Here is a 72,089-nt window from a genome sequence, read left to right as displayed (position 1 = left end):
GATGAGGGCCCCACCCTAGGGCCTCACTGAACCCCAGTTGCCTCTCTAAAGGCCCAATCACCTCTGAAGTCCTGGGATCAGGAGTCCGGCATACGGGTCTGGAGGAGGGGACAGGATACAGCCCGTCCTCACCTGTTTGTGCCGGCTGTGAGAATGTGGTGGGGCCGAAACCGGTTTGGCTCAGTAAAGGGTCCCGGGTTCGATTCCGGTCAAGGGCATGTACCTTGGTTGCGGGCACATCCCCCGTTGGAGGTGTGCAGGAGGCAGCTGATCGATGTTTCTCTCTCATCGATGTTTCTGGCTCTCTATCCCTCTCCCTTCCTCTCTGTAAAAAATCAATAAAAATATGTTTAAAAAAAAAAAGAAGAATGTGGTGGGAAAGCCACACAGAAGCAGACCGGGGCGGAGAGCAGAGCGGCTCCGTGGGGTTAGGGAGGTGGAAGTCAAGCTGAGTCTGAAGGACACTGGGAAGTCTGCCCAGGGGGCGGGGTGGAGGCACCCCAGTTAGAGCATCCACGGCACGCTGCACATGGCCGAGACGGGAGTCTCCGGGCCCCACGTGCCGAAGCCATGGCAGACCGACCGCAGGTCCCGGCCGGACTCAACACCCACCGCTTCTGTGGGTGCATGACCCACCGTTGGGCAAATTCGTCCGCTCGGCGTTTGCGTGGAGCCTCCCGTGGTCCCCCCGGGGCGGCAGACTCATGTCCCTGGGCTGCCGTCCTGCCAAGCCCCTTCGCATTCTTGGTTAGAGCTGCCCCGGAGCCCATCTGGAAGCCAGGGACCGGTTATTTGGGGAGCAACGCATTGTGATCCCAAGCGCTAGGTCCCTCAGTGCAGCTAGCCACTGTGTTGCTAGATTTGGCTGCGAACCACTTGGACCCATCGCCACGGGTTAAACGCAGCCTGGGAGGGTGACGCTGGGCCCTGCAGTGTCATAAGCCCGTGCACCTCCCGTCCGTTGTTTCCCTCCTGCCGGGGGAGAGGAGCCACCATCCCCTCAGTCAGCGGCCAGGACCCTGGTTGGGCTACTGGGGCAGGGGACCTGGTGCCCAAAGGCCGAGAACCCTGGGGGGTCTGCGGATGACACCTGTCCTCCAGTCGGTGTGATTAAGCTGACCCCGTCCCCATCTGCATCTTGGGGTTCAGCCAACATTTCCACTCCCATCTAAAGGTGCTCGTTTTTGCCCGGCTGGTGTGGCTCAGTGGTTGAGGGTTGACCTATGAACCAGGAGGTCACAGTTCAATTCCCAGTCAGGGCAGATGCCCAGGTTGTGGGCTCCATCCCCAGTGTGGGGTGTGCAGGAGGCAGCCGATCAATGATTCTCTCTCATCATTGATGTCTCTCTCTCCCTTCCCCTCTGAAATCAATAAAAATATATTAAAAAATTTTAAAATAATAAACGTGCTCATGTTCCAGCCAGAGGCGTCTAGGACCCCAGGATTTGGATGGAGGGAGGTTAGAGGACTCTCGGGGGGTCTGCCTACTTTGATGGACAACATGCTTATGAAGATATAATATGGAATGTCCCCAAAAGGCTGATGAATTGAAAGCTCCCCCCTGTGCAGACCATGCTGGGAGGGTGGCAAGCCCTGTCCTTGCAAACCGTTGGCAAATCCTCTCCATGGGAGGGGCACGGCGGGGACCAGCTCATTTCTAGACCAGCGTACCAGATCCTTCTCCTTCCGGCTCCATGTTCGGGGGTTGGGGTTGCCTCTGCCCATGCTGGAGGGTGAGCCCCCAGCCCAGAACTATCACCTCCAGGGGGTGCTGTGGTTCTGTGATGCCCCCTGGGCCCTCAGAATGACATGCTGTGAATGATTGAAAACAAAACCCGGGACCGCACAGGCACAGGGGAGAGGGGCTGGCATTTCTGGTTGGGCATCACCGACGGGCGCCCTGGGGGGTCCGCGGGTCCTGCTCCCGAGGCGGCCAGGACACCGGCTGCCCTGCCTCCACAGAGGTGGCGAGCAGCATGACACCGTCACTCACGGGGACAAGTTCACTTCCCAGAATGCCGCAGGTCAACGGGGCAAGGTCAGCGATGGGTGTGGGTGGTACGCACCTGCACGTGCATAAAAACTGCCTAATTACTGGGAAGATCTGACAGTCTCTGAGCTGGGAGCCCTCTCCCTAACAATGGAATTGAACTGTCCTGTGTATTTGAATCCTGTGTTCATTTCATACTTAAGTAATGTGACTAATCATTGCTTTTTCCTTTGTCCTTGAATTTTCATGATGAAGAGTCGAAAGGTATAAATCCAACCATGAGGCTTGGAGGTATAGGGAGTATGTCCTTTGAATGAATTACATTTTGTTGACTTATGTCTATTTCACCCAGGTTTTGAAAGGAGCGGCGTGTCCCCCCCCCCCCCCCCCCCGCCTCTCCTTTGACTTCGCGTGACATCCAAACTCCAGCCCCTTTTGGAGCGATGCGCTCCTTCCTTTAAAGTAACGCCCTCAGTTCTGTTTCCCACCTCAACGCCATTTGTTGAGAGTCTCACGTTCCAGACATTGGGCATCACGGGTTAAGTCTGCAGACAATTATTCTCCCGGTATTTCCGTGAGCTTTTTGGGAAAGGGCAATATATAGATAGTAAATTCTTTTTAAAATGTCGTTTATGAATGTAAATAGGGAGCAAACAGGAGGGATGCTAAGCCAGACTGATGGGATCAGGGAAGGCTTCCTGGAGGAAGTGAGACCGGACTCTTAAAAATCAGGAGGGCCCTAGCCGGTTTGGCTCAGTGGATAGAGCATCAGCCTGTGGACTGAAGGGTCCCGGGTTCGATTCCAGTCAAGGGCACGTACCTTGGTTGTGGGCTCAACCCTGGCCCTGGTCATGTGGCGGCAACCTCTCACAACCCGTCCATGTGCCTCGAGGGGCACGCCTCTGTCCCCAGCTGGGTTTGGCAGTGTCTAGAGCAGGGGTGGGCAAACTTTTTGACTCGAGGGCCACAATGGGTTTTTAAAGTGGACCGGAGGGCCGGAACAAAAGCATGGATGGAGTGTTTGTGTGAACCAATAGAAATTCAAAGTAAAGGAGCGGAGGGGAGAGCAAGAGAACCCTCTGCTGTTTCGGCTCCGCGGGCCGGATAGAACAGCCGAACGGGCCGGATCCGGCCCGCGGGCCGTAGTTTGCCCACGGCTGGTCTAGAGCACCTTCTTGAGCCTTCCTTCTTGTTGCCCTTGGGAAATGATCGTGAATCAGAGTCCTAAACCTGCACCATTTTTAGAAAATAGCCAATATGAGGGATAATACACAAGTCAGAGCACCAGAGGTTTCTAGGGAGACGGGTGGGAATGAGGCCGAGGGGCCCCAAGGCACTGGAAGAGGCCTGGTGACCGAGGGCTCAGAGGCCACAGGGAGGGACTCTCTGACCATCACAGGAAAGGTGGTAAATGCCGTCTGCCACCACGAGGGGCTGGGTCCTGCAATCCCATGTCCCCGTGGGCACACGTGTCATAGGCACACACACACTACTGGAGGAGCCTGGCATGGCTCGTGGGCCACACACACACACGCACACACACACCACGAGGGGGTGTTTTGCTAAATCCTGGGTGAAATTCTATGCACCCATTTTAAATGATGGCTGTGAAGACGTTGCCGGCGAGGGAGAAGGAAAGGTTCTTAATTTTTTTTGCCATGGGTTCTTTCTGTTTTTAATGAAACAAATAAAAACAGGATTCTTTCCTGCCCAGATTCCTTGAAGGCCCATGATCTCCAAACGTAAGACTTTTCACTACTTCCCTGGATTCTTACTGGTTTTTGAATCATGTACCATGTGCCGATAGCACCTATTCAAAAAATGCCTGTTTCCTAACAACTCGTTGGAAAAGATGCACGGCGAGGTACACACCTCGGACACTCACGCAAAGCCCACCAGGGCCACCCCGCATCAACAATGGCGGGTCCCCTGCACACCCAGGGCAGGGCTGCTCCCCGCCGGTCCCCCGGAGAATCCAGCAGCCCTGACCTGTCTGTGACCTTTCAGTTCTGCGTTTATCGGAGGGCAGTCAGTCACAGACATTTCCATGGTGGACGGACGTTGTCATCTGAACACACGCAGCTGAAAGGGCCTCTCTTGCCCTCTGCCCTCGGGCTCGGGCCTCCAGCGGTCGGGTCCTCGGCTCAGACGCCTGACGCCCTTCACCCGGGTCCCGGCCGCACTCACTGCTGGCACCTCAGCTGGCCAGCCAAAGGCCGGGGAAGCGAATCCCGACGCAAGACCGTGGGAAAGCGGGCCCTGGGCACTTACCAGGGGGACCCACGCACTCCTGGTGTCTTTCTCTAGCGCATCTCCGGGTGCCCCGGGCGGAAGACGGTGCTCGGAAGCTGAGCTGGAGCGCGGTCCTGAGGGTGGGAGAGAGCTAAGCCAAGGAGTGCCAATACCGGGGACCGCCAGGGAGTCAAACCCACTCACTGCTGTACAACTTTAAGACGAAACTGCAACTGCTAATACCTCCTAAATGGGAAATAGAAGAAAACCCCATCTGAAGGTTTTTTAAATCTACAAATTTTTTTAAAAAATATATTTTATTGATTTTTTAAAGAGAAGAAGGAAGAGGGATAGTCAGAAACATCGATGAGAGAGAAACATCGATCAGCTGCCTCTTGCACACCTCCTACTGGGGATGTGCCCGCAACCAAGTTACATGCCCTTGACCGGAATCGAACCTGGGACCCTTCAGTACGCAGGCTGACGCTCTATCCACTGAGCCAAACCGGTTTTGGCTCTACAAATTTTTTTGAAGCAGAAAAAGTATTCCTTTCAAAACAGGACTTTGGTAACGCTGGCGGGAGGGGGGCAGGGAGGCTTTAGATGGACTGGGCGGAGTCAGGGTGGCCAGAATCCCTGCCCGCTGGTTTCTCTCCCCCCTCCACTCCCAGGGCACTAGTGAGTCAACTCAACTCGCCCGGTACCCGTCTGATTTCTCCTGACAGCCTGCTTCACACATCACAAACATGGATCTTTGAAACTGGAACACAGACCCATCGTCCCCTTTGTGGGGGGGCGGGGGGGGGACTCGATGCTGAGGGTACCATCAGGACAAACTAATGTGCATGGTGGGGGAGGCCGTGCTGGTTTAGGGAGCGCCTCTGAAGGCAGGAGACAGCAGCCATGAGCACTGTCGCCAGGCCGCACCTGCCAGGGCCCACGTGCTGGCTCGTCTGCGGTTCCTTTTTACTGTCTGGCAAAACGTTTCACACACGAAACCCAGCAAGACTACAATTCCACCAGAAGGTGCCTCAGATGGCTTAGCTAATAATTTTGATCCACTGAAAGGGAGAAAAACATCATTTCAATGATTCACTTTTCAGAACCCGTCAATGTTAAGTAGGAATATTAAATGCCCCTTTCCTCCACCCTCCACCACCATCGACCAGACAACCCAACCCCGAAAGAACCTTCACAAAAAGGAAAAGGGGGCAGGGGTAGGCAGTGACATTTGTAAAAATATATTTTTATTGATTTCAGAGAGGAAGGGAGAGAGATAGAAACATCAATGATGAGAGGGAATCCTTGATTGGCTGCCTCCTGCACACCCACATTGGGGATCAAGCCCGAAACCCGGGCATGTGCCCTAACCGGGAATCGAACCGTGACCTGCTGGCCCGTAGGCGGACACTCAACCAGAGCCAGCCGGGCAGCAGTGGCATTTTTCAGTAAAAATCTCGTCGACCTTAGTTTCTGGCCCCTGGAAGTTGCATCCGGCTCACCGGCCACTTTGCTCGCGGAGAGCAAGACCCTTCAGAGCGAGGGGGAGGCCGCGTGGCCGCTGCAGAGGGAAGTGCAAGCCGCCATATATTGGCTTTTGTCTTAATAGCCTTTTAACCAACTTTGTTAATGGACTGAATGCAATTTAGATATGGAACTTGGCTAAAACGTAGCTTCAATTGGCTATTAAAATTTAAGAGCCAACTAAGATAGCTAATTACAAAAAAAAGCACCAGCGATAATGCTAACAGAATTAGTAATAGCAAATGACAGTCTGTCTCGCCTTATTCCCACGGGAGAGCCTCGCCGAGGAGAAGCCAACCAGACACTTGCTCGGGCCTAATTGCACTGCGGGGTACGCGCGGATCTGGCCGTGCACGGGCGACGGAGGAGTGTCAGGCTCGGAACAAAGCAACTGCCCCTCTCACTGCACCTGCTATGGCGATCCCGGGGCTGTGTCTTCACGCAGGTGCAGGGGACCATTCCCGCACCGCGGAACACTCCTGCAGTCCAGCGGGGACGGAGGGAGGAGGCACAGACCCTCCACAAAGCACGGCCGGAAAGGAAGAGCCTCCGCGCACAGAAGAACATTCTCCTCGAGGCGGTCGTGTCTAAAGACCAGTGATACCTGCTGGACAGCTGAGGCGGAGGGCCCGCTGCACTCTGGGCCTCGGCACGGACGCCCTCCTTGCCCCGCGCCTGGGAGCACGTGCCGTGTGCGGTGGCCGTGGGCATCGGAGGCGCTGCCGTCTTTAACATCCCCTCGTCAAGTGTTCCCTGCTGCGCCTGTAAATGTCAGTCCGGTTTTTGCACGGCTGCGCGCACAGATTAGAAACAGCAGGAGAGCGGGGAGTGCGCCGACAACACCAGGAAGGACACTTGTCTTCGTGGCACTGCTCAAGTGGTTCCTGGAACGCGGGGCCCCGCTGTTTTCTAATATTTACACACAACTGGAGTCAAGACTCCAAATGCAGTCTCCAGGCAGTGCTTCTTTTGTTAGGGGCTCTTCATTCAAATGGGGGGATCAACAACACCAGGAAAAAACACCATTTTTTAAGTTTCCTATTTCCCCCCAATTTTACTGCTAAAAGACCGACCAGGTATTGGGGCGGCTGCGGGCTGAGCTCGACCCCCTGCACACATTTCTGGGTGCATCTCGCGGCTCGCTGGGAGCAGCAGGGGCCGGGGATCCCTGGCCTCGCCCTGGGCTCTCCTGGCTGTGGCTTCTCTGACCTCCACAGGACAGAGCCCGGGAAACCACGTGATGGCACTGCGGCCACCTCTGCCTTCTGAACACTTTGACATATCAAAGGCTTACCCGCAACTGGAGCACCTGGGACAGACAGCTTCTGCCAAAAACATGGTTCGAAACTTTAAAGGGAGGAGGGGGGGAGGCCACTGTGACTATATGTGTATCTTCCAAAATGTCTGCATGATCCTTCTTTAAATTACAAGTGGTGGGATAAAGTACCTATTTTTACCCAAAGCCTTTACATAGGTGCCCAGGCTGTTGGACTAGAGCCCCAGGGGCTGCGGGGGAGGGCTGCTGAGAGGGCGCAGGTCCCACCTCTGCAGGTGCTGCCCAGGGAGGACGCGCAGTCCTTCTCCGGGGTGACTCGCGCAGGAACACCCACGTGTTCGGGGGGAGTTCATCACATAAATGAAGGCAGAGCTTTTATCTGGGGCGAGCAGGGGGGAGGAGAGGGGAACTAAAATGCCCAAAACACAACGGTCCTTCCTTAAGGATCTGGAATGAGCATTTCTCCATCCAGGAAAGTTCAAGAAATGACTGGCCCTCTCTCCTCTGCTCACCACTCTGTGCAGAGCTTCACAAGCGAGGGGCACAGAGCAACCTGTGCTCTGAAGAAACACACAAAACCCACAAAACTTGACTCACGCAACAGTTTGAACTAGGAAGTTTAAGTAGGCGTGAAACAGAACTCAAAAACAGCACAGCCAAGGGACAAGAGTTCGACTTTACGTTTGATGAGATTGTGTGTAAATTTTTCTTTCCTTTTGGTTTCTGTTAAGGCATATTAGGCAATAAATAAGAATAAGTTAAATGGCATTAACTAAATCAGTGCAGTGTGGGCATAAGAACAGACAGGTCAAGGAAACTGAACACGTAGTCCAGAAACAGACCCCGGTGTAAGAACAACAGACAACCCAAACCAGGGTGGGGAAGAGAATGTAACACATGCACTGAAACGACTAGTGAGCTATTTGGAAAAAAACCCATTGTGAGTCTTACCTCACGCATACACACACCAAAGTAAATTTCACACGGATAAAAATTTGGAAGTATTAAAACAAAAAACCTAGAAAAAGTTAACAGTAAATATTTCTGATTTCAAGATGGGAACATTTTAAAACAATGGCAGAATTCATCATGAAAAAGATCAATAGATTGATTAAGCCATACAAATCAAGCTTCATAAGAAAATATAGCAATAAAAAAAAAAACAACAGAAAAAGTCAGCAACATGACAAAGGGTTAAGATGATCACTATACAAACATACAGACACTCCAAAGAGAACAGAATGAGCAGATTACACACAAGAACTGCTCAGGTTCACCACCCAGTAAGAGAATTTGTTATCAAATTATGAAAACGAGTAATACTCGGGCTGACAGAAACGTGAGCTGAGCACGCTGGTGTACCGGGCAAGTAAGGGTCCGGGGGCGGATTTTTACAAGGCAATTTGATAACAGGCCTCACAACCTTCTTCCATCCTTCTAGTCTTTGGCAAAGTGGTTCCCTTCAGAAAACCTAAAGAAATCCTTGTACATGTGGGTAAAGATTTCTGCCCACTTTTACTGAAGAATATTGCTTATACTATTCCATACTGAAAACAACTTAAATGTCCAATATTAGGGAAATCACCATGAAGGTATAAATCCATAAGAAAAAAAACTACACTTACACTTATCTGTAATAACATGGAAATATTTAAAATTCGCTTTAAAAAGCAGAATATAAAGCTTTCTATCAAGCATGGTAATCATTTCAAGGTAAACACGCCTGAGCCGACTAGAAGACACTGCCACGTCCCCAGTGGTTGTCGGGGGTGGTATGGTAGTGGCATGGCTCATTTGTCTTCGCACAGTTTCTGTATGTTCTCAATTTTCTACAATGACCATGTTTTACTAATACTTCTTGATAACCAGACTAATAAAGGCCACTAAAAAGAGCAGTTTAAAGGATAAACAAGAGTACAATGCTCAACTGTATATACAGACACACACCAAATGCATTAATTTACTTCTATTTCCGCCACTGCTGTATCACTGCAGCTCAGGTGTCTATAGGCAGTGAACCTAGTAACTCAGAGGAAGCAGCGGGGCTGGTCTGTCTTAGAGATGACCCTGCAGAGCACCTAGACGCTAGAGACGACCCTGCAGAGCACCTGGACGCTAGAGATGACCCTGAGAGCACCTGGACGCTAGAGATGACCCTGAGAGCACCTGGACGCTAGAGATGACCCTGAGGGCACCTGGACGCTAGAGATGACCCTGAGAGCACCTGGACGCTAGAGATGACCCTGAGAGCACCTGGACGCTAGAGATGACCCTGAGAGCACCTGGACGCTAGAGATGACCCTGAGAGCACCTGGACGCTAGAGATGACTCTGAGAGCACCTGGATGCTAGAGATGACTCTGAGAGCACCTGGACGCTAGAGATGACCCTGAGAGCACCTGGACGCTAGAGATGACCCCACAGAGCACCTGGACGCTAGAGATGACCCCACAGAGCACCTGGACGCTAGAGATGACTCTGAGAGCACCTGGACGCTAGAGATGACCCTGAGACCACCCAGACGCTAGAGATGACCCTGAGAGCACCTGGACGCTAGAGATGACCGTGAGAGACGCTAGAGATGACCCTGAGAGCACCTGGACGCTAGAGATGACCCTGAGGGCACCTGGACGCTAGAGATGACCCTGAGAGCACCTGGACGCTAGAGATGACCCTGAGAGCACCTGGACGCTAGAGATGACTGTGAGAGCACCTGGACGCTAGAGATGACCCTGAGAGCACCTGGACGCTAGAGATGACTGTGAGACCACCCAGACGCTAGAGATGACCCTGAGAGCACCTGGACGCTAGAGATGACCCTGAGAGCACCTGGACGCTAGAGATGACCGTGAGAGACGCTAGAGATGACCCAGAGAGCACCTGGACGCTAGAGATGACCCTGAGAGCACCTGGACGCTAGAGATGACCCTGAGAGCACCTGGACGCTAGAGATGACCCTGAGAGCACCTGGACGCTAGAGATGACCCTGAGAGCACCTGGACACTCCCTTCCTGCAGGGCTCGGGCAGCTGCACAGGTTGCCTGGCTGCTGTCCAGCACCCGTGGCGCACGGCTCCAGTGTGTGAAGGCCAGGAGCCAGCACAGGTGTCGGTCCTCACAGACCTGAGAGAATGGCCACGCAGGTGACACACATCGGATATGGAAGTCGAACCGTGAAGGGTGAACAAAGAATGGCAAGCCCCACTGAGTGCGGGGACCGGAAAGGAAACAGAAACAATACACGATGCAAACAATAAACGCAGAACCGGAAAGGCAAAAACCACGAAAGCGTAGCTCCGATGACCGGGAGATTACCCCCTTTAACACGGGGTCACGGCCGGGAAAGGAACCAGCAGCAGGATCCGACTGGCTACTAGGGCTACTAGCTCTCCACTTCTGCAGCCCTGCCAACGGAGGAACATTCGAGAAAATGCCAGCGCTTGTAAAAACAATATGTGAGGAAATATTTGTTTTCTTAATATTTAACCAACAGGTTTTGCTATGTTTTTGTGTTTGGAAAAACAAAAAAGGCTAAGGCATATACACAAAAACACACCACACACATTTGATCCTATTTTAAGCATCAATGTGTTTGAAACAGAACTTGAGAGTTGATTTGATTTAAGTGTTACAAATAAACTTGGGACCATAGCACTGGCGAGGACGAAATCCAACATTCTCCAGAAAGCAGAAGTCTCTGCCCAGAGCCGAGTTCCCTCTTCGGGGAAGACACAGGCCCCACAACTCCGCGAGGCTTCTGAGACTAAGCTCACAAAGTCTGCCGTCTGTTCCACACTCGTCAGTGCCTGACCACGTCAGGGGCACCTGCTTCAGGGGCAGCTGCTTCAGGGGCAGCTGAATGTCCGCGTCAGAGAGTGCAAGTTCCAGTCTTTGTGTTGGTCCAGAGTTGTCACACTTGGTACAACCTGGACCATTTTTAGCTGAAGACATCCCATCCGCACTTAATATTTTCTTCCGGTCAAGGCCCTTTTAAAACACTGAAACCCTAAATGAGGCTTGTCCTAAGCAGTACAGAAAATCACCAGTTTAACATGCTACTTATATTTTGAATATGTATTAAAAATAAGTGCTTTAAAGACTTAAATAAAAGTGTGTCTCTACACCATCTGAAAACCCTGGACGTGACACAGCTGTTAACGTGTGCCGACATTTAGCGACGCCAATCCAGCCCCAGGTTCTCTAACAAAGCAAGTCTTGAAATTGTTCATAAATGTTTAAATTCCAAGTGTTTGTTTCCAGGGCAACTATAAAAAGTCCACATCTTAAATTTTCTAATCATCAAAACTCTCAACTGTTTGCTTTACTATACAAATATTATATGCTACAAAAAATGAAACTTTTAAGAAAAATAATCTGCGAATGAACAATTATAGAGATAGACACATTAAACAGACAGACAGACAGAAGCTCTAGAGATTTATTTCACAGGGTTTCCTTATGGAAGTGTCTACATATAAACTCTGAGCGCAGAGCCTGCCCATTTCCGTAATTCTTACATAACCTCGCTCGCAAGCGTGTGTCCTCGACCAGCCACACGTGCTCATGACCCACCTTTTCTCTCACTTCCTCCCCTTCTCCGTATCTCCTGCCTCACGCAGCAGGTGCTTACGTGCTTGTGGGACTGGACAAAATCGACAAAAACCAAACATACGGCCACAACAAACTGAGTCTGTATCAAGCAAAAAGAGCCCTTTATTTGACGTTTCGCATTTCCTTAAGAGGAAGAACTCGGTCAGAATTTCACCCTCTGGGAAATACACAACTGGAAAGTGCACGTCACAGCAGTTCTTCTAAGTCCCAGACCCCTCCCACGGCCGGGCCGCTTACAGAGTCCATGCAGCCTAACATTCTGAGACTTCATAACTTAGCCTTTAATGAACTGTACAAAGCATTTATTTCAATAAAAAACTGTTTTCAAAGACACAGGTATCTCCCTGTTACCCCCACCCACAAGACCCACATGAAAACACGCAAAATAGAAAATGAAGAAAAAGACGAATGACAGGAAGAAAAGAAAAACTGGCTCACAGCATGTGGTTTACTTCGAGACTCTCTTTCTCCTTTTCGAACCTTGAAGAGAAAACAAAGAAATTTAAAACAATAATCATTAACTTACAAAAGCAAAAGAACAGAAATATAAGTATTTCCATACATAGTTATTAATATTTTAAATTTTATTAACCATGCTGATTTGTGGAGATGAGATTCATACACAAAAGTGTAACTGTTAATGCCCCGAAAATGGCAAAAATATGCTAACGAAGTCTACCTCCCAGTTCCATCGGCTCTCCCACTGGCAAAACACAGCGACTTCCTGAAGTACATCTCCCAAACTGTACGCACAGTAGGAACAGAACCTCACGCACAGTACAGCAGAACGTAAGGACTCTTCTCCTGGGGGCACTGACGGGGCTGGGCACACTAAGAAAAGCAGGAAGGGTTAGTCTACAGGTGCTGCCTTTGGGGAAGGTTATTCACAGGTGCTGCCTTTGAGGGAAGGTTATTCACAGGTGCTGCCTTTGGGGAAGGTTATTCACAGGTGCTGCCTTTGGGGAAGGTTATTCACAGGTGCTGCCTTTGGGGAAGGTTATTCACAGGTGCTGCCTTTGGGGAAGGTTATTCACAGGTGCTGCCTTTGAGGGAAGGTCATTCACAGGTGCTGCCTTTGAGGGAAGGTTATTCACAGGTGCTGCCTTTGGGGAAGGTTATTCACAGGTGCTGCCTTTGAGGGAAGGTTATTCACAGGTGCTGCCTTTGAGGGAAGGTTATTCTACAGGTGCTGCCCGCTCTTCCGGCAGGAGAGCACGGGACCACTCCACAACAGGTCTCCACTAGGAACGAAACAGGGGCCACTGTGCAGCCTCTAGGACAGCATCACCTCTGACACCGGGCTAAGGGACTTACGACAGTTCCCACCCGACTGCTCCTGGTGCAATAAATAAATCAGCCATTCTTTATCGAGGGCAGGGAGTGCTGCCGCCCCAAGGGCTTTGTTCCCAGCCACCCCCACGCCACCTCCCACGCGAGCACGGCAGTCAGAGGGACTGGGTAAGGCTGAGCTCCATGCCCAGATGCCCAGTGCTGCGCTCTGCCAGGAAACGGCAATGGCCCCGGGTGGGGGCAGAGGTGGCTCACGATCAATCAATGCCCGCACCAAACAAGCAAGAGATCAATACTTCCTTCCTGAAATGGACAAAACACTGTGAACCTAGTCAAAGTGTCCATCACACATGACTAATAATGGATAGTGCCTAAAGGTTTTCTGATTACGGATTTATTTAGTCCCTTAACTGGAAGATCAGCAGTTTAAAAATTAGTGTTTTTTTTTATTTTTCCAAATTCTAGTTTCTAGTCAACTGCCACACACTAAATCAGCGACTTCCAACTGGTGGGCCGCAAGAATTTTAAAACATGCAGTACCTGACTATTTAGTCAGGGCACTGACCCCTTTTCCCTTTGATTGTCAAATAAAACAAATGACAACAGCCATCCGGTGTGAATAAGTCAAAATTATACCTATTCTTTGGTCAGATGATCAAAAATGTATTTTTGGTGTGCTGCAGAACTTCGGCGATCAGTTTAATGTGTGCTGTGAGATGAAAGCCAATTTCAAAGATATATGAATATCTTTTATTTTTCCTGCCACTCAAATACACAGCCTGTAACTCTGGTTAGTTTGAACTGGGTTTTGACTTCCATTTTTGTGAGGTAGCCTTCCTTTAAAAGCACTCTGGGATAGGTTTTTAGGGCTACAGTTCAAGAATTTCAACATTAACTTAGCATAGAACACGGAGAGTGCCGTGACCTCTGGGACGGGTGAAACGGGCTGTCCCCAGACCCAGGCCGCCGTCAGCACTGGCCCAGCAGCCCCCCCAGGCACCGCCTGCAGCCGCACACTAAGCACCCCGAAGCTCACAACCACAGCCACGCTCCAGCAGCGCTGTCCCACTAACGTCCTCGTTTGACATGTCACTCCTAAATTAAACCCCACTGCTGCTCACCCCCTTCTATCTAGGCTTAAAGGTCAATGCCATCACCACCTGGAATTTACTGTGTAATCAGTATATGCAACTTAGATACTTTGCTGCACAGATCAATTCAATAGTTTCCTAATAATCAATTCTGATTTCTGCCAAGTCAATTTCTCATCTCTTTAAAAAATATGCTCATTTTCATAATATGCTACTACTGGTAAAAGTTCTAATCACAAAACAAGTATGTGTGAGATTTAGTATTTGAAAAATAAAATATACAAGTTTGGGGATGCCCTCCTATGATTTTAATAATGAAGAAGGAAAAACAAATGGGAAATGTCCATGTATGTAGGGTGCCCTTAAAAAATACCTCTTTTTTTAGACTAGAATATAGATATTCAAGAGGTAAATAAATATAAATCATGCTTTCATCAAAGAATCCTCAAGAATGATCCAAAATGCAAGGCACTTCAAAACTAAAACTAAAAAGCACCCGTAAGACTACTGTTGTGTACTGACCATTCTAGGAACAGTAGGGACAAAGTACACTAGCCATAAATATCATGGTGGCATTAACTAATTGTTAGTCCAATTCTGAAATACTGGCATGATTTTGAAATGCCAGAATACACATGGTTTTTATAAGGCTTACCATTTTGTGGAGGAAAGAAATTACTTGCAGCAAATAACCAAATGTTCTCAATTGGTAAAAATTACGCCTTGCATAAAAATAAAAGGATTAGGGCCTCTGTTCTTCTTGAAAATCGCCTGTTACCCCCTCTCCTTTTTTGAGAAAACCCACACAATACACACTTTGAAAGCTTTCAGAATGTGTTCGTACACAATAGACCCCCAACTAGTCGAAATGAGTTTAGGTGTATCAAGAAAATTATACACGTTTTAAAATGGTCTAAATAGATATTAAAGGAAAGCTGCTCCCATTTTGCTAAGCACAGCATTCTGAAAGATCACACAGTGAGAAAAATCTCTCACCATATTGTAAACCATAAATTGTGTTTGAAAATAAAATTGTTAATGAAGAAACTGACATTTCTAAAGCTGCTGTTGGAGGTAACCATTCTTCAAACACATTTATGACACAAAATCTGAAAGCTCTAAAACAGTGTTCAGTGAATTGGATTACTTTTTTAAAAAATCAAATGTAATAATGTGCCTTCTTCGTTTCTTTAAACTGATGAATACAAATATATATACATTTTCCTGGGCATTTAGTTTTTTGTGTTTTTTGAGTGTTGTGTTTTTTTTTGTTTTGTTTTTTTTTTTTTTGCTAGAAGCAGTAATATTTCACCATCTCAGGCGATATTTCTTTCATTTTTGAATATTTAGACAGTAAAATACCTTAACTAGCCTTTTACTTTAGGAAAAAAAATGAATTCCAATGGGAAAATAGACAGCATTTAATTAAAGCAATTCCGAGTTTATGTGAATAAGGCAGAATCTGATTATTCTTTATCTGCTTTTTTATACCAAAAAGATAGCTGGATTGTTCTCCTTAAATTAGCAATGGGATTTACTCTCTTCTTTTGTCATTATTAAATAAACCCAAAAAATAACATATTTTCTCACAGTAAAAAAAGTATCAGTATAAGGACCTCTGATTAAAATTTTAGGTATAAAATCTTATTTATAATTATAGCCCAATTTAAAATCTTTTAGGTTATCAAAACAAACCCCTCCGATGCTCAGCCAGCAGAGCCCAGGCAACATGACTCCAGGCAGTGGAGAGAGGCCGAGATCCGGACCTAACGGGGTGTCAGCCTTACTAACACCGCAGGACCGCTCCAAACTAAAACTGCCGGTTTATAACCTGAGGGAGCTTTTAAGTAAGACTATTGCTCTATCTTTATAAATGCTGATTAACTTTACTCCCACTCACTGCCGGCTGCTGCTCACTTCGGGCTGAGACAGGCCTGGGTGTCCTGCTCCTCAGGGCTCCTCACTTCCCAACAACAACATGAACAAGGCGCGGGGAGGGAACGTGGAGAGCAGAGGGCGGCGGCAGAGGGGAGACGGGCACCCAGAGCGAGGGGACACTCACTCTCCAGACCCCCCGTGTTCTGTTGAGTAAATCCAGGTAGACTCCAGGATGCTCTCCCCAGAACACACAGTGAAGAAGAGGTGGGTGGAATGGGCAGAGATGGCCCTGCTGTCAGGTCACATCGCTGCCTCCGCAGCGGGCCCTGGACCAGGGCAGAGGGGAGGTGCAGCGCCCCGACCTGGCCCAACAGAGCCTGGCGCCTGGGTGAAACGTGACTAAAATCAGCCTTCCCACAGAAACCACGGGCAAGGCAACACTAACCCAAGGGGCCAGGAGAGCAGGGCACGGGGCCAGCACAGCGTTTCCCTTCCCAGGCCACCCACCTGCCTGCCCCTCCGAGGAAGCCCCGCCCCCCGCCCGGCATGCAGCGTGGCCTCTCACTCGGGTTGGCTCTGGACCCGCACAGTCTGTGAGGCACCCGGTGACTTTACGCCCTGCTTTCTGAAAAATGACGGTGCACGGCTTTAATCCTGGCACCCTAAGTTGTTGAGAGAGAAAGGCTGGCATTTTGTGGGAATGACCAGGCGGCGCAGGCAGGCGGAGCGGGGCGGCGGAGGGAAGCCAGGAGCTAAGGACTGACCCCCAGCACTGGACACGCGCTCCCTCCATCCCATGCTGGGGATGGAAAGAAAGGCCTGAGTCAGGAGTTCTGGTCTCTAAGGCCACCCCCTTCTCAACGACTCGGCCGTTTTTGTGTAATCCTCACCTGAGGAGATGCTTGATTTTTTAGCGAGAGGAAGGGAGAGAGAGAAACATCAGTTGTTTGCCTCCGTTTGTGCCCCCACCGAGGATCAAACCCACAACCTATGTGTGCCATGACTGGAAATCGGACCCGCAACCTTTAGGGGTACGGGACGACGCCCCAAGCAACAGAGCCACCCGGCCAGGCGCCACAACTCTGCCATTTGAACGCTCGGGGTCTTGGGCTCCATAGCTGCAGAATGCGAGACTCTCCTGGAGCCAGCTTCAAGGTCACGGTGAGCACAAAGCCCTGTGACACACTGCACGGATGGAAGACCTTCCCCTACCACACTGTATTATGAAGTGGAAATGTGATGACCTGAACAGCGGAGTCCTGTTAGCGGAAGGAAAGGAAACTTCGTTTACGCGTGGAGAGAGGTCGCAGCGAGACGGTCCACTTACGCGTCTGCATGGCTTCCTCCGTGTGCGCATCCGAGCACTCCATGCCTTCAGCACCTGCCTCTGTGCTCTTCTCAGCTTCCTTCTTCCGCTTCTGACATGTGAAAATTTAGAGAGAGAAAGATGTGGTCTGATGGTCAAAGAAGTAAGTACTCAAACGCACTGTATGTTGGGGTACATATGAACCCACACAGGTGTGCAGTCAAATGCACAAAACACATACACAGGAGCCCCCTTCTCTGAGGGCATAGGTTCCAGATCCTATACACAGTGGCTACATTTCCCCACAGATACACCCCTCTCCACTTACAGGGAGCACCTGACGGCTTCTCCTTGGCACATCCGAATTGCCGGCACCACCACTCTGGCGTTTTGGGGCCATTAGTAAAATAAGGGTGACCTGAGCGAGCACTGTGATACTGTGACAGCTGGTCTGATAACCCAGAGGGCCACGGGGTGACTAACGGGTGGTGGAAATGCTGGCCAACGGGATGGCTCACGCTTCGGGCAGGATGGCAATAGTTCATGCTACTCAGAGCGGAGGGCAAGTTAAAGCTTGTTTATTTCTGAATTTTCCCAGTTAATATTCTCAGGCCATGGCTGACTGCAGGTAAGTGAACCGAGGAAAGAGGAATATGGATGGGGGGCTACTATACAAAACTTCAAGGTAGTGGGGGCCTGAGGGAAGGGGGGCAAAGACAATTAGAGAGCCTTCAACTATTCAGTTAGCCTGAAAGGAGGGTCTGTCTGCTGTTACCCGCCTCTAACTTATGCTTCACACAGCTTGTTATGGAAAGCCGCATTTTCACCCCAGGACTGGGGCACAGAAACTCTCTTCAAGCCCAGTGTTTTAAAAACTTGGCATCACCCCGCTCTGAGGCCGATGATAGTTACTCTCCCATTTACAGTGTGTATCCGTGGGGGTATACTTTCTTCTGGAATGTTTTTATTAAAAGTTTAAAAGGGCCAAAAACCTTACTGTAAGGAAGGAGCTTAAAAGTACACAGGTCTGCCCTGACCGGTTTGGCTCAGTGGATGGAGCGTCAGCCTGCAGACTCAGGGGTCCCAGGTTCGATTCCGGTCAAGGGCATGTACCTTGGTTGCGAGCACATACCCAGTGGGGAATGTGCAGGAGGCAGCTGATCGATGTTTCTCTCTCATCGATGTTTCTGACTCTCTATACCTCTCCCTTCCTCTCTGTAAAAAATCAATAGCCAAAACCGGTTTGGCTCAGTGGATAGAGCGTCGGCCTGCGGACTCAAGGGTCCCGGGTTCGATTCCGGTCAAGGGCTTGTGCCTTGGTTGCGGGCACATCCCCGGTGGGGGGTGTGCAGGAGGCAGCTGATCGATGTTTCTCTCATCGATGTTTCTAACTCTCTATCCCTCTTCCTTCCTCTCTGTAAAAAATCAATAAAAAATATATTTAAAAAAAAAAATCAATAAAAATATTTAAAAAAAAAAAAAAGTACACAGTCTCCTACAGTCTCAGAAACAGCTGGTTTTCCCACCATTCTCTCAGGCCTTTCCTATTTCCTACTTATTTGTCCAGGTGAGTGGGACTTAGGAGAGTTAATGCTTCTATTCTGTCACCATCCATGCTTCCCACCTGTTCATTCAATTCCTTAGTATTATTTTCCAACACTACACTATTTTCTACCTAGTTCATTCCTGTGTAAAGTTTTAAAATCACCTAACATCTCTACATGTAAGTATAACTATAGAAGGACCTTAGAAATAATTTAAAACTTTGCATTTTGCATATAACTTTATCCCATGTAGTCTCAAATTTAAATGTGTTAAAATGCAAATTAAAACTCAAAGCTTCTCTAGGTTGCCTAAAATAAGTGTGTATCATGTAGGGAATCAAGTGATACTTTGCAAGTTTCACAGATTCACATCGCATCAGAATGTCCTCATTTATATTTCCTAACAATTAACATGAAGTTGAACCTCATCTGAGAACCTTCCTTGCTTCGGGCCATTGTGCGTGTGGCTATAAGAGTGTAATACCTGCTGACAGCACATTGTTCTTCCTGCTAATGGCAACCATGGCTCTGTTCCGAAGAGAGCTGTGCAGGGAAGCCCAACGCGGCTCAGACCACGTTATCTGAACCCTCCCAACGGCCAGCACTGCTATTCCCTCCGTGTTACAGTTAATCCTGCTGTTCCAAACGATGCTGACGGCGGCTGGGAGAGCGTAGGACTCAGAGATACCAGGCTCCTGGAGAAAAGGCTTCACAAATACAAACCTAAGGACTGCACTGAGCTTAGGAAACGGCAGAAGCAGCATGCGCTGAGCAGCTCTGTGGAAGGAGGGATCCCTACTCAAAAAGAGCTGCCCGAGTGGCTGCGACTTCCTACAACTGATGAGGGAAGGGGCAGTGCCTCCCATCCTCCCTTTCCAAAGTGTCGCTCCATGATTACCATCCCAGGCCTGCTGGGCGGAACAGATTGGTTCGATAATTACACACAATAACGGCAGTGGGCAGGTAACCCTCAGCTGGCACGGGCAGCTCCCCTGTGAGGGCTTCCATATGCAAACGGCCCTGATGGAGTGCATTAGGTGCCTCCTCCCTCCGGCGCGCAGGCCTGATTAACGCCGGCCAAGACTCCAAGGTTAGCATGTCAGCAGATTCGTGATGCATTAGGCAGGAATAAACACAGACACTTTTGTTCGTCCGTACCAAAACCAAGGAGGAATATTCCAGTACTATATTGCTTTCCACACAGGAGGAAATGCTTTCTGCAGTTTAGGAGGGCAGATTTCTACATGCTCATCATACAGGGAGCCATCCAATACATTCTCCCCAAGAACCCAGTGCATTCATCTTATTTTCAAGCTTATTTAATAAAAAGGAGCTTCCTTCATCTCCATGCAGGTAAATGACACGGGAATGAAAATCAGACAGTATTCGACCGACAAGAGAGACACCTGTGTCTTCAGCAGTGGTACCAGGTTAGGCCCTGACTTCCATTCACCTGCCTTCAGCTGGCATCTCCTGCCCAACTTTCCTGACAATGGATGCCATTTGGATAGGAAGAACCAATGGTCTACAGGATATGGTCTATTTTTTTTTTCCCAAAAACAAAAACCCTCAAGTTTAATAGTATCTAAGTACAAATTGCCAGTTAAAATCAGCCACAGGGATGCAAAGTACAGCATGGGGAATAAAGTCAGTAATACTGCAGTGACATGGATGGTGTCAGATAAAAACTGGACAGAAACCCTGCTTCATGCCATTGTTGATCAATTCTTACAGGTGTTACCATAAAGGCTATCTGCTAGGAACAGAGAGAGAAACATGTACTGAACTTATTACACCTGCCCCTTTCCAAAAGAGATTGGAGTCTGAGAAATAAAAAGAACATATATGTTTTTTTCTTATTTTTTTCCTAAACTTACTGGGGTAGTCATTTCACAATATATTTAAGCCAAAGCTTTATGCTGTACCCCTTAAACTTATACAGTGTTGGATGCCAGTTATATCTCAATAAGACTGGAAAGACTAAAAATAAAAAGTAAGGCATGAGCAAAGATTTTTATAAACGTAAATGCTGTCAGACAAAATCAGCTGAATTGCAGGAAGCAGTGTGTAATGAAGAGAGTCAAGTCACTTCAGTTCTGAAGCTTCACTGCGTAAGTCACATGACCTCAAGGCCCTTAGAAATCTAAAAATGGATTTTCAAGAAATGAGTAAGTTCCAAAACAAAACTACAGCTGGACATGGACTATCTGAATAATGTATCTGAAAAAAAACTTAAAAAATTATAACAAAAAGAGGAGTGCGAAAATCCGCTAATTATAAAGATTAATACTATAGTTTCTATAATTAGAGAATCCTATTTAGCTCTGAGCTTCCTGGCAACCAGAGCAAAGAATGCCATCCTGATTGCATGCCCCTTGCTAAAGAAGAAAGGGAATTCTAATTTCTCAAAAGAGAAGCTTTTCCTTCTATGGAGCCCCCAACTTTTTAGGCAGTGCAGCACTGCTTTTGCCAGTTTTAGACATGTGGCGTTTACAGTATATTTGGGAAAACTGTTCTAGGGCTTTAAAAAAAGGAGAAAAAGAAAAGTTAAAAAAAACTGGCCTGGTCCAATTTTTTCACTTTTATAAACAAAAAAGACAAAGGGCCAACACATTTAATAACTCATCTACATAGTTACATGGCTAGCAAGCAGCTTCATGATCGTACCTAATCCTAGCTTTTATTAATTTCTTTTTAATACCAAGAATAGCCCTGGGTCAGCCATGAAGACAAAAATAAAATAAAATATAAAATGAAGCAGTAAACTAATAAAGGAAATCTAACAGTTCAACTTGGTATTCATATCTTCCCCCTACGTGAAGCTTCAGGCATGTAGGGCATGATCCGACAGGACTTTTCCAGCCTTCTGAACTGCCCAAGGACACAGGGGAGAAGGCACAGATGTTAGCTCTGCAGCAGACTGACCTACTCAGCTGTAAAGTCAGCCAACCTGCAGAAACCAAATTTCTCCAGCTCACAGGTCCAAACAGCGATTTTCCAAGAAGGGGGAGGCACTGGACGAGTTCTCACTGCAGCAGAGATCTTTACTTCTCAATCAGCTAAATTTTAGGAAAAACACTCTAGAAGCGAGCTATAAATATAATGTAAAGAAATCTGTCCGGCACACGAGGATGCACGCTGTGTGTTTACCCATGTATGCAAACTTGTAAGTTACTGCCTCACTGAATTCCATCAGGCTTCCAGTCCATCCCTTCATTTCAAAGCCGAATGTAGCTGTGAGCACACTTGTTGACCACAAAACTGAGCAGACGCAATTAACACAAAACTTGCAGGGGAAAATGCCTATGTAGATGAAATATATAATTTTCGATTCCGCGATGAAATTAGAGACCTACTATTTGCCAAAAAGTCAAATTCATGATCCAATTTCAAAATTTCAATCTAGGAAGAATTATAAAAATCTTTTAATTTGCTGTTTCTCGTTTTAAAGAGATAATTTGTTTTAACCCTTTTCCTCAATGGTTTGGAATGTGCGATTCCCAAAGGAAGCTGCTGGAGCTTTCAGAGTTAACAAGAGTAAGACTGGTTACTGATGTAAAAACTATCTTTCTTCTGAAAGTAGTTTTCCTTTTCCATAGAAAAGCAGATGACACATTTTATTAAATGATTTCAAATTACAAAGAAAATCAATGTCAACAATTATCAGAAATAATCAATAAACCAAAAAGTTAATGCATACCTGTAAAATCTAAATATTACAGTGATATCAGGAGTTATTTACATGGCTGCATAATACTTCCCCATAAAGTTCACTATTTAACATTTTTCTCTTAGAAAGTAATCCCCTTATATGCACATACACCAGTTTATATAATGGCAATTCGGTAAAGAGCAAAATCATATTCAAATGGTAAACATATCAACAAACAAGAACTTTCAAATGGTAATTTTTCAAATACCAACTTTCAAATAATAAATACTTTGACACCAACAAATACGAAAAAACTGAGAAACAAGATCAACCCTAGGGGCTTACTTGAGGGGAAAAACACAACAACACAACTGTGAGCTGAGTGCCCCTACCAAAATCCTTCTGCCAGGTACCACTATCCCAAGCTAGAATCTCTTGAAAAAATTTAATCACTTGCTACTGTACAGAATCTATATATATAAAAGACTAAGTGACCATTACGACCGACCGACCTGTCAACCAGTCGCTATGATGTGTACTAACCACCAGGGGGCAGACGCTCAATGCAGGAGCTGCCCCCTGGTGGTCAGTGTGCTCCCACAGCCAACCTCCCCCAGCCGACCAACCTCCCACATCCCTCCCCCGCCAGCCCTGATCGGCCCCGATCGGGACTGGGCGAGATGGCCCCAATCAGCCCCGATTGCCGGCCAGGCTGAGGGACCCCACCTATGCACTAATTCATGCACTGGACCTCTAGTCTATATATATAAAAGCATAAGCAACCATTCAACCATTTGACCGGTAGCTATGACGTGCACTGACCACCAGGGGGCAGACACTCTGACTGGTAGGTTAGGTTACTGGCTGTGGGCTATCTTGCTGCTGGGGCCCTGTTGGCCCCGAGTCTGGTTCACCTGCACCCCGGACCCAGAGAGGAGGGAGGAGGGAGCCCGATTCCTTGCAGAATCAGCCATGGGTTAGCTTGCTGCAATATTAAAATATTTCTTCTAATTAATTTCCTTTCAATGTGCACGAATCTGTGCACTGGGCCACTGGTAAATAAATAAATATTCATTTTTTACAACCCTCTATATATTCTTCTTTATCATAAAGAGCTTACCTTGCCCTTAGATAATGGAGATAAATATTTAATTGCCAAAAATCTGTTATTATTTTCTTTCCTAAGCTACTCACTGGGTTACTCTACTGAATTTGCAATCACAATCTCAGGAAGTCAAAGGATAGTCAAAACCAGAATTCACCTTGGTTGTTGTTCTTGCTTTCAGAGCTCCGTTCTCCAAAGCCCCAAGTTCCAGTTTGCCATCATCCTTGCTTCCTATAGACTTTAGACCTTGCAAAAGAATGTCTTGTAAATTCTGATAAAGGGGTTTCTCGTCATAGTCCAGCAATTTCACTGTTTCCAGGTATTTAGCAATTTCATCTAAAAAAATAACACAATTATTCTGTAATTTTAAAATCACAAATACAATATATTTATCCCTTACTTTGAAGTAAATAACTTGTGTTACAGTAAAATTAGAATTAAAATGGATATTCTGTTAAACCATCTTTTTTCAATTACTTCTTCATTGAAAATTGTGCTTTTGAACTCAGAAAACGTCAGAATAAAAAATATTTTTGAGGTATGATGTAAAAAACATTTTTGAAATTGTGAGATAATAAGAAAAAAGATATACTTAAAATTTAAACGTTCACAAAAATAACTGCCATAGTTTTAAAGATATCAGAAACACACAGGGACCCAGAATATAGATTATGAAATAAAATGTGCTTAAGTACAATGAATATCATGGCCAACTTTTAAAATTTGGGTTCTTCATGTAAATGAGAAATAAAACAAACCAAAAAAAGGCTGAAGAAGCAAGGCCTGGTTTTCCCATGAGAGAGAAAAATCACCTTCTGAGTGACAGAAGGTTAACTGTACAGACGCAGAACCACAGCCGTAAAGAGAAACCTTACTAGGAGATCACCTCTCAGCACCGAGAACCCACCTCTAGGCCACTGCCTCATGCCTGCGTAGCCCCAGCCTCGCCCTTCCCCGACCTGCAGACTGGTGCACACACTGCCTCACACAGTAGCTCCTGGATGTGTAATTGTCATCTCAAATCCCAACAAATCTAAACCTAAACCCCTGACCTGCCCCTACACCTGCCCCCTGTAGTTTTCCCAGTCTGGGTGACTGAGACCTCCATCCTCCAGCTCCTCAAGCCAGCACTCTTCTTCCCACACCCACACCCACACCCAACCAATCAAGGGCTCCTGCCAGTGCTACATGCACACGCATACGCATCCACTCACTCAAATACTAGTACATATTAAGCATCCATTACAGAGCAGGTAAGATCCTAGATACTTGACATACATGAGTTAAAAAGAGATAAAACAAAACCCTCTTTTCAACTTCTTAATCTGATCGAGGGGATCTATAAACCTGAAGCATCATCACTGAGCTTGGTCAACTACTGAAAATGTCCCTCGGAGAGGAAAATGGCCAGGACGTCCTCTTTCACCACTTGTGTTCAGCACAATAGTCATGTCCGCTTTTAGCCAATACAGTAAGGCAAGAAATGAAAGGCACAGAGTTGAATGCCAGCTATAGAACAGTTTATTCACCAACATGACAGTGTATGTAATAGCCTAAGGAATCCATTTAAAAAAATACTAGAATAGGTAAACATAACAAGATCACAGAAGCAAGGTAAATATATAAAAATCTATTCTATTTCCGTATACTAGCAACAAGCAATTGGAAAATACTTTAAAATATATATCCCATAACATCGCATCAAAAGCATAAGACACAATGAAAGATGGGCAAGATTTGTTGCAGGGGAAAGTATAAAGCACACATGAGAGAAACAGACGAAATGGAATGGAGGATTTACTATACTGGTAGACTGGCAGCCTCAATGTTGTAACAATGCTGATGCCCCCCAATCAGTCCACAGTCAATGCAACTGCACTTCAAGTTCCAGCAAACTGGGGATGGAGGGTGTGCGTCAAAGTGACAAGGTGATTCTTAAATTTACATAGATATGCTAAAGATCAAGAATAGCAAAATAGCAAGGGCAAGTTTAAAGAACAGTGCTGGACGGCCTAAACTACCAGAGACCAAGACTTAAGATAAAGCTACAAGAACTAAGGCAGTATGGCCCAAGAAGAGGCTTTTCCCGACTTCCAGAGCTCACTCCCTAGCTCCTCCCTACAATGCTAATGGCACCTGGTCAGGGAGGCCATCCCTGCCCACCTATTTCAAACCCAACCCTCCTCGCTACTTCACTCCCCAGTTCTACGCTGTGCTCTTCTTTTCCATTGTACCAACCCCATATGACGCCGCAATGCACACGTTTCTTCACTGTGTGTCTCTTCCAAACAGAGCATGAGCTTCATGGGGACAGGGATATGGATGTTTTGTTCACTGGGTCTCTTTGGTGCTTAGAAGGGCCCCTGGCGCACAATAAAGTCTCAGTAAAGAAACAGCTGCGTGAATGAATGAAATTTGGCTCCCCTCCTGAGAGCAGTAACTGAATGAAGCTCAAGTATCCCTGTAGCCACTTCTTTTTTGATGGGAGCAGGCCCCATTCCAATGATTTCACTCTAAACTCTCACATAAGGAATATCCAATGGACATCATGACTTTCAGAAAACAAAACCCATGTGAATGCATAAGAAGTCTTTTCCTACCTGGCTTATTTTTCTCAGGAAAACATTTGTCCATCAAACCTGCGATATTTTCTCTGTATCTGTTAAAAATTAAAGAATGCGGCACTGTTTTAAGCTTGATGCCATAGAGAGTTATTAATATTTAATAACAGTAAATAGCACACTAAGCAGCACTGTGCTACACCCTAAATACCCTCATAGACATTCTTCTAAAACACACTGAACAAAAAACCATGAAACCGCCCGGGCCGGTGTGGCGCAGTGGATAGAGCTCTGGCCTGTGGACTGAAGGCTCCCAGGTTTGATTCTGGTCAAGGGCACATGCCCAGGCTGTGGGCTCGATCCCCAGAAGGAGGCATGCAGGAGGCAGTTGATCAATGATTCTCTCTCATCGGTGATGTTTCTCCCTCTCTCTCTCCCTCTCCCTTCTTCTCTGAAATCAATAAAAATATAGTTTAAAACAAAAACAAAAACAAAAACCTTACTATTAACAAGTACTTTCTTATTTCTATTTTAGTATCAGTTAAAGCTACAGTTCCAGTAAAGAAATTCTGACTGGAAAATATCTGCCTTATCATGAGCTTCCCAAAATAATATGTGAGTCTCCTTTACCTAATTTTGGAATCTCTAACATAGTTAGGATCTTTCAAATTATCCTCCCAAGGCAGGTGGCCACTGAGCCACTGGACCATGCAGTAACCGAGTATTTCCAGGTCGCCACGTCTTGATGGGGCTGTGAACACAAAAGAAGCAGATGAAGCACACTGAAATCATTTTTAAGGTGCAATTTCAATTATATATAAGCAATAAGGTAAAACAGTCAACTCCACAGTCTTGTTTCTCATAAAATTCTGCCTGCATTTAAAGAAAGTACTGAATATTAGATAGTACAAAGAAATAATTTACCCCCTGGCTAATAATTTATTTTAAAAAACCCAAATTGGCAAACTCCAGAGTTCCAAACCGAGACTATTAATCTAGGAAATAAAATATAAAATAATGCCACATTTAATATTTAAGATATTAAAAATGCTATGAGCTATTAAGAGGCCCGGAGAACTGGGGGGGTTAGCTCCCCCACAGAAGTGGGCGCAGAAAAAAGAAATGACAGCTGAAGAAAGAGACCAACTTATTAACAGGTGACAAAACACAAGTTTACCTGTTATGAAGTTGTAGCTGCATGAAAAACTTAGACTTTCAGGGGGAAAAACAACCAACATTCTGATTACGTTACAAGCAGCTGAAAAGAAACACTCGCTGCAGCTGACTGAGCCACTTCGCTGCTGAGACAGAGAGCACAGAGGCTGCTGCAGGCGTCCGCCTCCCCTTCCTCCCCGTCCCACTTCGCCTCCTCAACCTTCACTACTTAGTTACTTATGCAGAACTAGGAACCGTATAGGAATCCAGGTGAAATGCTAGCTGTGTATTTCTTGTTCACCCACTGCTGACATACCCACGCCATTGTGCGCGTCGATGCTGGTGAATTCAATAGTGCCATCATGACATCTTTTGGGGTCTTCCTTGTATTCTTTATGACTTCCGTCTGGGCAGTACCGATAAGCAAGGCCATAATCTACCAGGTACACCTATAAATTTGTAAGCGCACATTTAAGCCAGGAGACTGCACATACCCTCCTACAAAACCATACCACAGCACCCAGACAAGATAGGTCCTGCATGCAAACAACAGCAAAGGCTTACTTCTGAAAGACTCTTTACTTAAAGGAAAGTGTCAGATGACCATGCAACTACAGTACAGACAGTATCACCTGACTTCAATTACTTTCTGGATAAATATGTTATACTTCTCATTAATTTTCAACTGAGCAAGGATTATAAACCCCATACTTCTCCTTACAGTCTGAAAAAAAAACCTGAGCACAAAGCAAACCATCAGTACATGTCGAGATACAACTGCCACACTCTAGTATAATCCTGCTAACTTAGTTGATACATGATCCATTAATTGTCTTCATTCCTCTGCTTCTTCACTTGTAAAATAATCAAATATCAATTCACTTCATAAAAGTATTTCAGATTATGATTTAAAAAACTTTTAGATGGGGTTCTTATCTACACTTAAATATTATATATTAAAGGCAAGTCTTCAAAATTAAAGCTACATTTTAATGTTACATATACACACATCTGTGGACATGCACATGTGGGTCTGATTAGCATACAAATCTAATAACCTGGGCTTTCTCTCTGCCAGAGCCTCTATTACATTCCTGGTTCTGGGAACTGTCTCACAAATGTATGCAGCTGGTCACAAGAGGAAGTGAAGTAAAAATATGGGGATGGATCTAGCACATACATCTAATACTAGAAAAATAATCCCATCCAAAGCATATGCCCACAGAATTAAAGAGCTGCAAACAGACTTCCCTAGAAACAGAGGCAGCATGTTTTAGTCAACCGCAAACTGAAACAGGCTGTACTATTATTTATTATATTACATTAAGTCCAGTCTACTTCAATCAACAGAATCCTTATCGTTTGGGGTCTTAGCTTTGTTCTGTTTGTTTTTAAGCTAAAATAAGATGGCTGGCAATTCTGTGACTGCCTTTAAGATTTCTGCACGACCATGCTTTAGGATAGCAGCTTTCTTCTGTCTATGCACATAGATCTCTATGGCCACCATAAAGGAGATAGGGGGAGCAAATACATGAGTGATAGAAAAAGAAAGAGGAGCCTAAGTTACAAGGAAAAAATAAGCAAGAAGTTAAAGACAGGTTTGAGGAAAAGGAAAATGAAGAACGGACTACTGCCACGAACACATTTAAAACGTTTAAATAATCTTTTCTCAAACAAGATCAGGTTAGTAGAGAGGACATACAGAATGGAATAAGCACAGTAGCCCAACAGTGAAATGTCAAACTAAACCTTACTTACCAAAATCATAGGAACAGCTACAAGAAAATTGTATAGATCCCTTGACTCCAACTAAACTAACTCAAATAAAGGTAAAATAACATTAGCTTTTCTTCTTTCCTTAAAAAGTAAAAATTACAAAGGGAATGGAATAAACTAAAAAAAATACAAATTTAAATTTCAAAAACTAAGGGCATACAAATTTAGACAGCTATGATATTTCTGTAAAGCAACTGACTTGAATAATCACCATGCTAAAGACCAAATTTCTCAACAGAACACTTACATTTGATGGATTTCTTGAACAAAGGAAATAAAAACATGACAAAGCAGACAGGCAAACATAATTCACTGGTGCACTATATAATTTTAAGCTTCCTCCCCCAAACAGCTATTTGAAATTCATTTTGTATCACAAGCACTTCTTCTGAATATTATTTAGGGCAAAATAGCCAACTTGATAAAGTGCCAACAAACAGCACCAACCATGTAAAATGTTAACTAAAGAAGAGTGTCAAGAAAAAATATTATTATTACCATATCTACTTCAAAAAGTAAAACTTCTGCATGCGTTTGAAAGTTCAAAGCAGCCGTATTAGTTTTCCAACCACAGGTTTTAACAGAAGGTGAAGTTCTAAAACTACCTGGTCAGGATCCTTGCAGCTCAGAAGAAGATTTGAGGCCTTGATATCTCCGTGCACATACTCATGCTCGTGAATATATTCCAGAATATCCAGCTGAAAGCATCACACAGAAGAAGTTAATGCAGTACCCAATACCAGCCAGCAGAGGACCAAGCTTCAACACAACAGCTTCACTGGGTAAAAACAAGGAACATGTAGCTCACATACAATTCTTAAGCTTAGCTGCAAGACAGTTTTCCGAGAAAACCTTTTGGCATTTGCTTCGTATATTTTCTGAAGGTCACTCCCAAAGCGATCCATGATCATAAACCTGTAACTGGAGACAAACAAGGGAAGTCAATGGACAAACAGAGCCCTGGAAAACTGACTCTGCAGTGAGTGCTCCTGTGAGAGTGGTTTTTCCAGGCCACGTTTAGGAAGAAAGAAGAAAGAAAAGGAAAGATAAACATCTGAAACAGTTTCTTCTGACTGTAATTCTCAAGAGCCTCCTCTTCGCCTCATCTAGTAAGAGGAGCCACATGCCACGTAAGATCACGCCCACAGAGAATCCAACAGACCCATTCACAGTGCGGACAAAACCATCTGAGGGAGAAATCACTGTTTTTTGACAGTTAAAGTTAATGTATGTTTCTGGATATCAGCTTCCTTCCTGTGACAGCTTTTCTCAATTTTTAAGGCACATTTTAGCAATATTAGTACCATTCTATTTAAATCAAGATTGTCAAGAGATGCTGTATCAATAGCTAAATTCAGCCCGGCCGGTGTGGCTCAATGGTTGAGTGTCAACCCAAACACCAAGAGGTCGCTTGTTCGATTCCTGGTCAGGGCACATGCCCAGGTTGTAAGCTCAATCTCCAGTAGGAGACGCGCAGAAGGCAGCCAATCGATATTTCTCTCTCTCTCCAGAAAGATATTTCTTTCCTCTCTCTGAAATCAATAAAAACATATATTTTTTAATTTTTTTAATAGATAAATTCAATATGATTGTTTAAATCATGCAAAAGAACTATATATTACATACTCAAGAGACAAGACTTGAAGAAGAGAAAATATTCTGAAAAAATGTGAAGATTTTTGGTTTTGCCCTGGCCAGTGTTGCTCAGTGGTTTAAAGTGTCAGCCTTCGGAAAGAGGGGTCGTAGGTTCAATTACCAGTCAAGGGCATGTACCTGGGTTGCAGGTTCAATCCCCTGCCCCAGTCAGCACGGATGCAGGAGGCAACCAATAGATGTGTCTCTCTCACATCAATGTTTCTCTCTCTCAGTTTCTCCCCCTCCCTTCCACTCTTTCTAAAAATCAATGGAAAAATATCTCAGGTGAGTATTAACAACAACAAAAAAAGACAACAAGTCAAATAACAAATTTAGAATTCTACCCATTTTTGTACTAGAAGAGAATTAGAGATCATCTTTTGTGAACATGGTTAATAAGTAACTAATGTCTATGGAGGTAAAGTTATTTGACCAAAGTCATACAATTAGCCAGTGGCAAATGTAAGAGTTTCCAATGCCTTGAACTCTGAGATAATAAAGAGGGAAGAGTAAATTTGACTGCCTAATTCCCTTTGTACAACACGTTTTCAAAGACTGAGGGATGACCAAGGACACATGCACATGTTACAAAAATAAGTGATATGTATACAATTATTATAAAACTAGAGGCCCAGTGCACGAAATTCGAGCACTCGGGGGGGGGGGGGGGGTGGTCCCTCAGCCTGGCCTGCACCCTCTCGCAGTCCGGGAGCCCTCAGGCCTAAGCTGGCAGTCGGACATCCTTAGTGCTGCAGCGGAGGCGGGAGAGGCTCCCGCCACCGCCACTGTGCTCGCCAGCCATGAGCCCAGCTTCTGGCTGAGCGGTGCTCCCCCTGAGGGAGCGCACTGACCACCAGGAGGCAGCTCCTGCATTGAGCGTCTTCCCCCTGGTGGTCAGTGCACGTCATAGCGACCAGTCGTTCTGCAGTTCAGTCGATTTGCATATTAGCCTTTTATTATATAGGATAATATATGGATAATAATAACACAGCCTCTACGAACAGTCTGAAAGAGGGCTGAACCACAATTGCTTAATTCCTGGAAACTTGGATAAACAATGCAAATAATGGGAAAATATAAATCAGTATAAATAATTTAATAATGATCACAGATAACCTTTTTACATAATCCTGATACTGTTTTAAGCACTATATACATATTAATTCAAATCAGTTTCAAGGAAAATTAAAGAGTGCTGGCACACACAAAAAGGATTTCTGTATCTATACTTTTATAAGAACCAAAATGATTGTTTTTAAGAGATTCAACCTAAAAAGCAAATCAATACCTTAGAGGTGATTAATGCTCCATTTTAGGAGACACTTGCAGCCACTTCACGTGACGGAAGAGGCTGGGAGGCGAGAGAACTGCCAGTAAACGGCGCTCTAAGCAGTAAACCGCGTGTCTGGTTCCAGAGGCCTGTGCTTCACAGCACCCTCCAGTCCAAGCCGCGAGTTCTCTCCTGCAGCTCCTGTCAGCTACCTTAGTGCCAGCCCGTGACCCCACCCCCTCCCCATGCCTGATCACTTCACAGGAGCCACACACAAAGCCCTGTTTAACTGGCTCTCTGCCTTATCACACAGTAAGACTGTATAAGGCAAAATGTGCTATGACAGTGTGGGCAACTTTAAGAAAAAGCACCATTCCCAAACCAAAAGAAGAACTGGGAGGAAGGAAAAGAGGGAGAGAGGAAAAGAGAGAAGAAGAGGAAAAGGGAGGGAAGGAGGGAAATGATATGATGATTGCAACTAACATATTTTTTTTTAAATATTTTTACTGACTTCAGAGAGAGAGATAAAAACATCAATGATGGGAGAGAACAATTTATCGGCTGCTTCCTGCACGCCCCTACTGGGGATCGAGACCGCAACTCGGGCATGTGCCCTTGACTGGAATCGAACCTGGGACCCTTCAGTCTGAAGGCCGACACTCTATCCACTGAGCCGAACCAGCTAGGGCTCAACTAACATTTATTGAGCACATACTCTGTGCCAGAACCCCCTTACGAATTACGTTTCAATTTCATCTTCACAGTAACTCCATAAAGTACTATTATCCCATCTTAACTTAATCAATCCTTAATCTATACTATTTCTCCAGAAAATTCCATAAAAATATACTCTTGTTCCAGCAAAACCATACGTAACAAAATACAATCTATCATATTTTGGGGAAATCCTAAGAGGTGCATGTTTCCAGAATCAGAACCTCCAAGGAGACCTCCACTCCACCTTTTCCACCCGAGCCCAGGTCTGGCTCGGCATTCCATCCCCTCCCACACAGCCAAGTGCTTCCCCACGCCAATCAGTGACCGCCTTGCATGCCGGAAACTGGTTTCAGAAGGACCAGATGAAACTCTGACCAAGAAAACAGGACAGGAAGTCTGCCACCAGACTCCCAAGGGGTTTCCTGGCCAGGAAACTGAAGCTCACAGAAGCAATACCAATTTCTGCTGTGGGCACTGTCTGTATACGAAGCCTAGAAATGGGCCACCACCTGAGACCATGTGACGGGGAGCAGGGCAAGGATGAGAAGGACAAAAGGGCAAGAAAAAGGAACCTGGGCCCTTGATAGTTACGTAAGAGAGCTGAGTCAACGTTTCCTTTATTTGCAGATAAAGACATTCAAACCCCTTCCACACGAAATCTATTCTTAAAATCTCAGCTTCCAGCCTTCTTCCATGAAGTGCCATTCAAATATTTAAGAAGTATTGTTTATGCATCAAACTGCTGGAGATCTTCTCCGACTCTACTGTGCCAACAATACTTTCTACATTCTCTGAACTCCTAAGGCCCATAAGAGTCAGAATCACAGAATTTAGCACTTAACTGTTCTCACTGTTTCATACATGTTTCATTTCGTTTTTCTCACCAGCCAGAATCAAACCTCATAAAAAGCAAGCCTCTCTGTGGGCAGCTTACATATCTAACATGAAATACCAAATTAAAAGGGATCCGTTTTACATAAAGGACAGGAAGTTTTTGTTGGCTTGTTTATTTTTAAAGACAGAAAGATGCCAGGCACATGTGGCTCTGTTCCTACTTGTCATCTGGGTTCCAGGCAGCTGTGCCCACGCTGTACACGGGCCCCGGACGAGCGGTGCGCCTCTAACAGGGCTTGGCAATCTGCTGCTGTGGGAAGCAGAGGGCAGCCGCACCACCTTGCTGGCTCTGTCACGCACACTCCACACAGCCCAGGGGGAGGCCGAGCAGGTACGCTAAGTGCTCGGAGTGTAATTCTTGGCTAAACCAACTACGCAGTGAATGCTCAAAAAATAGAAGAGAAAAACAAAACGTGTATTTTTACCTTTTTCCATTTTTATCATGTAGACCAGACCCCCAATACTTAGGAACACCCAGGTACTTCAGTTTATGGGCATGAATCCATTTCCGAACTAAAAATCAAAACAGATGCTTGTGATTTCAATTCTGTTAGACATAAATAATCTTTTAAATCATTATGAGAAAAATGTACTTATATGCATAATAAAATTTCACTTTTATTTATTCATAAAGGAAACAGTATTTTATGACCCACACATAAAAAGTAATTCAAAACATTTTTATTAACCCACAATATCTTGTTATCCTGCCCTAAACATTGTCTTTACAATGAAAAATTTGCAGAAGACATTCTTAAAAAAATCAAACCACAGAGCTGTGGTTGCAATTCATATCCCTAATTATATAAATGTTTACTTGCTTCCACAAAAAGACTTCTTTTTTTATCCCAATCTAAAAGTTTAATGCCTCATCCTCAAAGCCCTCAACCAGGAAATAAAGCTCTGGGGAGAGATGGGAGGCTTCCCTGAGATTGCCAGGCCTGTTCCATCCTACCAGGAGGCTGCCTGGGGTCTCAGGTGGAGCGGAGGGGGTGGGATGAGAGGGGAGGGAAGGAGAAGAGAAAGGAGGGAGGGAGGACAGAGGAAGGAAGAGAGGGAAGGGTCTAGAGGAGCTAGAAGAGGCCCTGCTCCTTACCTCAATAATCTACTCTGTTTTATCAATTATGACACCCCAACCCCACCCCTGGTTATGTTCTCCAGAATTAAAATAAATAAATAAATAAATAAATATAAATATATATATATATGTGTGTGTGTGTGTGTGTGTGTGTGTGTGTGTGTGTGTGTGTATATATATATATATATATATCCATAAAGATTCAGAGATCCTTGAGCCATACTCATGGATTAGGGTTTCTTCTCAATGTTTAACATTTTCTAAATGATACATCATTACTAACTTTAGTCTATGTATCAGTACAGGTAAAATCTTACAATAAACTCATTAAGAGATCAGAATCCTTTCATACAAACCTCATGTAAGCAGAACATACGTATAAAGTAACAAAGAACCATACATGAGGTGCAATGCCCCAGTCTTAGCTTAAGCAAAACGGAACAAGCGGAGGTCAGGTAAGGTGCAAACGCAGGCACGGTGCTTCTTACTTTGCTCTGGTTTGGCGGCTCGCTGGTAGAACTTTAATTCAGTAAAAAGAGGTCCATTGGCACTGGGTTCCTTGAAACACAGGCAGCAGTTAGTCCCAGCAGTTGTCAAAATTACTGTTATTTTCAGCAAACTTTCAAAACAGACTATCAATTTTTCTTATCAAACAATGTAGTTTTGATACTTAAGTTTATAACTATATTTAAGATTAATTCAAACTCTTTAGAAATGTTTCAAATATTCTCAGAAGTCTATATTTCTCTCCAGTTCCAATTCTTTAAGTGATAAATTATACAAAATTAGACATATGGCTCAGTCTTTGCAAAAGTTTCAGAAAAATCTTTACATTTATTTTTATCTTATTTAGCTTTCTTTTAAGGAAAGATGAGCAACCATGTGAATTGTTTCACCGAGAGGCTACAACGTATTTCTGAGATTCAATACAATGTCAACAACGGACTTAAACCAATCAGTGGCAAAAATCCCATTCCTTTGGTGTTTCTCCGGACAATTACACGTAGTTTATCAGGACTGACAGAGCCGGCCTTCCCATGAAGAATACTCTGAAACTGTAGAGAACAAGTACCGGCCGTTTAACTGCAGCCTCTCCTTTCGGACACTGATTCCCACGCAGCAAACCAAAGGGCCCTGCCATTTACTCCCCACGGGACAATGGGAAGCCAGGAGGAGCTCTGGCCGGGTGGCTCAGTGGTTGGAGCGTCCTCCCCTGCACCGGAAGGTTTAGAGTTCAGTTCCTGGTCAGGTGCGGTTTGATCCCTGGTGGTGGTGCACACAGGAGGCAACTGGTCAATGTTTCTCTCTCACATTGGTGATTTTCCCTCTCTCTTTCTCTCCCTCTCTCCCTCCCCACCCCCCCTCTCTCTTCCCCTCTCTAAAATCAATAAAAACATATCCTCAAGGATATAAAAAAAAAAAAAAAAAAAAAAAAGTTGGCCCTGGCTGGTTTGCCTCAGTGGTTAGAGTGTTGGCCCTCAGAGGGTCTCGGGTTCGATTCCCGGTCAAGGGCATGTACCTTGGTTGCAGGTTCCCCAGCCCCAGTAGGAGCATGTGCTGGAGGTAACCAGTCGATGTTTCTCTCTCTTTCTCTCCCACTCCTCCCTCCCTTCCACTTTCTCTAGAAGTCAATGGAGAAAAAAATAGCCTCAGGTGAGGATTTTAAAAAATAATAAATAAATAAAACCACTCTAGACGCACAGTTCTAGTATCGCAGATTTCCTGTAATTCAGAAAAACAGGAATCCAAGTGAAAGTGCTTACAGAAAAACCGCTAAGCCAATCTGCAGTCAGGCAGGACCTAGCTAAGACTGAGCCGTCAGCAGCAAATAGGTGGCACACCGGACACTGGGATCAGGACCGGCAGAGAAGCTGGCCTGGGTGTTACTGGTCAGGACACTTTCTCAGCCCAGCCTGAGGAGAACGCCATCACCTCTAAGGAGCTGCATCTAACCATATACCCGGGTGAACGCCACATTCATCTCAGTACCTCAGGTGTCACCGGAACCTGTGGCTCATTTCCTAGCAGCAAAGGAAGCTGGACAGACACACGCATGTTTAGAGCTCATGGCTGAACACAGGCCTTCAGCAGGAGTAAGAGACTCAGTGCAGGAAACGAAGAAATGGAAATTCAAGGGGAAGCATTTTGGTAAAGTTACTCTCCAAAGGCGAACTTTTAGAATAGCTCATTAATATAATTCAGGTTTGAAAGGGGTTTTCCTAAGACAAATCTCAGCTTATTATTCATCAGTATAAAATTCTAATTCATTCAATTTCAACCTGTGTCATAATAACTTTAATTTCAGGCTTTCCTTCAGGCAATAACTTATTAAACTTCTAATAACGAGAATCCGCCTATGAAGTCAGGCTATTATAACAAAGGCCTCACTACCACGAAGGCTCTCTGAGCTCAGTCCACTTTTCTAACCCAGCAAGATTCCAAAACATCATAAAGGAGCTACTTTCTTGCACTGCACTCTAGCCAAAGCTTGCTGTTGCTGTTGAAGAAACCACCTAACTCACAACTAAAATTTTATTAACATATTTCAAATCTAAAATACTTTGCCAACTCTATAATAGCCAAGATTCAGGGAAAAAATCAGGGCTGACATTTTAACTAGAATATCACTAAACGTTTCTTTAAAGACTTTTAAGTGTCAAAATGAAGATGACAACAGAAAAAAATTAAAATGTGATATATTTCAATGGCACCATCTAAAAGCAACTGGCTGCCATTTAAAAATGAAGCTACATGAAATTTCTCCTTCCCACCAAAAAATTCTGATATATGAATTGGAAATTCAGGTCACTCCTCATAACATCAGTGAGGAACTTAAACATCAGTCTACAAAATTATTTCCATGAACTTCAAAACGCAGGCTTCTATCAGTTCATACTGGGAAGTGACCATAACATAAAGAACTTTTAGGACCCAAGGCCCAAAAGCCTGACCCTCACCACCAGTCCTCTCTCGCAAAGGGAAGTATAACTGAAAGAACTAATTATTATTAAATCTGTTCACAAGAAATCACAAGAGAGAATTTTCCCCCTTGGTTATCCAACTTATTATCAATTTTACCATTTACTTTCCTGAAATAAAAAGAGAGTGCCTCTCCCTTATCTTCAGTGGAAATACAAGTTTGCCACCTCTGACCCAGCACCATGACCCACGGCGGCTCCCATAGGTCAACAGGATTAAGGCTCTGAACCAGACACGCTCATTTGGTGGAAGAAAGAATCGATTTAGCATTTACCTAAACATCTATCTTGAACATGTATTTCTTAACTTCATTTCAAAGTTAACTGTAAACAGTTTGTGGGTTATCTCTTTAGAGCTCTTTCATAGAGCAGGTGTGCACGTTGGCAGCAATCAAATTTTGGACAAGTCTCCCACGTGAAGGTGGCAGCCCTCCCAGAAGCACAGGGTACCTGCATGCCCCCACTGAATGAAGGGATTCCCGCCCAGCCACAGCGGCTCAGTTGGTTGAGCACTGTCCTGTGCATCAAAAGGTGGCCACTTCGATCCCTGGTCAGGGCACATACAGAAGGCAAACAATTGATGTCTATGTCTCTCTCTCTCCCCACTTCCTTCCTCCCCTTCCTCCCTTCCTCTTTCCCTCCCTCCCTCTAAGCAAGTCCTTGGGTGAGGATTAAAGAAAAAGGATTCCCAAACAAAGATAAACATGAGCATGCACACATGGTTCCACTGGACATAATTGGGTGCTTTGTGCACCAGACTCTACCACTGGTTCTCAACCCTGATGCACAAAAGCCTCCTCTGGGAGCGTTACTCACCAGGCCCTGCATCCAGAGATTCAGATGGCACTGTACAAGTGGAGCTGAGAGCCACGGTCTGATATGCTTTTAAGTCTAATGTCCCATTAAAGAGCAATTTACCTTTGATTATTTTACCTCCCTTTTTTTTCTCTAAAAATAAAATTTTAGAAAATCTGAAAATGTTTTGATGTTTTCTTCACATACATAGCTATTTTATAAAACTTCTTCTGTACTATAATTTTGTATCTTGCCTTTTATTTAGTAACTAGAGGCCCAGTGCACAAAATTCATGCACAGGGGTGGGGTCCCTCAGCCCAGCCTGCACCCTCTCGCAATCCGGGACTGCTGGCCCCTAACTGCTTGCCTGCCTGCCTGCCTCATCACCCCTAACCGCTCACCTGCCTGCCTCATCGCCCCTAACTGCTTGCCTGCCTGCCTCGGCCCCCACCACCGCAGCTTCGTCCAGAAGGTCGTTGGGCTGTCCAGTCTAATTAGCATATTATGCTTTTATTATTATAGATTAATCATAAAATTTCCCCCAAAGAGTAGTATTTATTCTTTGAAAACATGATTTTTAATAGCCCTTAATGTTTTATATGGTAAATGTTCATAAGTAGTTCAGATTTTAATACTGAAAAGATCTGATACTCATCTTATATGCTTATATTTGATTAACCATTTGAACTTTTAATATTATAAAGTTCTGAGAACAAAAGAGTTACAGAATAGTGATGGAAAGAGTTCTGACATAGCATGTCAACACATAAAGGCAAATTATAAATGAGCCTATTCTAAAGGCACAGACAGGAAACGGAAGTGGGTGGCATGAAGACATTAAGAGGTGGTGAGAATCATGGCTAAAATGTTTTCAAAAGGATATTAAATAGGCATTTAAGGGCAGTTTAGAGAAAACGAAGTTGAAAACAAGGCCCTACCCATGAAATAACTGAAAATCTAGTTAGGGAGAACTAAAAACAATTAGTGGCATGAAAAAGATTAGCATGTGAAATTGTAAAATAAATGGAAATAGAATGAGTGGTATAGGAGTTTAAAGGAGTTCAGAAAAGATAGTTATCAGGGAACAAAGAAGCAAACAGCAGTTACTAAACTCTCCCTTGGAGAAGAAAAAGAAAGTCAGTAATTTTATTTTGTTTATGGCATTCTTTCTGGATCACAGTCAAACTACAACACTGAAAATGTTGCTGAAATATTAACTGCAAAGGAGAAATATTTATCACTCTCCTAATTACAAAGAAGAGTAATATAGGAAAAAGGAAATAGAACTACATTAGGAGACTGGAGAGGCAAAGCACGGAATCAGGTTTAATAACAAATGGTTATTTGTTAGAAATGTAAGGTAGTTTGCTACCTTAAGCAGTTAGGAAATACTTGGTACTACACATTTTTCTTAACTCTAGGTAAAAAAAGTAGTAAAAGTGAAGTTACAGTGAACCTCAACTAAAACACTTAGAATCGCCCATAATAAAGAAGAGTATCGTAATTCTAAAATAAAACGCAATGTAAGGAAGCCCGGGTACTAGAGAAGGAAGACACGACTCCCCTCGCCCCCCGTAAGTGATGGCGCTTCACACCTCCCTACCAAGAGCCGGAGATGACTGTGTAGATTGGCCAACTGCAAAGCCGTCGGGGCAACCATGTTTTCACCCTGCTTTCTTCTCACAATGGAAGCTTTTTAAAGATCCTAAGAAGAAACCCACCTGACCCCTAGATTTCCATGTTTTAATTAGTTGTACCAAAGACAAACGCAGTCAATGTTCTGCAATTCCATGCAAATGACCCAGTTTAACAGTAAGAACTTTCGTTCCACTGATACAGCAGCAAACCGATAATTTCAAAAGGAATTATTCTGCAAGTGAGAAAGAAGAAAAACCAAAAATGAAAAGGCGTGAAGAAAAGTGAATGGTGGGGGAGACATACCAAGGACACACATGAAAGTGACCGACTTCACTTGCACTTACAAACATGACGAAGTAGCTGGATCCAATTAGCCCTCCACTGTAAGCAAACATCAAAATTAGACAAATATAGGAAACGACTCTTTTCATACCTAAGACAGAACAGGCAGTCCAGACAGTGACTGCAACAGCTAGAAAGCAAAGTGAGCCACGACCGCCCAGCTTTCTCCAAGAGGCACCAGGAGGAAAAGGCAGAGACTGAAGACACAGCGGGGAAAGTGGGGAAACCAAAGTCACTGTTCCAGCAACCCTGACACCAAAGCCATACAAGATTAGGAAGTTCTTTAATTTAGAAATATCAGGGAAAAACTAAAGGCCAGTATCCCTCATGAACAAAGATGTGAAAGTCTTTCACAAACTATTAGCAGTCAATTCCAGCATTGTTAGAAAGCACGATACACCATAACCAAGTGGAGTGGATGTTAAAAATACAAAGTTAGTTCAACACTATCAATCAATATAATTACCACACATACACCTGACAAAGGACTTGTATCCAGACACCTCTCTTACTACTCAATTTAAAAAAGCAAAAAAACCTTGTTATTAAAAAATAAAGTGGGGATGGAGAAGTGTCAAAAGGGGTGTCAAAAGGAAAATGTATGATTGGCTAATATGCAATATGCACAATGAAAAAGTGCTCAAAATCAGTCACCAGAAAAAAAAGTGCTCAAACTGAAAATGAGACACTACTACACTCCCAACATCATGGCTAAATAACCAACCAACCAACCAACCCGAGGGCTCTAAGTGTGGAAAGGACGTGGGGCGCCCACAACTCACACATATGACTGTGATTGTGTAAAGGGACACAACCACTCTGAAAACCTGGCACTTTCTTGTAAATTTAAATATGCACCTTCCCTATGAACCAGCAAATCCACACGTAGGTAAAAACCTACATCCATAAAAACATCTGCACAAGAACATTTATAGACATTTACTCGTAACAGACAAACACTGGAAACAATCCCAACCTCTACCAACAGGAAACGCAAACTATGTCTATACGATACAATACTACTGAGCAGTGAGACTGAACAAGCAACTGATACACCAACAACATGGATGAACCTGTGAAACCTGTGCTAAGTCAGAGACAAGACAGTACACACCGCACACTACCATTTATATGATGTTCTAGAAGAGGAACAACTAATCCACAGTGGAAAAAACTCCAAAGATGCAGGAAGAAGGGGTTCAACCAGAAAAAGAAACAAGGAATCTTTTGGGGGTGATGAAAATACTCTATATTTTAATAGGGGTGGGAATTACAAAGGTATATATACTTGTCAACAGTATTTAAATTGTTCATTTAATATCTACGTATTTTCTTGTAAAAACTATACCTGAATTAAAATACGTTCAAAACCATCACTAAAACAATTCAGATCCAAAATAGTTCATTCATAAGGAATCATATATATTCCTTCTGAAAAGAGAGTAAAGTAAAACAAACCAAAACAAACAAACAAGCAAAAAACATGGGGTAATTCTAATTCTAGAATTCTGTAGCCTTTAGCAAAAAAAAAAAAAAAAGGAGGGATGGGAGACATATGTGGTAAGCTGCTCAAATAACAGATACTGTTATCTCCTCTATGTAACAAAAACATGTCCTATAATGTCTGAAAGAACTCTGAGAGAAGGGAGTTACAAATGTCAGTAAGAAAAAATAAAAGCATAATATATTGGTAACAAATAAAGAGCAGTTAAAATGTCTTTTAGTGCACCAGTATATAAATTGGCCTGGCTACTCAAGTATGCTTATGTCAGACAGAAGGTTATCAACCTTTACTCTCTATATTATAAAACCCTAATATGCAAATAGACCGAACGGCAGAACAACCAAACAACCAGTCACTACGACGTGTGCTGACCACCAGGGGGCACACACAGGACATGGTGGTCATCAACTGCAGCGGGATGGTGGAGCAGGTGAGCGGGGGCGCCAGACCAAAGTGGGGCACTGGTTTTTGTCATCAGGGCGAGCGTCTGGTGATTACTGAAAATTCTTTGCTGCCACGCACTGCAGTCCGCCCAGAGCTCGCACCTGCTGCTGGCACCGGAGCCGCCGCTCACACCCGCTGCCTGTGCCCATCCTGATTGCTCGGCACCATCAGCAGGTGCAAGTGCGGCTGCCAGCCCCAATCGCCCCTGAGGGCTTCTCCATGTCCCCCTGCTCCTGAGGGGCGATCAGGGCAGCAGCCACCACTCGCACCCGCTGACAGTGCCGGCCCCGCTCACACTCACTGCTGGTACAGGTCCCAATCACTCTGAACTGTTAGAGAGTGCAAGTGGGACTGGCGCCATCAGTGTGTGGGAGTGGTGGCGGCGGGACCAGGGCTGCCAGCAGACAAGGGACTGGGGACCATAGCAGGAGGGGCCAGGCAGGGGCACGGAGGATGGGCCAAGACCCACCGCTGTGCCCACTGCAGCCTCGTGGACCACAGTTCCTTTCAAGGTGCACGAATTCGTTCACTGGGCCCCTAATCTATATAATAAAAGCGTAATATGCAAATAAACCAAACGGCCGAACAGCAGAACAACCGTCCGGACGACCACACTATGACACGCCCTGGCGCCAGGCCAGCCAAGGCAGGTGCAATGCGATTGGTCAGGGGGCACAACCATTGCTCTATGATGGCCCCACAGAGGGAGGCTAGGCCACCAGCCAGTGGGGTAATCCATAGGGGGGGGGTGCCACAATTGCCCCAAAGAGGGAGGCCCAGGCCACCCTCTACAGGGCAATCGATTGGGGGGCTCCACAGAACCGGGGAACCGGGGGGGGGGGGGGGGGAGTGGCAGCAGACATAGGCAGCGCCAGGCCAAGGCAGGTGCGGGCAGGGGCTGGGGCTGCAAAGCCGGCAGTCAGGGGAAGGAAGGCCTATCCTTGCATGAATTTCATGCATCAGGCCTCTAGTTACAAAATACTTTCAATGTTCTCATAGCCAAAAGAAGGTTCAAAATGATCACAATTAAATAAATAGTTTAATTTACTAAAATAGAAGGGGAAGGGAAGAAAACTACACAGAAGTAATTGACCAAGTACTTCAGAAGCAAATGCAAGATAAAATACAATTAAATTGCATTAAGGTAGTATCGTCTTATAGGACATAAGTATAAAAAAGCATCTCATCTCCTGTAAATATAGCTGAAATTAAAAAAATGAGCGGAATATTTTCAGTCTACATCTGCATGCCTCTATGCTTTCACTCATTTTCCCCCAAATACTAGTGCCACTCTAATTTAAGACAGGAGACGGACTTTTTGAATTCCAATTATTTAAAACTATAAAACTACTTTTATATCTCATTAAATATTTATTAATATTATTAAAAATGTAATACCTTATGGTTTAATTAATTCTAGTTATCAAAGAGGATGTTTTGCAAAATAAACACAGTCCTACACTAAATCAACAAAAAAGAAAAAATATTTTCTTACCACTTTTACAACATAGGGTGCATCACTGCCCACCGATTTTGAAGAATTCTTATCAGCTGTTTGAAAAAGTGACATATGTAATATCAGAACAAGCAGCGGCATTGTGACACAGAGCCTATTACTTTTTATTAACACTTAGGTCTGTATTATAATTCCTTGATAGAATAAATTTCAGTTCCCAAATACACAGTGTTTCAGCATATCCATACAGTGTACATCATCAACTTTAAGACTATTTTTTTAATGTTTTAACATCTCTGAAATTGGAATATATCTTATAATGGCTGATATCTTCAATATGATCATCTGTTAAGTATGAAAAACTCTAAGTTAAACTTTTAATTTGAAAGTATGCATGGTCTTAGATATGCTAACATATGTTAAGAATTCCCAAGATAATAACCGATGCAATTTCTTACATTTAATAAAGCAAGTGGTTCGAGTGTCAGCCTGTGCACCAAAGGGTAGGATGCATGTTCAATTCCTGGTCAAAGGCACATACCTGGGCTGCAGGTTCAATCCCCATCCCGGGTTGGGGCGTATGTAGGAGGCAACCAATCGATGTATCTCTCTTACATCAATGTTTCTTTCTCTCTCTCTCTCTCTCTCTCTCCGCCCCCCCCCCCCCCGCCACTTCCCTCCTTCCCTACCGTCACTCTAAAAATCAATGGAAAAAATATCCTCGGTGAGGCTTCACAAAAATAAATGAATATACTATATATATAAACTAGAGGCCCGGTGCACAAAATTTGTGCACAGGGGGTTAAGGGGGGTCTCAGCCCAGCCTGCACCCTCTCCAATCCGGGACCCTTCAGGGGATGTCCGACTGCTGGTTTAGGTCCGACACTGGGGATCGGGCCTAAACCGGCAGTCGGACATCCCTCTCACAATCCGATACCAATGGCTCCTAACTGCTCACCTGCCTGCTTGCCTGATCGCCCCTAACTGACCCCCTGCTGGCCTGGTCACCCCCAACTACCCCCCCTGCCAGCCTGATCACCCCTAACTGCCCCCGCACCAGCCTGGTGGCCCCTTACTGTCCCCCTTGCCAACCTTGTTGTCCCCAAATGACCCCCCTCCCCCCACCAGCCTGGTCGCCCCTAACTGCCCCCCCGCCAGCCTGTTCACCCCTTACTGACCCCCATGCCGACCTGGTCGCACCCCTCGCCAGCCTGGTCACCCTTCACTGCCCCCCTCTGCTGGCCTGGTTGCCCCTCACTGCTCCCCCACCGGACTGGTCACCCCCCAAGTGCCCCCCCCCTGCGGGCCCAGTCGCCCCACGCAGCCTGCTGCTCAGTCATTTGGTCACCCCTCACTGACTCCCCTGCGGGCCTAATCGCCCCACACAGCCTGTTTGGTCGTCCATTAGGTTGCGATGGTCGCTTAGGCTTTTATATATATAGACTAGAGGCCCAGTGCATGAAATTCATGCACTCAGGGGGGTTCCCTCAGCCTGGCCTGTGCTCTCTCACAGTCTGGAAGCCCTCGGAGCAGGCCTAAGCTGTCAGTCGGACATCCTTAGTGCTGCAGCAGAAGCGAGAGAGGCTTCCGCCACCGCTACTGTGGTCGTCAGATGTGAGCCCAACTTCTGACTGAGCAGCGCTCCCCCTGTGGGAGCGCAATGATAACCAGGGGGCAGCTCCTGCATTGAGCGTCTGCCTCCTGGTGGTCAGTGCATGCCACAACAACCGATCGTCTGCCATTGGATCGATTTGCATATTAGCCTTTTATTATATAGGATTATGTTTGATGGTGATAAGTGCTATAGGGGAAAATTAAGCAGGAAAGGAAGGCAGGCAGTGTTGCAAGATAGTAAGAGAAACCTCACTGACAGGGTGTCCCTGGAGCAGTGGTCTGAACGCAGTGAGGGAATGAGCCATGGAGATGTCTGGGTGAAACCATTCCAGGCCCACCAGCACCTGGCCCTGATGTGGGAGCCCCTGACACGTCAGAGGAAAGGAGAGAGGCCAAAGTAGCCGGAGAAGAGTAAGTGAGTGGAAAGCAGCAGGAACACACACAAGGAGCTTGACTGGTGCCATAAAGCTGTCCCCCTGTGAATGAAAGCCACCGGGAGTTTGGAGAAGAGGACTGGCAGGGTCAGACTCTGCCTTGTAGAGAATTCTGCAGGATGCTTGTGGAGAATGCAGAGTAGAGGGCAAGGAGCTCAGTACTCTGGGTGAGGGATGGCGGTGCCTGAACCAGTGGCAGCAGACAAGGTGGTGAGAAGTGGTCAGACTGTGGACTATTTTCAAAGAAGAGCCAACAGGATTGAGAGATGGAGGTTAAGTGGAAGAAAGGAGGTAAGGATGACTCCTGGCTTTTGGCCTGAGCAACTGGAAAGAGGCAGCTGCTCCTTCCTAAGATGGAGAAAAGCGCAGGAGAAGCTGGGGCAGTGGGGTGTCTATAAAGTTTGAGATGCTTGTTAAATATCCAAGTTCAGATGTTAAACAGGCAGTGGATATACAGGGTAGGGTAAAAGTAGGTTTACACTGCTTGCATGGAAAATAATACAATAATTAATAAGTGATAATACAAGAATAAACTGTCTCACATACTCATTGTAAACCTACTTTTGCTCCACCCTGTACAAATCTTAGTTTCAGAAGAGTGATGCAAGTTAAAAATAAATGAGAGGCATCAACTGAAGACATCAACCGATTCACTCCAAGCCCACGAAGCCGGCAGCTCCCCAGGAAACGAGTGTAGAAAGAGAAGAAGAAATCCGAGGACTGAGCCCTAAGGCGTTCTCACATCAGCAGGTGAAGAGACAGGAGGGACAGGCAACATGAAACCAAGAAACTCCCAACCAGCTGGGAAGCAGCTAGAATACTTCAGTCTAAAGGAGAAACACCACGTCACAAAACTGCTAATGAGCAGAAGGAATAGCCAAGGAATGTACTTAAATACTGAATTAGTAATAAAGCGGTTAGCATACAAAATATCAAAATGAGGCTAGTATACTAATAATACTGTACAATTCAAATGAAGAAAAAGAGGAAAAGAAGCTCAAGAATTCATTCCAACAATATGTATTGCAAAATATGCCAGGTACTAAGAACACCATAAGGGCTGTCCCATCGTCAAGAAGCACATGTTTGCCCTAACCGGTTTGGCTCAGTGGATAGAGCATCGGCCTGAGGACTGAAGGGTCCCAGGTTCGATTCCGGTCAAGGGCATGTACCTGGGTTGCGGGCACATCCCCAGTAGGGGGCGTGCAGGAGGCAGCTGATGGATGTCTCTCTCATCGATGTTTCTAACTCTATATCCCTCTCTATTTCTCTCTGTAAAAAATCAATAAAATATATTTGAAAAGAAGCACGTTTAACCCTGGCTGGTGTGCTAACTGGTGAGAGCACCATCCCACACACAAAAGAATTGTGGGTGCAATTCCTGGGTCAAGGGCATGTACCTGGGTTGCAGGTTTGATCCCCAGTCCCGAGCAGGTGTGTTCAGAAGGCAACCAATCCATGTGTCTCTCTCACATTGATACTTGTTCCCCCACCCCCACTCTCTCTAAAAAAAAAAAAAAAAAAAATCAATGGAAAAAATATCCTCTGGTGAGGATTAACAAAACAAAACAACAAAAAGCGTGTTTATTCTGGAAGGAGGAAAAATAATTTCAACACAGCATGTGATGTACTATGAAAGGATGAACACAGGACACAGGGGGCCCATAAAGAGATAGCGCCTACCCTGCACTCAGCTTTGGAAAATCTGAACAAAATAAGCATCACATACAAAAACCAAGAGGCAGAAGGCAACATTATGGCTGCAGCAGAGCTTCTGAGGATAAAAGGGACGAAGAAAGTCACTTTGGAACCAGACGTATGAAGGGTCTTGTATGCCATTCTCAAAACTTTGTCACTTTATCCTAAGGGCACCAGGAAGACATTAAAACACATTTAAATGGAAGGTCATATGATCTGATTAGCAGTCTGGGTCACGTAAGCCCCAATGTGAACAAGGGGATTCAAGGGGACAAGAGTGAGCAGAGGATTCACTGCTACAGTGAGAATCCAGACCAGACATAAAAATGACCTCCGCTAATAAGGTAGTGGCAGCAAAGGTAGACAGAAATGAAGGGATCTGAGGAGTCCCTCAGGTAAAGCGACAGAACTAGAGGAGGCACCAGGGGTATTAGTGAAGGAACACTTGAGAATGTCTGCCTCCAGGGGTGTAATTCACGCAGATAATCCTCTCCTGTGGGACATCAGGTAGAGACCCCTTTGTAGGCCACTGGCTATGGGCCTGCACTGTCGGGTTCAAGTCCTAGGCTACCGAGAAAAGCTTTTGAGAAGAGGACTGGCAAGATCAGACTCTGATTTGGTAATCAACAGTAAAGAAAGTCAGAGAAGCCGAGAGACTGGAGGAGATCCCTCAGAGAAAATATGCAGAGGAAAGGTTAGCCACAGCCCTAGCCGCTTTGGCTCAGTGGATAGAGCGTTGGCTTGCAGACTGAAGGGTCCCGGGTTCAATTCCAGCCAAGGGCACATGCCTGGGTTGTGGGCTCTATCCCCAGTAGAGTGCGCAGGAGGCAGCCGATCAATGATTTTCTCTCATCATTGATGTTTCTCTCTCTCCCTCTCCCTTCGTCTCTGAAATCAATAAAAAAAAACATTAGAAAAAGAAAGGTGAGCCGAAGAAGGAAAGCTGGAGGATGATGACTAAGCACATCGAGAAGGAGGAGGAAGGCCAGAGGGGAAGGTACATTGTCACGAAGATGATGGAAGCAATTTCTATGTGTAAAAGATAAACAGTATCAAGTCCTGCAGAAAACACGCAAAGAAAATTCAAAAGCAACTTGTTTAACTCATGAGCAGAAACTGCTGATGATCTTCGGTATGGCAGTTATGGAGAGAGAAGCTGGAGGCAGCATTAAGGCAAACCCTTCTCCAGAGTGATCCATCCAGGCCTATAGCAGTGAAGTTTTGTCACAGAAATCTTTCAAACCATCCAATATGAAAAATACTTACTATTAAGTGGCACTTTCTGATGACAAACACAAATACAAACAAAATAGCTGGCACACATGCAAAAGCAAGTTCCGTATTTGCCAAAAATTACTAAAGCAAAGTAACTCATGCAAAGTTAAGAACCAGCTTGTTAAAGACAAGCTCCCGTTCCTACTATGGAATGTCCTAGCCCAGTGGTCGGCAAACCGCGGCTCGCGAGCCACATGCGGCTCTTTGGCCCCTTGAGTGTGGCTCTTCCACAAAATACCACGGCCTGGGCGAGTCTATTTTGAAGAAGTGGCGTTAGAAGAAGTTTAAGTTTAAAAAATTTAGCTCTCCAAAGAAATTTCAATCATTGTCCTGTTGATATTTGGCTCTGTTGACTAATGAGTTTGCCGACCACTGGGTTCGGCAAAGATGCATCTCTGGCAGGAGTGGAAGAGAAGATGGTTGACTTAGTCACAACAGAAAGAGTATAAAGTGTCTGTAATATTGTCATTAGTGAGCACCGTGGCTTTGGATTTTTAAGGATTCCGAAATTGATGTACATTTTTTTCCCCTACCTCCACCCAATTAGGATTTACTCCATCTGTTTTGGTTTAATTTGGCAATTTTCAGATCTTAACAGTTGTTTTTATTTTCTTCCTATACAACCCTAATAAGTTACAATTGTGGAATTAGGAGAATGATCTAGAAATTCATATTAGGCCTGATTTAATGTACTATTATTTAGCATATTTACCTTAAAATTTAGGGGGACCTACTGTGGAACCCTGAGATTCTGTAGGTTAACTATATTGTTGATTTAAAAAATATTTTACCTGACTCCTAAAGTTGTCTGCTTCACCAAGAATACTATAGTGATACAACACACTTCATGTTTGCTTTTGACATTTCTAACTTTTCTGTGTTCTTATTCCACCTCTAATCTCGATTCAGCTAGTCCAGTGGTCGGCAAACTCATTAGCCAACAGAGCCAAATATCAACAGTACAACGATAGAAATTTCTTTTGAGAGCCAAATTTTTTAAACTTAAACTTCTTCTAATGCCACTTCTTCAAAATAGACTCGCCCAGGCCGTGGTATTTTGTGGAAGAGCCACACTCAAGGGGCCAAAGAGCCGCATGTGGCTCGTGAGCCGCAGTTTGCCGACCACTGGCCTAACCATATATTATGTTGACTGTAGGTTATTAGAAACTTCCTGTAATAGCTCATAATTGAGAAACTATTCTGATATGAAAGCACATAAATCTCTGGCTGGACAACTCATTAGAAGCAGTCAGACACCTACCAAGATATATACAACCAAAGCCACCTTGGCCAATGGGCAATCCTAGTTTCCATTCCTTTTTTGCCAAGTCGGTGATTACCTCCCCAGCTGCAAATTGCTCTGCAAGACGTCTCTTTGCAGGGCCCTGTCTTCCAGCTTGAGCTGCTTTTACACGAGGCATTTTCACTAAAATATAAAACAAAGCAACAGTGAGAATTATAATCCCAGAAGGGTTCAAAACATTTCCCACTAAGGAAAGCTTCTGTGCATTACAAGTACTATTCAAATTCTTATGAACTCTTTCAGAACATCTGTCCTAATTTATAATCCTCTTGGATTATCTCTTAATTTTGGAGAGAAAACAATAAATAAAATGAGCTATCCATCCTGGCCAGTTTGGCTCAGTGGATAGAGCGTCAGCCTGCGGACCACAGGTTCCAGGGTTCAATTCCAGTCAAGGGCATGTACCTTTGGTTGCAGGCTCTTCCCCAGCCCTGACCCTGGACAGGGCTCGTGCAGGAGGCAACCAATTGATGTATTTCTCTCACATCAATATTTCTCTATCTTTCCCTCTCCCTAAGAACCAATGGGAAAATATCCTCAGGTGAGGATTAACCAAAAAGAAAAAGAAAAAAAAAAGATCTATGCAATTACTTTCACGAAAATATTTAGTTTAAAGTTCCAGTGATCTAATAATAACTAAAAATGCTACTAAACACACACAAAAATGCTCCATGAAGTTAAGGGGAAAGGTGCATCCAATTAGTATGCACACTTTATCATAATGCAGTAAGTTTATAAAGGTCAATACCAATGTGATAAGAGCACAGTACAGAGATTGAAAACACAAGACAATTAACACAAGGGGAAAGGGAACAATTTTTCTGTACTTAAAAAAAAATAAAGATCAAATGAAAGGTCGCACCACACACTTAACAAAATTCAACCCAGGATAACCAACACTAAGACACAACTTAATGAAATTACTGAACTTAATAGTAAAAGAAAATATTCTCTGAGACCCAGGCCAAAAAAAGGATATTTTATATGAAAAATAAAATCAGATTGTCATCACTGACAGCAACACTTTATGCCAGGGGGAAAAAGTAACGTATTTAAGACTTGAAGATAGAAAACATAAGCCAGAGATTTTATACTCAGTTAAATTTCAACTATAAAGACTTCAGTGCTATCAAAATGGAAAAAGGGAGTCAGAATCTACTAGAGAACAAGCATCACAAATCCAAAATGACTAACGTAAGAACTGACAGTGAGCAGTAAATAGATATTTACTTGTAGAACCAACAAAGGCAATAAAGGAAAAAATAGAATACATAATGGCTATATGTTCTGACAATTCAGATACAGCACAACTATGAAAAATCAAGAGAACATATGCAAAAAAGTAATTATCCAGTAATCATATTGTGGTGATACTTGCTTTTGTTAACTAAGGCTATTGTATGCACAAATGTGGAATAATGCAAATGAGTAATTATGTGATATTTGAATTCTATCATCCCCTTGGATCCTTCAAAAATGGTAGAAAGAATACAGATGAACAAAAATGGTTAAAATGCTGTGTATTTGGAAATATTCTTAATTCAGAAGGTATCTTTTACAAAAACCACACACACACACCCCTTTGTATTTCCTAACCCCATTCACAAAAAGCTTGAAAACAAATCCAGTAGCAATGAGCGCATCCCTGGTACATAAATTGCATTCTTGAAATACCAGTACCAATTCTTATTGAAAGAAACCAGGTTGAAGAAAGGACTGATTCCAGGTCTGGAGCTGTAAATACACAAGACAGACTTGGAACACCTGTAGTTTCTAGATGTCAAGGAAGCTTTCGAAAACTACTAGCATTATGTCAAATACGTCTAAGGAGTCAGCTTGAAAGACGTTCCCACTGACCAAAGATGGGCCCATCTGCGTCAATAAAGACACCACCACAGTGGCTGAAGACATATAAAATGGGTAAATCCAGGAGTTTATAACAGTAAGAAACTCTAAGCGGTCACCTCTAAAGAATAATAGAAAACCACTCAATTTTGAAAAGTGGTAAATATAAATTGCACCACCGGGTAACCCACAGACGATGAGTAATTTCTTCTCACAGAAAAATTTCAGCTAATAAATGACTAAGAATGGTTTAAGTTAACCCCATTCCTCCCTCTTAATGAATTAATGGATCTACACATTGAGCCTTGACAGCTACAAGCATCAAAATATAACAGATAACCAGGCATTATATGCCTCCTGATAAAAGAACACCCCACTACCCATGAAGCAATCTTGCCAAAAAATAAATAAAAAATAAATAAGCCCTGGATCTGATCAAGCCTACCAATTCACAAGCTCTGAAGAGAATAGAACAACATGATAAACTGTAACACAGAAAAGCAATCTGCACAACCCTAACTGTGGAAATGTTACAATACACAGAATCCCATTTCTTCACTAAAGGAAAAAAAGAAGAGATGCAGGGGGAAAAAAAAGAAAAACTACATTTTAAAAGGCTTAAAAATAACATGCAAAACAAAATTAAATCAGGCAAATCTAAGCTACCGTGTTTAGGGATGCACATTTGAGTGCTAAGACTATAAAGAAAAGGAAATGACTACCATAAAAGACAGAAGCTACATTGGAAAAGCCTGAGAAAGTTGTGAGGAGGATGAGGAACATGGCTGGCCAAGTTCTATTTCTTGATGTGGGTGGTAATTATAAAGTACCTTATAATTCATTGAGTCTATATTTGTTTGATAAGGTTTTCTGTATTGGTAGTTTATGGTTATAACATTAAAAAAATACTGTTCTTATAATCAACAATCACCAAGGGATCAAAACTAGAAATCTTTTCATATTCCATGAGCTTGTCCAATCACACAAACAAAAAAAGGAAGAAAGAAAAGACACATCCTCCCCAACCCCCCCCCCCCCCCACCCCACCAACAAGTAAAAGCTGTAATTCATTTCCTGTGAACTACGGGCAGCATTGTGCTTTTTAATTTAGAGGCACTTCTTATACATTATATTTTAAAAATTAGCCCTTTGTATTGCAAATAGTCTTCCCAAATTATTTGTCTTTCGATACTGCTAATTTTGAGCTTTTGGATTATACATCATCCTTAGACCTCACCCAGTCAAATTACTTGTTTCAAGTATCTCCCATGTTTTCTTTTATTTCTTATGATTTCATATTTTGCTAGTAAAATTCTGATCTGTTTACACTTACAATGGTGTAAGATATAAAGTAGGAATCCACCTTTTTCCGGATTATCCAGTCCCCCTCCCCTCTCAGGAGACCCACAGTGTTCAAGACCTTATACCAATGCAGGTAAACGAAGTACAAAGTTCACATGAAGTGGTTCAATGTAGGTCCTAAATTACCAGCATCTCTGCAAACAAAAAAGAAGAAAAATGTATTTACTAATGAGTATTTGAAACTAACTTGCTGCCTCGGTGAAAACCTCCCTGACAATTCGGTCCATTCACATGAACGGGAAGAAGTCATCGAGGTTTTTCCTGGTGCAGCCAAGCCGAGCAGAGGCAGCTGCAGACAGGCAGCCAGGAGGCCAGGAACCTTTAAACCAAGTGGCAGCTTTCGACAGCAACAGAACAGGAGTCAACAAGCTTCACTTTTTTCTTTTTGTTATTCTTTTTTTTTTCTTCTCTTTTTTCCTTAATATTTCATATTTCTCTCTTTCCTTTCTAAATCCTATTTCCTTTCTTTTTTCTGTTTTTATACTTTTTTTCCTGGTTTTCTTTTCCTAATCTTTTTTCTTCTTCTGTCCTTTCATACTTTTTCTTCTTTTATTCTTTTTTCTTTTGTCTTTTATTATTCTTTATTTCTTTTCCTTATTCCTTTTGTTGGCGGTGGTGGTGATGGTTTTTTGTGGTTTTTGTGTGTTTTTTTGTTTTACTTTGTCTTGTTTTGTTCTGTCAGCACCTGTACAACAACGTATTCGACGTGGTCAGAGTTGAGCCTCACAGTCAGCCACCCTGAGGTTCAATCCGACACACGAACAGGCCTACAGCAATCAAGACCCAATTACAACAGGAGGGCCCGCATAACCCACGCAAGGGACATTGCTAAGCATCCAGCTCTGGAGATCAAGAAGGCTGCAGCACTGGGTCCCACAGGACACCTACTACGTAAGGCCATCAAATGAAGAACAGGAATCATAGCAGAGCTACCTAATACATAGAAGCAAACAAAGAGGCACCCCAAATTGGGAAGCAAAGAAACAGGCCCCAAATGAAACACCAGAGCAATCTCCAGAAAAAGAGCTAAGTGAAATGGAGGCAAGCAATTTATCAGATAGCGAGTTCAAAGTCATAGTTTGGAACTGAGTAAGAATTATAAGAAACTTAGGAACACAACAGCATGAACAAGGAAACAGAAACCATGAATAAGAATACTGAAGAATACCATACCTAACATCTATAATAATAAAAGCTAATTGGACCGGACGACCTTCCAGATGAAGCCAGGGCTGCGAGGGAAGCCCGGATCCCGAGTGCCTGCCAGTGGCCAGAAGGAAGCCCAGGTCCCGGGTGCCAGAGGGAAGCCGGTGCCGGCAGAAGGGGGAAGGAAGGCCTACTCTTGCATGAATTTCGTGCATCAAGCCTCTAGTCAAGAATATGCTGGAAGGAATTAAAAGTAGACTGGATGAAGCAGAGTTTCGAATCAGTGATTTAGAAGACAAGGGAAAAAAAAAAACAATTTGAACAGCAAAAAGAAAAAAAACACTTGAAAATAATGAGGATACCGTAAGGAAACTTTGGGACAACATGACATCTGCATCATAGGGATAGCAGAAAGAAGAAAGTGAGCAAGAAATAAAGAAGCTGTTTTAAAAAATAATGACTGAAAATTTCCCTAACCTGGTGAAGTTGAAAAAGTCACACAAGTTCAGGAAGCACCGAGAGTCCCAATCAAGATGAACCCAAAGAGACCCAAACTAAGACACTTCATAATTAAAACAGCAAACATTAAAGACAAAGAAAGGCAGCAACAGAGACAGAACGTTATCCACAGGGACTCCCCAAGAGACTGTCAGCTGATTTCTGAACATAAACACGTCAAGCCAGAAGGGACTGGCATGAAGTATTCAAAGTAATGAAAAGCAAGGACTTGAATCCAGGACTACTCTATCCAGCAAGGCTATCATTTAAAATTGAGGGCAAAATAAAGAGCTTCCCAGACCAAAAAAAAAAAAAAAAGACTAAAGGAGTACATGACCACCAAATCAGCACTGCAAGAAATGTTCAAGGGAGCCCCTTTCCCACTATGCCTTGCAAGGGTCCCTCCTCACCCTCTAGTGACAAACCCTAACACTGCTGGGAAGGGGAAATGTTCGGAGCATCCAACTCCAGTGTCACAAACAGAACCAAAAGGTGAGTTCGCAGTGGAGAGGCATAACCTGAGAGTGTGCCCAGGACCGGTACACCTGACACAGGTACGTACACCCGAGCAGCAATCCCTGGAATCAGGACTCAGAACATTTCATCGCACCATAACGATGCCTCCGGCCCTTTCCTGCCAACACCATTCGGTCCTCTTCTTTCAGCTCACTGGCGAGGCCGCTCGGGTCGTGCACTGGCTTTGGAGAACGCCACTCTGCCGGCTTTATCTGAGATCTGTGTCAGACCCCAGTGCCCCTTTGCAGCATCCTCCCCGCCCCTATCTGACCCTCACTGTATCTGGCAGCCCCTCTTATTTTCTGGTTCAGGGTGACAGAAGTCTCCTTGTTTGAGAGAACAGGAAATCTGTGTTTCTCAATCTACTTGTTCCTTTTCAGGTGATTTCTGAAAAGAAGAAAGTAGAATTATTTGAAACCAGAAGTTCCTGCTCAAAAACTATGACATTTAACATAACCATAGCATTTGCGTCAGTAAGTCAGTGAATTCTCTAAAGAGTTTAAAATATTAATTTGAATTAAACAACTGCATTAGTACATTATAGGCTTCTTCTAATGATGAACCAATGACCTGCTTTAAGATTTCTATTAAACAATACATCAGAGAGCACAAACCTCAACCAAATTAAATTTTCCTGTGTAATTTCTGCCCACTTGGAGCAAAGAAAATCCACTATTATGGTAGCCAATCCAACAGAGATGTTGCAAAGAAAAAGTTTACCATCACATATAATCCACTACATAATCCGACCACCGCTTTTCCCACTGAAATGAAATTCAGATGCAAGTGAAAGGCACATCCACATGCAAATCAACACCGCCCTTTGCTGGAACCACTCACTGGTAAATTCCGTATTAGCATATTCACCAAAATCTAATTGTAAACAGAGTAATTATGGTGGTAAAGTTATTAAATACACAAAGCAAGCTTGGAACTATACATATTCAAATAGAAATTCAGTCGCAGATCAACTTTTATATCCGAAACAATGCCCTAATTAATAGTCAGCTCTGATAATAAAATGGTTCTTTTTCAGATAACGTTCCAAAAATATTCTGCTATGAATATTAAAACCAAGTTTTGTGAAGAGATTTTTAAATTTTCCCATAGCTATATTTATCACAATACGGTACTGTATTTAGACAACTGGCATTTTTCAAGTCCTGGATTCAAATTTGAAACCATTTCTTTTTCCAATCTTCTGCTGAAGAGATGTGTTTGAATGACACTTAATGAGCTCTACGAATCCCTCACAACCAAACTGGGAGATGACAATGCTGTATAAAGCTGATGACACACAGGATGCCTACTCATGCATTTTCCCTAAAATAGGTTTGCACCTAAGTTCCTCTGAGGGTCACAGATTTTCACGAAGTTTTCTTGAAAGTCAGAAGCTCCTCTGATGCCTTTAAACTATGTAGCCACCCTGACTCAAGGATACTTTGGCACCACCGGACTCTTCACCATTCCGTTAACATGGTACCAACATGGGCTTCTCTCCACTCGTCACGGTTTAAAGCTGTTTCTTGCCCTCCGCCATCTACATTTACTGAAATCTTTTCCGCACCCAAATCTCTCTCTTTCTCAGTCAGATATGACCTTTGGTTTCAGCACTGTTCTTACCTCTTACTGCATTTGATAATGTTCCCTGTTAATTTATAAGCTCCCTGAAAAGAGAACTACCTTACAATACATTGCACTTGGTAGGAATTCAAAAAACGTGTAAAATTAAACAGCAGAAAGTTACGTTTTTTTTCTTTGAGTACCTAAAGTCTAACTTTGGATGTAGCCACTCCTTTTAACCACTAAACAGAGAGTTACAGAATAAACTAAGAGGTTTTCTTTTATTCTTTTAACTTTACACAAGCTATGCTCTCCCCCCCGCCGCCCCCCCCCCCACCCCCGCCGCCAAAAACAACAACAAAAAACATGTCTTCGGTGCCAAGTAGAAACAATTGATATTAGTGACAGATGGTCCAGGAAACATGCTAATCATTTCTTACTCTAGATTTCCTCAGCTCTATCTTTATGGCAATTTAGTTCACCAGGAAATGAAATATTTGAACTCATTTATTCCAAAAGCACTTATAAAACACCTCTGAAATACGTGCCAAAACTGTGTGAGGGGCTGGAAATACAAATATGAATGAAATGCAACATTTGGACTCAGGAATCTACACTAGCTTCATACAGAAACACCATCACACCGCTATGATTTCATATTATGCTGTCAACCTCACACGAGGATCAATAAAAAGCCCTTCAGGTAAAGGATGTTTCTGAACCCTGGATGCAACTATTTGTTAAAGACCGTGAGCAGTTGCAGGGATCTACAAGATCAAACTCCGTTAGTTTCATGGTGGGGAAAAGTGCCTCTTCCAGTGATGGACGTTTGTAAGATATTAAGAGCTATGAAACTCCTGTTTGCTCTTTTTCAATCGGTGCCACAAAGTGCAGAGCAAACGTATAAACTCTATTACATGACTACCCATCACCTGAGACAGTGCTTCTCCGCCATGGCCATCCATCATAATCACCAGCGGGACGTGAAATAAGGTCCTACTCCCCAGGGCCCGGCGTCTGGGTGCTTTAGTGCTGCACAGGGGCTGAGGCGCAGACTGGACCACTCACTGATCTAGGTTCTGGTGCATCTGCCTTTCTCACTAAGTCCTCCACTCCAATGTAACGGCTGTTACCTACAGCTCTACTGCATTAGATAATTCTAATAAAAGCCGCCTCCAGTTCATTTTAGAAGTTGGTAAAATATATAAATTAGTGAATGAATGACACGAAGTAAAAAAAAATAATTGCCCTTTTCTCCTCCTACTGCAGCCCAAGCCGAAATCCTCATCTGTATTTCAAACTTATTTGGGATTAAGAAGTAATTACATAGTTTGGGGTAAATGGCTTCCTGCCAAACTACAGTAAGTTAAAGAATAAAATCAAACAGGAGGTAACCAGTCAACAAAGAACCTCAGCACCTATTTTGCTAAATTATATCAGGAACAATTTGAAAGCAATACATCTAAAGACAATTCTCTTACAAATGAGCCAGCTAGTCAGAAGTTGATCAATGCATTTGATTAGTGCTAAGAGATCATCTGAAAAATAAAATACTGAATCTTGAGTTTACATAGCCACTTCCGAATAATATAAAGGGTCTTCACATATTTACTTCATTTTGTCCACACAAAATGGCAGAACAATAAGTATATCCACAAGAATAGAAAATATACTTATTACCAACACCATCCTCCTATATAATAAAAGCTAAGAGGCAAATTGTCCCCTCGGGCAGTCGTTCGACCGAGAGACTGGGAGTTCGACCACTCGCTATGACGTGCGCTGACCACCAGAGGGTGGCAGGGAACATGGCAGGCGTGGGTGATGCAGCGCTGGCAGCAGCCGGCAGTGGAGGCACTGTGGGCCCCGATGGGACCCGATGAGAGCGGGACAGTGGAGCAGGTGAGCAGGCAGCGCCAGGTCAAGGCAGGTGCGAGCAGGGCCCGATCACCCCACAGGCAGCGACCAGCAGCGGTTGGGAGGGAGGGAGGGCGCCACCACCCGGCTCCCAGGCACTGAGGGAGCCGGACAGGGGGCCCGGCCCCAACTGATCACCCCGTAGACGGCGACCAGCTGCAGCGGCGGGGCCACCGCCCAGCTCCCAGGCGGCCCAGCCCTGATCAATCGCCCTACAGGCGGGATGGTGAAGCAGGTGAGGGGGCGGCACCAGGCCAAGGTGGGGTGCCAGGCAGGGCTGCGGGCACGAGCTGGGGCCCAATCTCCACAGGCCACCCCGAGGGACCCCACCCGTGCATGATTTCGTGCACCAGGCCTCTAGTTTAACATAAAACCTGAGACACTGGAAGGTGAACTGTGAGTTCCTGTTAGGGCCACCCAACCAGACCGCTGGTTTTGCTCAGAGAACCATGCCAATGAATAAAAGTATGAAAGACATTCATGTTATATGGTACCTTTCGTAACTTTAAAATAAGAGTAATACAACAAACCATAAGAATATAGAAGTGAACTTCCTGAAATAATGATCCCCTAAATCCATAAATTTATTCTGTAAAAACATTAAGCTAAGCTCAAACTATGATACAATCTTTGTAGCAATTGCCACACGAGTCATGTTTTCACACCTAAGCTGGAAAGAACTAGGTGAAGCTCTCACTTCTAACTCTGAAAAAGGAAGTATCTTCAGAGAAGAAAGATTTCTCCCTAGCCGTTATTATTTTCACTGCTATTAGGAAAGTGATCAATGTCATATTAAATTTTCTGGTATAGTGAATAAAATTTTTAAAATACAGTATCAAATGTACATCCTCAACTCTCATTCCTTTAAGTGATATCTGAAAGAGGAACCCTAACCACAGAACTGATTTTTAACAGAGAATACGCAGTGTGGTACCATTCAAACACAAGCCAGGTTCCTCACTGCCACCACTTCCCCAAACGGAAGGGTCCGTTCACTTCCCTTTCTGAGTTCTGATGCAGTGGGTGGGTGATCCATCCCTGGAGTCCTAACAGGTCTCCAGGAACCAACCATGAAGCAGACACTGCTTCATCGATGCCCCCCGATTTTAGAAACTAGGCACTTCCTGCTCTGCCTATGCAAAGCATCATACATGCCAGAGGGGAGCAGGTCTAACCATGTGGCCCTCCCCCAGAAGGCAGCTCTGAGCCATGGTGCACTCCCTCCCTGACGTGGTAAAGCCTCAAGGAAATGCCCGTGCCCCATTCTCTGCCAAGTTAAACATGCTTTCCCACAGGTTCAGGAGAGCAGCCTACTGCATCCGAAAGCTTTATCTAACCAAGAGGAGAGCTCACCACATTATCCTTTGACTTGAGTCTGTGAAAACACTCAAACATTTCTTCTTCTTGCAGATTGTGGGGAACCAGCCAACCTGCACCTAAAAAATTACTGCAATACTCACTCTTTCCTCATCAGATACGCTGGTGGTTGATGGTTAGAGGAAGCTGTACGCTGCGAAAGAAGAAATAAAATGCACCCACAAAAGAAACAGAGAGACAGACAGAGACAGAGAGAGACACACATGCAGACTTCAAAGGGAAGTGGCGCTGGTCTCCTCACAGGCCCTTAATGGAAAAAGCTGAAAAGAATGCTTCTTTACAGAAAGCAAACACTTCCTAAAATTACAAATCCTACACTATATTGTTAATGTTCTTACATAACATTTAGCATATTTTGACAGTTTTGTAAATGACAGATTTCCCATTAGTTCTCCCATTTGGGAGCAAAATTACCTACCAAACTTTTTTTGCAATTATTTCCCTGGGTGTTCACTATTAAGTCTATACGAGATAACTACTGAGAAACATTTCTCCTTATATATTCTTGCAGCAGGCTCAAATGGAGAATATTTCTAACTACTTAAAAGGAAATTAGGATTACCAAATAACCAAAGTATTATCAGAAGTGTACCGCGGTCATTAAAAAATCCTTGATGAAAACAAAAGAACTTTTCAGAATCTGAGACAAGTTTTTTCTAAGCAACACACAAAATAAAACACTCAAGACATAAGGAAAATTGCTAAATTTGACAAAATAAAAATTCTCCAGATAAAAAAATACTATAAACAAACTCAAAAATACAAAATATCTACAAAATATGACAAGAGGCTAATTTTCTTAGTAATGAAAAATCCTGCATTACAAGGAAAAACAAAAGAAAAATGAAATGTGACATGGAGAGGCAAACTCACAGAAAAAGAAATACAAATCGCTTTTAAAAAATTCTTATTGGAGTTTTTAAATATATAATAAAGTGGGCAAATGCTATAATAAACTCCCATGTACACATCACCTCGTTTCAACAATTAGTAATCAACACAAGGCCATCTGTTTCTTCTGTAAACCCCAGTCTACAACCAAACCCCAGACATCACATCATTTCATATGTAATGTAAACACTTCTAACAGGTACTGTAAAAAATGTAACCACCATATATCACTGTCACACCTATCAAAATTAATAATAATTCCTTAATATCTAATAAATATGTTCAAATCTTAATTGTCTCAAAAACTGTCTTCTTATAGTTGATTTTTAGTCACTGCATCTGGCTGATGTATCTTTGAATCTTTTTTTTTAATATATTTTTAAAATATATTTTTATTGATTTCAGAGAGGAAGGAAGAGGGAGAGATAGAAACATCAATGATGAGAGAGAATCATGGATCAGCTGCCTCCTGCACGCCCCACACTGGGGATTGAGCCAGCAACCCAGGCATGTGCCCTGACCAGGAATTGAACCACGACCTCCTGGTTCATAGGTCGACGCTCAACCCCTGAGCCATGCCGGCCGGGCACTCTGAACCTTTTTATTCAACAAATGCCACCTATCTCTTTTATTATCTCTTTTATTTTTTTCCCCTCCCCTAGTCATTTGTTCTGTAAAATTTCCTACATTTTGAGTTTTGCTGTGTTCCTATATCGTCACTTAACCTGTTCCCCTGTAAACTGTTGTTGTTGCTCAAATTGTCCTATCTCTGGTGGCATGCCCTTCAACCAAAGACCACCGAGAACACATGTGTAGTCACACGAGCTGGGAGAACAAACACCACAGGGACCAGTGGTACAGCTCAGTAAGAGAATCCACTATAGGATTTGGGCTAGTTGGGTAATTTGGGAGGATCTAGGGAAGGAAGGCTTTCTCTAAGCTGGATGCTGTCAGAAAGGGGGGTCATTTTATGTCCGGGTATCTCAAAAGACTTTTTCTAAGGGAAGGGAGACTAGAAGGAAGATGAAGCTGTAATTGATAAGGAAGCAGCAGTCACTCGTTTTAGCCAAGTATCTGGTGAGTGGCCCAGCGACCTTGTTTTCATCCGAGCTTTGTCTCACTGGATCATGCCCTCAGAGGAGCCTTGTCTGCAGTAGCTGGGGCGGTTTACATTCAACTGGAGAACAACATGGGCTATCATGGCCATGCTAGCTTCTGAACACCAGGGCTGCTCCTTTCTCTCTGCCTTTGACTCGGCAACAGAAGGCCTTCAAGTTGGCCATTGTGTCCTTGTGACATGACCCCAACAGTCTCAGGTATTCTCCTTGCTTTCTAGTACAAGATATTCCAGGCTCCTTCTGTACATATGGAATGGTCTCCAAGATAGAGTTAAATGAAAAAGTGCAAGAAAAGAACCCTGTGTAAAATATTTGTATCTATCCTATATAATAAAAGCGTAGTATGCAAATTGTCCCCTCGACCGGGAGTTGTCTGGGAGTTCAACCAGGGGGCAGGGCCGGCCGGGGGAGGGAGGGAGGCTCTGGCTGGCAGCCAGTAGCCACTAGGGTCCCTACCAGTGCATGAATTTTGTGCACTGGGCCTCTAGTATAAAATAAAGAGACCTATTATACATATGTATAAAAAAACCAACATTTTAATAAGGAGATAACCCAACTTGTTAGCAAATGAGAAGCCTTGACCTGTGTGGCTCAGCTGGTTGGGCATCGTCTGCAGACCAAAAAGTCGTGGGTTGATTCCTAGTCAGGGCACATGCCTGGGTTGTGGGTTCCATCCCTGGTGAGGGCTCATATGGTGCATTCTGCATGTACGGAGGCAGCCAATGGATGTTTCTCTCCCCGCCCCCCTTCCTCTCACTCTAAAATCAATTAAAGCATGTCACTGGGTGAGGATTTTTAAAAGGGGGGAGGGGAGATTTGACAAGCACTTCACAACATAGGATATCCAAATGGCTAACCGGTATATGAAGAGGTGCTCAAATCACTAGTTATCAGCGAAATGCCAATTGCAGCCACACTGAGATCTCCCACACACCCACAGAACGAAAGGCTGTAAAAATATCTAATGTTTAACCCACAGTACCAAGTGGAGGCAAGGCTGCAGAGGAGCTGGGACTCGCACACTTTGCTGGTAATAACTGTATGACCGCTCTGGAAAACTGTTTGGCAGCATCTATCTATTAAAGCTAACGATACACATACATGCCAGCAATTCCACTCTTAGCTAGAAACCCAGCTAAAATGAACACATGTGAACCCAAAGATATGAATGAGAATGATTCCAGCAGCATTATTCATAAGGGCTACAAATTAGAAACTATTTACTCACCTACAACAGAATGGATACGCTGTGGTATATAATTTGTGGTGATTTGTTTAATGGCCAGAAATTTTTTTGACACACCTCCCATAAAGACATGAGGTCTGTTTTCTACCCTTGAGTCCAGGCAGGCTTGTGTCTACTTCAACCCAGAGAGTCTAGGGGAGGTGATGTGATGTGACTTCTGAGAATCAGTCACCCTCAGGAAGCTTCCTCTGGAATCCCAGCCAATATGCTATGAAGAGCCCAGGCCTCATGGAGACTCGGCAACCAGGGCAGAGCCACCTTTAAAGCAACAACAGCTGGTGATAAGAGGTGAGTCTTATTCCCAAAACAGAAGAGAAAGCATGCGCACTGAAGAAATTATACCACCCTGCACAGGCAATGTCCAGTTTGAGCTCGGTGTCTCGATTACAAGGGCCCACAGTGAAAATGCGGGAGCTCATCTCCAAAGCTTGTGACTTCATCCAATACCAGAGACTGTGCTCGCCTGGCATTGCTTAAAACTCCTCTCCTCCCCTCAAGGGAATCTCTGCCTCTAGACACCGACACAACCTTCCTCTGGCCATGTGCGATCATCAACCCCGTGAGAGCCTTTTCATAGCAATATCTGAACGCTATCTAAACAGTCCACAGAGGACTCCACGTTGCAGAGAAGCAAAGCAAGTTTCAAGTGGAAGTTCTGTCTCCACTGACACGGTGTCTAAAATGTCACTAGTCCATGGCTGAAAAACTCCAGAGGTGGAGGTCCCTGTCATTGGAGATACTCCATTGTAGACTAGATAATGTGATACTATCTAGTATGTGGATTTCAAGAATGATGGAAAATGGGTTTTTTGAAAAAGATTACCTGGCCCAGGCAGTGTGGCTCCGTTGGGTGAGCGTCAGCCCATGCACCAGGAGGTCACCGGTTCGAGCCCCGGTCAGGACACATGCCCAGATTGCGGGCTGAATTCCCAGTAGGGGGCTGTGCAGGAGGCAGTGGACCAACGATTCTCTCTCATCACTGATGTTTCTCTCTCTCTCTCCCTCTCCTTTCCTCTCTTTGAAATCAATAAAAATGCATTTTTTAAAAAGATTATCTGTTTCAGATAACTCTCCAGAGAAAAACAGGGATGTTAAAATGATGATGATAAACATTTATTGAACACTGACTGTGGGCCAGATATTTTATCAAGTGACTAGTGTACATATTTCACAGTTAATTCTCACAACTACCCTATAAAACAGGTATTGTTTTGCCTTGATTTGCTGGTAAAATTAGGTTGCCCTAATGTCACCTATCAGTCAATACCTGAACTCAGATCTACCTAACTCCAATTACATACATCACTGTCCAAACGATAAACATTAAATGGCTGACAAAGCTGTGCACTCTAGACAACAAACAAAGCCACCCATGTTCTCGAAGTAGTGGGACAATGTCTGCACAGGTCTGTACTCACTGCAAACCTAGCTGGCTAGGAGAAAGGGCGAAAGGTTATGTAAAGTAGTCCTGTGATGAAGGAGAGAGAAATTATCCTGATTGTCCCCAACTGCCTCCTCCTGTAAGAGCCCAGAAGCTCTTGCACACCATGGACGCTCAGTCAGAAGCTGAGATTAATGACGACATCCCTTTATCCATAGGCGTGAAAGCTCAGGATGGACAGACGTTTGAACGGCCCCGACTGGGAATCCTGCCCTTAACAAATACACTAGATGCAGATACATGGTTTCTTGGCTGCCTACACTCACGCCCATCTGTCAGGATGGCACTGTGCCCGCTCACATGTTGGTCAAACTGTCACTAGGGCATAGGTGCCAAGCAATGGTAGTTTAAGTGGGCAGCTTGCATAGCACTGTAAGAGCGTGCGCTTCTGCAGGAAAAAAAATAAAATTCTCTGGTCATACTGAAGGGTTACAACCATAAGTGAAATATTCTTGGTCGATTTTATCATTTCAGTGAAAAAAAGATCTAGATTGGTAGAAAAGAAGCAGATGAAGGAAATTAAATCAAACAGAAAAAACATGTCGTAGTAATCTCTTATGCAATAAAATCCTTTGCTCAACAAGTCATCAGTAATTTTTTTAAATGGGATAATACACTTTTCCATGCTCTAAATTAAAAAGTAGAAATGTATTGATATTTAGTAGTCATCTGACATTAAATAAGTTCTACTTTTTAAATAACAGAAGTCTAATCTATATCCAAAATAGTCGTTTAATTACACAAAAGCAAGCAGAAACCAAATGAAATTCCCACAGATAAAAAGAAAAAGAGTATCATTTGCTTGGGAAAAGAATCAAGCAGCGGCATGGGTGCTAAGAATAAGAAACTGAGTATTTTCAGTCACAATAAATTAGGACGAGAGGGCTGTCGCCTGTCGCATCCCCCTGCTGTAATGTTCCTAACCTGTGTCTAGGTTCCCTCTCTGCCTTTAGAGACTGTTTAGATCACTGGCATGCAGTGCCTAACGTCCTGGTGCCTGCAAATGCTTCCCTAAGACTAAAACCCGAGGCTGCTGTTTGAGCCATTTGTCCTTACTCAGTCCTCGGTGGTTCTGAGGAACAGCTGGCCATCATCATTCTCTGCATAGTTCTTCATAGACAGGATCAGAACACACTGATTAAATAACCCCCAAGTCCCCTCTTTGCCATCATACATAAGAGTGATTCCATTAACATTTCCTCTTTGGAGCAATTTATCAACCCTGTTTTCAGTTGCTCACCTCTTGGACCCTTATTAGGCCTGGTAAGAAATGTCATCCACGTCAACAAGCCAAAAAAAAAAAAAAAACTTCCTTTCTTCCCACATGTACAACTTACTAAAAGTAGAATTAATATGAAGGAGTTTGAAAGTTCAGCAGAGTCCTCAGTACCCATCATCAGGGCTAGGCAAGGGGCTCTGAGACATGCATGACACCAAACACAATCCACATATACTTTCGTGCTGCAAAGACACTGTGAAAGAATGAAGACCAGCCACAGACTAAGAGAATATGTTTACAAATCGTACATCTGGCAAAGGCCTTGTATTCAGAAACATGGACACTCTAAATGCAACAATACGGAAATAGACAATCCAGTTACAAAACATGCAAAAGAAATGAACAGACAAGTCACCAAATAAGATACTGATGGCAAATAAGCACATGAAGAGATAGATATTCAACATCATTAGCCATTAAGGAAATAAAATTTAAGCCATGATGAGATACCACACACCTATTATAATGGATAACAAAAAATATCGCCAACACCAAATGCTGCCAAAGATTCAAGGAAACTGGGTGTCACATCTACACTAATAAAAGAGAAATATGTAAATTGACTGTACCTCTGCAACGCCCACCAGCCAATCAGGAGGGAATATGCAAATAAGCAGGACAAAGATGGTGGCAGCCCCGCCTCCAAGCCGCTGCAGGGGATGGGGGAGGAGGCAGAGGGAGCTACAGGAGCAGCACTCCGGCCGGAATGAAGCGAACACTGCAGACTCCAGCCGGAGCGAAGGCAGAAGGCGGAGCGAAGGCAGAAGGCGGCGGCCAGAGCAAAGGCCTGGGTCCCAGGTGCCAGAGGAAAACTGGTGCCAGCAGCCAGGTGAAGGAAGGCCTACTGCACAAATCTTCGTGCAACGGGCCTCTAGTACAGTGATAATAGGACTGGGAAAGTCTGGTAGCTTCTTAATAAGTTAAACATACACCTATGTCTTCCAGACAGTCTATGAAGACTAAAAGTTTAAGAGCAGGTTCTAACCCTTAGTTAGCACTGTGAAATGTGGTCACAATGCAGTTATACATAGTACCATCAAACAATGACATTTGTTCAGCTGTTACTTGGAAAAACCATTTGAGAAAAGTAATTAGCCTGAAATAAAGCTATAGTTATCTTAGATTTCTACCTTCATGATTTTTTTAAATTTTAGACATAATTGTCAATTAGACAGATAACAGGATATCTTTTGAGTTCTTGAAACCAGGAGCTAGGTCTAGAGCAAACTTATCCACCCCACATGCAAACAGCAGCAAGCCCGCCAGTCTGCAAAGAGAAAATAACATAAGTACACGGGAAGAAATTATAAGAGAGTGGGATGGTGCAGCCCTAGTCCCAGTTCTCATTTAGTCCCTTGTGGGACCAACTACATTGTTCCAGATATTGAGCTTCACAAGATAAATGTGTCCTTCCAACCCAGGGGTCCTCAAACTATGGCCCGCGGGCCACATGTGGCCAGCCGAGGACATTTATCCGGCCCACTGGGTGCCGCTGCCTGTCCTGCTTAGCAGCCGACTTGTCCCAGGCCCGCAGTGCACATAGAAATTTGTTCATAGTTTTTTTTTTTTAACTATAGTCCGGCCCTCCAACGGTCTGAGGGACAGTGAACTGGCCCCGTTTAAAAAGTTTGAGGACCCCTGATGTATACATTTGCTTAAAAAGTATATGACAGAACACTCCCAAATCTCAAAGTAATAACCTTGTAATTATATGACTTCCATCTAGTATATCTTCCCACTTGATGTACATGGCTTACTGATAAACATTTCAGTATGGGTTTAATATTCATCCTAAATATTTGCCAATGTGCACAGTGTCTTAATTTTCAAATCCTAGAGTACTGGTTCCCTTCCTATGGGCCAAAGACCCGTGGACAGATAGGACTTACTGCCAAGAATCATCAAAATCCACGTACCGACATGAAGACTACATAAATAATATGACTCACAATGCATTTTTCCCAGCTGACAACGTTGATGCTATGGCTAGTAAAATTCTTAGTAAGTTTAGTGAAGAATATTACCAAAAGTCGTTTCTTGTCATTAGCATTTATTTATTAGTGAATATTAAAACTCTAACTCCTATTAGGGAGGAAGGCACACCTCATCTCTCTCTAGAGAGTTTTTTGTTGTTGTTTTTTTAGAGTGTTGTCCATGTCACCCAGACCAAGAATAGAACGTGCTTATGTCTGAGTGCAAAGATTCGCAACAACACTGGGAGAGATGGACAGGAGTAATTGGAAAAGTGCATAACATTACTTCAAAACAGCAAAACACATCTTTGTTACCCCACCTAGCTAGGTGTTTTGTCGAGATTCTATCACCTTTCTAAATTAATCTTACATCCTTATTAACAAGTCCATAGTTGCTATACTTTTATCGATAGTATAAGTTTTCAAGTGTATCCTACACATTTATTGACTTCTTGTGCGCTGAATGCCAGATAACTTACGCAGAAAAGAATGATGTCTATTAATTTAAAACGAAGAAAACTTGCTTCAACAAAATACTGCAATAGCAAGAATAGACTGCACCTAGCAATTCCTGACACACAGCAGGCACGTGCTATATGGTGAACAAATGAGTCCATTTCCACTCACTGAAAAATAACCTCAGCAAGTAAAATATCCGACCAGTCTGAAAAATATTTTCCAGTCCTCTTCAGTTACCAATCCATTCTCTAGACCCATCCAGATTAGTTTTCCTGGAAGCCACACACACACAATTTAATTCCTATTAAGTTTACTGCCTGATATATGGAGGTATCAGCATTGGAACTTTTGTATAAGTTCAGGAGTCATCCTTCACTTGATATAAGGTAAAATGTAAAGCTTTGCCTCATTTTCAATAAGGCTTATTCTTCAAGCCAAAATTCTATTCATCGTAAATTATATCTTAGTAGGGGTGGCTTTAAGGGGGGAAAAATATAGCTGTCAAAATAAAAATCTTGTTTTTTCTTTTCTAGACGTCTGGGACATTCACTTATATATTATTATTTCACATTAGTTCTTTAAAAAAAAAAAAAAAAGCTGGCCTCTTCAAGAAATTTAATTTTAGGAGCTGTCAACATTTTGGATGCATTACTGTTATTTTTAAAATACACACTTGCACCCAGGAATAAAACTTAGCGTAAGCTTTTCATATAACCATCACCGCTTCCTGGGCACGTACTACCTTACTATATGCCAGGTTCTACGCTTGACACATGACTCCATTATCCCATTTGTTGAACAAATATCCTGTCTTCGTTTTTGCAGCACTGAACAGAAGAAGCCATTACACTCTCCACAGGATATGACTAGTACTAGATACCAGTACGGAAGTTGACAGTCATGCTTAACACAGGTTCGCTGTTAGGAAATTCGAGTTGCTTGCTGCATTGACACATCGTGGTCAGCAATGCAGAGATGCAGAGCGAAGACCACCTGTGGGAGCTTGGGCAGAGGGTCACGGCTGCGTCAGTGACGTCCCCTTCTTGGGTAGCAGATGAACAGAACCTCACCTACCGAAATGCAATGCCGATTACTCCCTGCCATTCCAAACAGCACCAGCATAATCTGAACAAAAGGATTCTATCAAGAACCCTTGCTTCCCTCCGAAAACGGCGTGAAAACGGTAGGCTGGACGCTCCCCCAAAAGTATCCTGCTCGGCATGTCATACAAAGGAAGGTGCCTGTATTCAGAACTCTTAACGAGTGCCGCTCCCCAATTTATTTATTTTTTTTACTCTTACACATTTCAGACTCAACAGATGGGCAGTCCCAGTTTTTAAAAAGGAGAAAGGAAAATAATTAGAGATGCTCGTCCGCGGCTCCCTAAAAGCACCGCCGCCACCACCACCCCCATAGCAAAACTGGTCTTTCCAAGCTGTTCCCCCAAACATGGAAGGTGGGGAGGGAAGTACAAAGCAAGACAAAAATGGTTGGCTTGATAGAGAAGTTAGAAAAATAGGTGGCCTCCACAGGTACCTAGTTAGTCTGTCTCTGTCTGTCTGTCTCTCTCTCTCTCTCTCCCCCCCCCCCCCCCAGAGACTCCGGTGCTGTTTGTGGGAGCTAATTAACTAAATCACCTAAGAGTTTTGAGACCAGGGCCAAAACCTATTTCGACGGTAGGAAAAGCTGCTTGTTACCCTTGAACACAGAGCAGGGTGCCGCCCCGCGGGCTTGGGAGACGAAGCCCAGAGCGCTGCCCGAGGGTTACGCAAAGCCCTGGGGAACCTCCCCCCACCTCCCCACCCCCACTCCCCCGGGCTCCACGGCCTGGCCGCAGCCCAGCAGGGCAAGCTCGCAGCAGCCAGGGACAGGCAGGCGAGGGCGGCCCTGGACGCTGTGCTCAGGGGCCCGGACCCCTGGTCCCTGCTCAGGTGCCAAGTCCAGCGTCACGGCCTCCGGGCTGCCCCTACCTCTCCCATCACCCGGGCCCCACAATGGCCAGGCCTCGCTCTAAAAGGAGCTTTTCAGCACCAGCAAAACATCAGGTTGGTTGGTAGGTGGTTGCTTCTATCGTGTTTACCCTCCAGAATGTCTGCTCCGTGACAGCAGAGGGACCTCGTCGGGCCAGGCTGGCACGGACCCCATCTCTCAGGCCCGGCCCGGCCGCGCCAACACGCCGTCCAGAACGTGCAACTAAGCCTGGGGGCCAGGGTGGGGGCCGGCCTGGCCACTGCAGGGAGCCCGGGCCGCCTCGGGGCCTGAGGGAGACCCGGCTGAAGGGGATGCCCGCGTCGCGCCGCCCGCAGCCCCCGGCGCCGCCAGAGGACACGGCCACCCCGCGCCAGCCCAGCCCCCGGCAACCCCCGGCAGCCCCCTGCGTGGCCCCCGCTCGGCGCTCGCAGCACCCCTACCCCGAGCCGCAGAAACGTCTCCTCCTTCCCAATATGAACTTCCCGCCGCTTTCGACTACTCGCAACTCCGCTGCGGCGCCGGCCCCGGCGCACTTTGCAGTATGGGGCCTTCCCATTGGCTCGGCGGCAAGCGGGAGAGGCGGGGCGAGCGGGGACGTCGCGGAGTGGGGCGGAGCCTGCGTCGGCCCCGCGGCCTCTCCTGATGCTGGAAGCCGTGGGCCCGCGCTCCCACTGCATGCTGGGAAATGGAGTCTTTCACAGCCGGAGCTGGATCTCCGTCCACCTGCCCCCGTGGGTTTCTGGGAAATGTGGTTTATAAGCTCTGAGTCAGTCCTGCTCGGTGCCTTAGGAAGCCGAAATAGGGATTGCCAATATTCGCAGTGGCTTTGATTTATTCCGTAAGTGTTGGCACAGGGTGAGCTGTGAAAGTAGTCCTATGGTTCCATGGGCTGAGTGTCTCCTCTGCCTATTGGGACTGGCGCTTTCCCACTTCTGGGGCACCTTACAGGGGTGCTTGTGCCACAGCAGCTTGCTTCAGTGTACCAGGGCCTGCCTCTGGAAGAAAACAGGGGAGCGGGTGGTTCAAATCCTAGCTCTTCCACTTTGTAGCTTTGCGACCTAAGTTACTTCACCCTGAGAAGTCTCAGTTTCCTGGTCCTGTTAGGATTGAATAAGATCCAGGGGTCCTCAAACTTTTTAAACAGGGGCCAGTTCACTGTCCCTCAGACCGTTGGAGGGCCGGACTATAGTTTTTTTAAAAAAAAACTATGAACAAATTCCTATGCGCACTGCAGGCCCGGGACGCGTCAGCTGCTAAGCAGGACAGGCAGCGGCACCCCGCGGGCCGGATACATGTCCTCGGCGGGCCGCAGTTTGAGGACCCCTGATACACAGTGCTCTGTACATAGTAGGTGACCAGTAGCAGACAATATTATATTATTCTGTCCAGTCATTGCCATGTGTCTAAATGCTACCTGTCTTTC

General features: G+C 44.5%; 1 protein-coding gene across 2 annotated transcripts; it reads right to left on the bottom strand.

Annotated features, from left to right (window-relative positions):
- Window positions 1-11,715: 11,715 nt before the first annotated feature.
- VRK1 (VRK serine/threonine kinase 1) lies at window positions 11,716-71,207 on the bottom strand. Of its 2 annotated transcripts, XM_080658847.1 has the most exons (14): window positions 71,107-71,175; window positions 53,243-53,405; window positions 50,023-50,187; window positions 43,780-43,835; window positions 35,072-35,141; window positions 33,931-34,018; window positions 29,802-29,910; window positions 29,595-29,687; window positions 27,530-27,662; window positions 26,689-26,809; window positions 26,098-26,156; window positions 23,655-23,833; window positions 17,218-17,308; window positions 11,716-12,111 (listed from the first exon to the last, which is right to left on the bottom strand). In XM_080658847.1, exons 3-14 carry the CDS (start codon window positions 50,180-50,182, stop codon window positions 12,080-12,082), a joined length of 1,191 nt encoding a protein of 396 aa, XP_080514973.1. In that variant the 5' UTR covers window positions 50,183-50,187; window positions 53,243-53,405; window positions 71,107-71,175; the 3' UTR covers window positions 11,716-12,079. The 2 variants fall into 2 exon arrangements, with proteins under 2 accessions (XP_080514973.1, XP_080514972.1); XM_080658846.1 differs by lacking the exon at window positions 53,243-53,405 and having other exon boundaries at window positions 71,107-71,207.
- Between the last annotated feature and the right edge of the window lie 882 nt (window positions 71,208-72,089).

Source organism: Plecotus auritus (genome assembly GCF_963455305.1).
Source record: "Plecotus auritus genome assembly, chromosome: 1".
In the NCBI taxonomy this organism is placed as follows: domain Eukaryota; kingdom Metazoa; phylum Chordata; class Mammalia; order Chiroptera; family Vespertilionidae; genus Plecotus; species Plecotus auritus.
This window is presented reverse-complemented; position numbering and strand designations above follow the sequence as displayed.

Bases quoted from the DNA above. Each gene is read 5' to 3' on its own strand.
- VRK1 (XM_080658846.1), bottom strand. From the start codon at position 50,182: ATGCCTCGTGTAAAAGCAGCTCAAGCTGGAAGACAGGGCCCTGCAAAG. The intron at 26,157-26,688 runs GTAAAGGAGACT...AATTTTTAACAG, and splicing joins GTTAGAGATTCCAAAATTAG to ATACAGAGAAAATATCGCAG. The intron at 17,309-23,654 runs GTGAATTCTGGT...TTCACATGTCAG, and splicing joins AAGCAAGAACAACAACCAAG to AAGCGGAAGAAGGAAGCTGA.